Source organism: Solea solea, chromosome 7 (genome assembly GCF_958295425.1).
Source record: "Solea solea chromosome 7, fSolSol10.1, whole genome shotgun sequence".
Lineage (NCBI taxonomy): Eukaryota > Metazoa > Chordata > Actinopteri > Pleuronectiformes > Soleidae > Solea > Solea solea.
Window position 1 is genome coordinate 5,646,265 of NC_081140.1, and position 72,089 is coordinate 5,718,353.

The 72,089-nt window shown below is 39.4% G+C and overlaps 2 protein-coding genes across 3 annotated transcripts; one reads left to right on the forward strand and one right to left on the reverse strand.

The window, feature by feature from the left end:
* The first annotated feature begins 1,714 nt into the window (after positions 1 to 1,714).
* On the forward strand, positions 1,715 to 35,510 carry LOC131462882 (uncharacterized). Its single transcript, XM_058634435.1, has 6 exons — positions 1,715 to 1,748; positions 1,860 to 2,069; positions 2,198 to 2,320; positions 3,435 to 3,647; positions 4,735 to 4,877; positions 34,851 to 35,510. The coding sequence occupies exons 1-6, from the start codon at positions 1,715 to 1,717 to the stop codon at positions 34,905 to 34,907; spliced, it is 780 nt and encodes a 259-aa protein (XP_058490418.1). The 3' UTR covers positions 34,908 to 35,510.
* Positions 35,511 to 37,921: 2,411 nt separating this feature from the next.
* Positions 37,922 to 62,695, reverse strand: tbx4 (T-box transcription factor 4). Of its 2 annotated transcripts, none has more exons than XM_058633219.1 (9): positions 62,487 to 62,695; positions 56,383 to 56,528; positions 56,005 to 56,099; positions 48,470 to 48,589; positions 46,592 to 46,739; positions 42,272 to 42,424; positions 42,091 to 42,179; positions 41,697 to 41,932; positions 37,922 to 40,812 (listed from the first exon to the last, which is right to left on the reverse strand). In XM_058633219.1, the coding sequence occupies exons 2-9, from the start codon at positions 56,524 to 56,526 to the stop codon at positions 40,163 to 40,165; spliced, it is 1,635 nt and encodes a 544-aa protein (XP_058489202.1). In that variant the 5' UTR covers positions 56,527 to 56,528; positions 62,487 to 62,695; the 3' UTR covers positions 37,922 to 40,162. The 2 variants fall into 2 exon arrangements, with proteins under 2 accessions (XP_058489202.1, XP_058489201.1); XM_058633218.1 differs by lacking the exon at positions 62,487 to 62,695 and adding an exon at positions 60,287 to 60,508.
* Between the last annotated feature and the right edge of the window lie 9,394 nt (positions 62,696 to 72,089).

A 72,089-nucleotide genomic window follows, 5' to 3' on the forward strand; every position in this document is an offset into this window, starting at 1 on the left:
ATTGACTAATCACTGGTAATAATAACTGATTTCCTTATCGAGTAGCACAGCTTAAGGAAAGAGAAATAGACAACATGAGATCCTCAATATCTGGACAGTTGTACTCATGGCCAGTGGTCCAGCACAGAGAGTCTGTGTAAAAAAATAAATAAAAAGAAGTTTCAAATCAGGCATTTTATAACATTGATAAATATCACATAATTAAATATCAGTTTTGCTCTGGAGTGAAAGCTGAATGTCATGCCATAAACAACATCCAGTCTGTTTTTGATAGAAAGAAAATATAATTTATAATAACTATAGCCTATAACATGGATACATGTTCCAAAAAATATTAAGATACAAATAACTGGCACAAAAACTCAAAGACCATAGACTGGAAAAGAATGTTTATTGTCACATTAAGCCTCACCTCTATTATAGGATATATTAAAGATGTGTTGTCTATTTAATTTACAATTAAAATGTCGTATAATCACATTTTTATTTGCCTAGCCCAGTGACATTCACAGTACATTTGTAATCTTAAATTTTATTTTACTCTACAATTCACTGACATCTTTTTGTTTCCATTTGTGTCGTAAATATGATTATTATTATTATTATTCTTGAGCCTTAAATGCATGTGTAGTACACTGCGTATGTGTAATCAGCAGCTCATGGGCATATTTGATTGTTTGAGTGTGAGGAGCTGAGGTGATTTAATCAAGCCAGTGGTAAATGTAGAATCATCAAACAGGGTAAGTTGAAGGGAGACATAGAAATTAGATTTAACATGATTACACTGATGTGATTTGTCTCATTATGGCCTAAAACTTCACCACTGTGTGATTTGTGTGGACGAACAGAGTAGACAAGTGTTCCTTTAAAGCCTTTCTTTGCTCATCAGCTGCCCTCCCAAGACCCTTATATGTAATCGTGCATGACTACTCGTTAACATCATCAAAACGGAGCGTCGAGAGGCCAGTGAATGTGTGTTAAAAGCACTTAATAGGGAGCCCACGCTTCTGAAAGACCCAGTAATGGCTGTGAATGGCTGCATTTTTCCCATTAGACTAATTCTACCTCCCCCCCCCCCCCCACAACCACAGATCATCAAAGCTACACTGAGAAAACATTGTTACCGGGGAATTAAAAACAGCAGACCAAAACACCAAAAAAATCGCATGGTAAAAATGCAACTGAAAAAGGGCTCCATCAACATAAACTGAAACTGACAGGTTTGTCAAATGTGTTTGTCCATATTTAATTCTGGCTTTGGGAGGGGGCAGCGCTCACAACTCTACAAAGCTTTTAAAAACTATATACTGTACATTTGAATGTGTGCGTTGGTCAGCAGAAGCATAATAACTGTTAAAACTAAATATTGTCCTTGGAAAGGGTTGTACATGCAGTCTTTGATGCTGCGCGATCTTCACAAATCTGTACAGCAGATACACACGTGCCAGGTTTTTTCTTCCAGCCGATAAAATATAACACTTTAAAAAAACAAAGGATACACAAAGTTGCACAAAACACTTATTGTCAATCTCTTCTATTGGATTTTGTGTCTCCACTGCTGTGAACTTTGACATTTTATGTAAAAAGTAATAGATCATTAAAATCTTAACTTTTTTAAAAATTACTTTGAAAATAGAAATGTATATAATTACATCAGTAGGTAAATTTCATCTTTTTAATGATCATTATTATTATTAAAAAAACATTGACAAAAATGGACCCAAATAATCGGCCCAACTGGTTCATTGGTTTACAGCAGTTGCTCTTATCTCTTTTCGTACAGCATCCTTGTGTATTATGGCTCCGGACAACATGCTTGTACTTTATTGCTAAAAATGCAACGTCATTTTAATTGACAGGTGGAGGCTTTGGAGTGGCGAGTGTAGATAGCGTGACCTTACAGCAGACTGAACCCAGGAGCAGCCAGAGGACAGACAAGGTCAGAGCAGATCATGAGTTGACCCTTAATGTGAGGGTCAGATCATCCAGAATCAGAGCCAGAGGAGTAGACCGCAGCAGATCAGACCGAGACCAACAGAATGATTACCAGACGTGTCATGTGACAGAGGGTAAGGATGATGGTCACATACCTTTAACCATTGTGTACACTCCACAGTGACTGCTTCAGGAAAGTCCACTGTGGGTGTAAATGAAAGGATAGCTCTTATAAAAGTGTCCACCACCCATGTTATTCCAGCAGCAGCTCAGTCTGACACTGTGACTCCCAATCAAGGAGAATCATGTGATCTGCAGAACACTGGAGGAGCAGGATGTAGTTTGTCAGTGGAAGGTCCAGGATGTCAGCAAACCAAAGCTCAAGGTAAGTTCTGGACAAAGTCGGCACCACAGTTAAATATGAAATAATATGAAGCACACAAGCTGTTACTTCATGAAAAGTGTTCATCACGTACACTCGATTGCTAATGTTCGTAAGTTGTAGTCATGTCTTTACAATACAATGGAATATTAGCTTTCTTTTTAATGTCATGGTGCTGTAGTTTTAGCTCTGATGTATTCTACTAACTTTGAATAAAACATTAAACGTTAAATGTCTCTGTTTTTCAATCAAGCTATAAAAGTACAGAGGTCTTGCACACAGAAACGCAGGAGATGTAGAAAGACGTCACCAAAAAGAAAGGTACGTGTCACGGCTCAGCAGAGGCACCAACACAGGCTGTGCATGTTTTCACTGAGACACTGAGCGCACCTTTTCAAACCAAAATACGTTACAGGAAATCTAGACAATGTTTTCTTTTTTAATGCTTGTCACAGTTTCGGCTGAGATTAGAAAATGGGGATGATGATGTGGTTGGAATTATTTGCCACAACATGACATTCAAAATGTTTTTGGGTACAGAAGGTACAAATGTAATAAAAAACTCTTTTAGGAGAACAGAGGGAATACGAGAACTCAAAGAAGTTGTGTTTAAAAACAGGTTTTTGTCAGTTGGTTGAGCTGGTCCCACGTAGGGCACAGGGCCCATTGACTAAGCTGGGTTCAATTTGACTTGCTGTGTCTTCCCCGTCTCTCTGCCTCCTGTTTAAGCTTCACTGTCCTATACATTAAAGGCAAAAAAAACACCCAACATTTTGTGAAATATGCCTTTTTTGAAACACTGGCCTGAATCATCTCAGACTGAGGCCCTCATCCTGGTGCTGTTACTGCTGTAGTGTGTATTTCAGGTCATTCTAATTCACCAGACAGTAAAGAAAATAAGCTGAATCAATTCTTTTTTTGCAGAGAGGGAAAGAGCAGAAGCCATGCTCTCGTGGACTCTACTGCTCAATGTGTGAAATGGAACTACTTCCTGCAGCACATGGTAGTCTTTATTTATTTACCAGTTAAAACAATGATATTATGACTCAAATGACTCATAAATGTGCTAGAATTTGGCACAATTTGACATTCATTCTACTATGATTTGATTGTTCAGGCGCACCACGATGGGCTGCATGTGAATTTGAACATCTAGCTTCACTGAGAAAAGTCAGATGTAGTCCCGGAGTAGTGAGCGCCCGCTGCCAGTGTCCACCGCGTTGTCCATCAAAGCCGGAGAGCTCAGGCTCACTCCTGGTCGTCCAAAATCTCACGTCCCTGAAGGCCCTGAGGACTGTTCTTCAACCCTACTGTGACAACAGGATACCTGGTGGGTTGACAGCCATGGTAACCATTCACTCATCCTCATCCTTCTCTGTAGCTTTCTCTTATGGGTCCCAGGGGCAGCTGGACAGGGTCTGGACACAGAGTCTGTTCAGACCTGGTAATAACATCTGTCCTGAAATATTTCATAATCGATTAATCTGTCGATTATTTTCTTGATGAATCGTTTTGGTCCATAAAATATCAGTAAACCTTAAAAAATGTTAATCGGTGTTCGTCAAACCTGGAAATGATGATGTTCTCAAATGTCTTGTTTTGTCCACAAACCGAAATGATTCATTTTAAATGATTTTTTTTTGTTTTCTAGAGCAAAGAACTGAAGAAAATATTCACATTTAAGAACCTTAAACAATCGGAAATCTTGTTTTAATCATGAAAAAATCTTCAGACCGATTAATCGATTATCAAAATAGTTGTCAATTAATTTAGTAATCGATTATTAATCGATTCATCGATGAATCGTTTCAGCTCTAATATGAACAGGGTTAAATAGGACTGTTCACACCTGGTATTACAATAAACACTGAATGCATCCTGTCTGTCACCATTTGTGACTTTATCTCACATTCCACTACACATGAATATAATGACTGTACAGATGTGTCCATTGTTTCAATGAGTGTGTAAATCATAATCACATCCATACGTGGACACTGAGAAGTGTTAAAAAAAGAAAGGAAAAAACCCTGTGAAACTCCAGCAGATCAGAGACACTGTCCACATGTGTCCAAGACGACCTCCGAATGTGGTTTTATGTGATCAGATCTGAAGACACATTCAGAATGCATGTTAATGTCGGTGTGAACAGGACGGACGTTAATCTGACGTATTTTTGTAGTTATTTGTCACCGATACACAGACATAAGTGTGTCATTAATCCTATTTTCTAAACTTGAAACAATAGGCTCAGAAAGCTTAGATGTGAACCAGAATTCTGTCCATTTAAAAGATTGGAGACAGTGATTTTGGTCTTATTTGTAGTCAACATTAAATGAACCTTTTTACTTGAATCACTTTCTGTCATCTTAGTTGCTTTAGTGTGAGTAAAGTTTCATGCCTTCTCATTCATGCAGCATATAACGCCATCTGGAACTCTGAGGACTGCTCTGTTACCACGTTTCTGCAGTGCAGAGGGTGTTTGTCTCAAAGCCCTGCTCTGTCTCCAGCTTTAATGGCAGCACACATCCAGTACCCTCACGACAACGCTAAAGATCAGGTAAGACTCACACGTGTGTGTGTGTGTGTGTATACTGTGTGTGTAAAAATACAAAAAAAATATACAAACAACGTTATTAGTCATGAATGATAAAATGAATGAAGTGGTGAGTATGGAAGTAAATAATTATCTGTACGCTCTTTCTTCAAATAGCAGGAAGTGACATCAAAAAACCTTTATCTTGTGCTTGTGCGTTAACAGTTGAGAGTGAACCCAGTGCACCGACAACATGCTGTTAGCATGTGATTGAAAAGTAACATATTTCCTTTTCCGCTGCTTCCTGTCATGTCTTTCTTTTCTACTCCTTGAAGCACAAATGCACAAATTCATTGTTTATACGTCGATATTCTTCCAAAGCTTTTGGCACCAGCTATGGTTCATCTACGTCTCTAACAGCCAATGGTGCATGATGTCCCTTGAATGAGCAGTGACTCGCAGCATAACATGAAATGTCCTGATGACAAATAACAAGGCATACTGTAAGTGAACATAAGCCCAGAGTATTCTCTATAAACAGTGAGACATGCTGCACATGTTGTCTTCAGACTGAGACGCACTCTTTTTCGCAGTGTTTGAAATGTGACAGATGGAGCGCTGTGACGCAGTTACAGCTGTTATTCACAGAGAATAACATGAAGACGTCGCTTCGGTCAGTTATAGCGACGTCCTGCAGCTTAATAATAATAACAGCAATAACACTGCTGTTTTCTTGCGGGTGTTTTTTTTCGACTTTGCACCATCAACGTGTACAGAGTGGACACCTGCTGTGCAGGAGGCACATTTCAATCAATAACGACTCCCCCTCCATAATCTGACTTACAGTGGTAACGGAGCAGAGACAACACGGTACAAAGAATCACAGCTTCCAGCAGTGACTGAGCTGGTTTTCATGGCATCAGTGATTTGTTAATCCTTAAGCTGCTTTTTTAATGATTTGGTTCCCAGACAGGAGGAGATGCCTCAGTAACTGTTAAATGTTTTTGTCAGTCATTGAAAATCACTTTGACTGAAAACCTAATTATTTTCTTTAAAAAAAGAAGTAAATCTAGTCACTTCAGAGATACAGTATATATCTTCCTCTACCTGAAATTTGATTCATTGAGATCTTCCTTATTATTGTTCTTCAGTTAATTAATCCCGCTTCTCTAAATCCCAAATCAAAAATGCTACAGTTGCAGTAACTGTGTTGTCCTTTTTTTGTCTAGCACAGTTGCTAATGTCACCACTGTTGAGATTATGGCTGTGACCTGCCAGATTAGACAGATTAACCCTGAAGGACCCCCCAATTTAAGGTTAAACTGCAACTTTCCAAACTTTCAGATCTGAGTTGTCTCATCCTGATGCAATCTTAACAAAACACATTGTTTTATATTTATATAATGAGTGAACAATCAAGACGAGGTTTGAGTCTATGAAACGGAAGATACTGATGTTATGTGAGCTGAGCTAATCGCTGTTGTTTGCTGGATTGTTTTTGTCTCGGTTTAATTAAGCCTGTCCTTTAATCCTTTATTGATCCTACATTTTAGTGCCTTTGCTGTGACTGAAAAATGTGGATAATCACAAACCCCAATTCTAGTTTAAGTTGAGGGAATAATTCATACTACAGCTTTTTCTACAAAACATAATTGCATAGATGCAATGACATATACCTCACAGTCGTAATTATATTTATCAGTAATAAGTAATGTCATTTTTGACCACAGTGACATTTGTGATGTTTCTCAAATCTGAGTTTTCAGAAAAAAAGGGGGTTATAAATAAATAAATAAATAAATAAAAAATGCAAATAAATTTCTCATATCATTTTATATCATTATTTCATCTCAGTCATACAGTTATATCAAAAGAAATCAAATGTTCATCCATACCTTATACATTTGCGATGATTACCAAATCACAGTCTTCAATGGAGAGAATAAATAAACATAAGTCACATCAGAATCCCTGTAAACATCATCGTCACCTGTCACAATACTAAACATTTCTGCCAATTTTTACGTATATTATAGCTATATGTTTTTCCCTTGCCAATAAATGTTCAAAATAGACAAATGTGGCTGTGAACTGAGAACCAATGTTTATTAAAAAGAAAAGAAAAGAAGCTAAAACCTCCATCAAACACACAGTTCTGATAAAAGCCTCAACATTTTTGTCGTCTGGATGACATGTTGAAGTAATCTTCATATTTCTGCCCCCAGTGCTTTGCTTGAGTAAACACTCTGATCCACACAGTGTTTCTTGGACGCCTGCGTGTGGCGTTTCAAGTTCCTGCTGTTGAGCTGTGAATCTGACGTCCACCATATTGCATGTAAAGCTTTGGAGTCTGTCTGGGTGCCGCGTCCAGACACCCAAACACCAGTCTGCATGCAGCACGGTTTATAGACTCCAGCACTGTTGGCGTGGGGCGGGACACACTCACAACAACTTTACTGGCATCACTGACCACTGTCATTTTGGCCTGTTGATTTCAATTTGTCATCACGTCTTCATGCTCCCCCTCCCCGATCATGTTCTGAGTGTGTCTGTGTCCCGCCAACGCCTGCCTTCATATCTTTATATGTGACCTGTTGTATAATTACTGCTCAGTAGTGACTGTTAACAGATAACAGGAGGGACGTGTGTGTGTGTGTGTGTGTGTTTCACATGTGCTTTGTTCTGGCATTGATGAGCCTGGAAGCTTGCCAGTGCTGATGTGTGACCTTTAATGAAATCTTCATGCCTCAGTGGATATCAAAGGCAATTACTTTCATTTCACTGATTTATTTGTAGCTCATAATGGATTCTCTTCAGGCGATGCAAATTAGTCTTTTTTTTTAAGAGATGTTAAACAACTTTCGTTGGTTATTGCTTAAACGTTGCATAAATCTGATTAAACATTAATATTGGGGCAATGATATGGAGAATTTACTCAATCAGCATCCGGCATATTTACAGTGTTGAGGCCAGAATGCTTTATAGGACAGTCAAATAGTTACCGTAGTTACTTCATGCCAATGTTCCAGTGGTAATTTATCAGTATAAAATATTAGTTAGTTTTTCTTTTTTGAAACTTAAGAAATCTTTTAAATGCCATTTTTCAGCATTTTTCTTATTAAAAATATTGGTGTGTGATATGTAACAGTCTTTTAAAAAGAAACAAATTGGAAATGCATTAGAAACGTGAAAAATTAAAGTTATACATTTAAATAAAAATATACACAGTTTGCATATAAAAATACACTCCATACTAAAATAGTGGCAATAATTCTCAGGCATGTTTGGCATGTTCAACAGTTAAAGGGGGATTTCTAATTTGTTTCTACAAAATATTGTGAAAAAGCAATTTCATGCAATTGATAAATGTGTGAGAATATGGAAATAGCATTAGAAAAAACAGGTTAATACAAATATGAACACTATCTGCAGTGGGTTTGAATTTACCGTCTCCATTCATGTGTCCCTTTAATCGATATCCATAAACTGCTTTATTTCAGTGAATCGCTAATGGAATTGATTTCTTTAAGCGTATGCAGCCTAATAAGGATTGCTTGACCGGATCATGATCGTCAGTCGAGGGTCTTTAACAATCTGTCTGCTGGAGCAGCTGTTAGAACTTGGCTTCAGTCAGAGGTTTGGAGCTTTTTGGATAATAAACCCAGATTTATTTCTTAGGGTCAGTGGAATTAGACACCTAATCTTCCTATGGGGTTTTGTAAGTTGACTAATCTTGATATAGACGACCATTGTTTGGGCTCATCTTTGTGTGCTTACACTGTAATCTGGTTAATACTATAAGTGTGATTGTGGCAACCATTTGTCAGCTAATAGCCCGGTGCCTTTTTAGTGGTGCATATTGTAGTAGGGTTCCAGCAGGAGAGCATTAAAGACGAGCAATTAGCCATTTGTGCACCTTACCCAATTTATGGTGGAACGCTGGCAGAGATAAGAAACTTCGATCCATTAAACTACTTAACCTCTTTATGTGGTGTCATGTACATGTAGTATCAGCAGCAGCAGCAGCTGTTGTCCAGTTGTACTTGTTCTTTTTCACGTGCTCATAGCTTAAAGTTTATTTTCTGTATGATAAATATTGGTCATTGCTTGAGTTAGATTTGCTCGTACAAAGTACAAAGGAGAAGGTAATAATTATTGATTTGTGAGTAGATCTGTCATTATCCTTATTTCAATCAATATAGTTGAACTAGTTTTAATGGGGATGTAATCGGAGGCTTCACTCTGCCGCCTAAACCAATCGATAGCATTGATTGATCTGCTCTAAATTGAGGTAAGAGTCACATTTTGCTAAGAACAATGATATAATTTATCACTTTCATTCGACTTGTGGACATTTTAGCCACTTTAGCAGCAGCATGGCTCTATTGATTGCTTTGGTCTGCACCGAAATATCTCACTATATGATATTTGGTGCAGATTTCCATGTTGTTTTTTTCCCCCTCCCTCCTGTGAGAAATCCAAACATAATGAAAAGACACAGTTCCATGTTCACTAGTGTTTTGTCCAGTGCCATGTTGTTGTTTTTTTTAATTTTTATTTATTTTACCTTTATTTAACCAAATCATTAAGAAAAATGTCTTATTTACAATGGGGATGGACAATGTCTGTCACTTGCCACAATTGATTTAAATTAGCAGCTTCTGTGCAGGTTTACATTTATACATTAATTATGCACTGTCCCTTATAAATAAACATTAAATTAATAGGAAAGTGGGCTAATTATGTCACAGATTTATATACAAACCAGCGGATTTGCCCTCAAAGGCCATACAAGAGAATACTGGTTCAAGGCACTGGATCTAATGCCAAGTAAAACTATAGTTTATCATTGTTTTCACATAATCCTAGATTCAGGTCTAATAATGGCAACAGTGTCAGTCTTTCACAATTACAAATAACCACCAGTCAGAATAACTGACCCGTGCTAGTCATTTTTTGAAGGTTTTACCTAACACATGCCCAGTGCTGGGAATTTAGCTCATATTTAATGGCCCTTCTGCAACCATTCTCACACTAAATACACCGCTAAAATGATTTCAAGATTATTTGTAGGAAATCTTTAGGCTCAGATGTTGGTTTGCTTTGAAGACGTACAGTACATAGTATACTATGTCAAGCAGACAGTTGTTAATGTGTCCTCTAAACCTGAAATCATATATTTTAAATGGTCGTTCCATTAAACCTTGTTTCACTGCCTACCTGCTCTTAGTCACCGTATGGTTTATTGAGCTGCACAGTCTGCACGGCCTTGAATGATGGTGTCTCATAAATCTGTCCCGACAAACATTTGCTTCTCATTTGGGAACAGCACTTTGCTTTAAGACAAGGTATAAAGAGATAGCCTCTTTATACTGTAGCACAGTATGATGCAACAAAAAAAGAAAGAAAGCTGCATGTAATGCTGAAATATTAGCACACAAAAGCTCTGCAGTGCAGGTTCAGATCACTAAAAACATTTCACAGGCATCTTCCACTTGCCATTAGATGCTGAATTACCAGGTGCCTGAGGGTCTAGCTTGGCTGTGAAGATTATACGAGAATTCTTTGCTCACTCGAGCTTTTAGACTTAAATTTAGTCTTTGTTAAAAAAAAAAAAAAAACCCATACCACATGAAAACAAAGAAGACAGTTGCACTGATGTTGGGGTGAACCAGTGAGACATTATCCAAATGGAAGTCCCGGTGAAGAAACACAACACTGCGTTAAAAGGCTTACAAATGCCAAAACACTGCACATACACACTGTAATACTCAGACAAGACTCAAACAGCCCCGTAAAGTTTACACAGCAGCATATTTGTAATCTTTTGTCATTACAATTGCAACATAATCCATGCCTATGAATAGCAAAACTGACGGTTTTGGGCACCGGTAGGAAGTCTGTGTAAGTACAGAATTAAGAGCGGCTCATGTTCAGTCACTGCTCAACTGAAATATGTGTAAATGTATGAATGTTGACACTTCTCCACTGCATTCTGAGTTACATTTCAAATACATAATGTTATTTTTTGACACCTCACTTCATAGTGATGCAGTTCTAGAGCGAGACGTCTCCCTCACAGCAGACCACAGTTCAAAACCAGTTCAAGACCAAACGTCAGAATACGTGTTGCGCCATTATGAAGACATTGTGATGTGTTCAGACACGTCTACCAAACACTGTTTGCTTTTTTGTCACCAGAGTTGGGAAGAACCATGAACTTTTGCTCACCTTTAGCAGATGCTTTCTATGCCTTAACCTGACCACTGTCAAAAAATGGTCACCATCACCATCAGTGACCCCGAAACACAACGACATTGATATACAGATGTGTAAGCATGTAAATACTGTAATTAATGTGATTTTGGTGAAAAAAATATTCTTTACAGAATTGTTAATAAGAATACAGTTTAGTTGTGTGTGTGTGTGACTGTATATCAGGAGACAAGGTCAAGAGGTTGGTAGTCGTTACATGATCTAACAAGTTTGAGTATCTACTGATGTGGATATCAGTCTGATGCAGTCATAGTCTAGACCTTTAAAACTATGGAGGCTGTTAAACAAGACATTTGTGCCATTTCAAGCTATTTCAAAGACATAATTCTCCAACTGTGTAGCAAATATTCTTAATAAACAGCATATGCCATAAACAGTATAGGGTTTTTTAGAATGTATGGGATTTTACTTTTTAATCTGTCCGATATCCGAGTCCCAATCTATTCTAAAACTGGTATCAAGCAATATTTGGGGAAGACCACAACAGCGAACAACAGTTGCTGAGACTGAAAGGGTTGCAAAATCACCTTAAATGCTCTTCTGTGTCTACAAAGTTGCGTTAGACTTAAATTGAATAAAAGATTTGAGTATGGTTGTGATTCCAGGGTGGATTTTTTTTTTTTTTTTGCTGTCTGTTACTGCTCATGCTGGGCAGATGTGGGGAAACTCCCTCAGATATGCTTAAGCACTCCTACATTTGAGAATCCCTCTGCAAATATTTCAGCAGATCATGTAACTACTCACTCATCCCGTGCTAAATTCTCTGAAATGATGGATTGCCTTTTCTTTTGACAGAGTGCAGGTGAAAGGTGACATATTAAGAGCTGTCAGAGAGCTACTTGCCAGAAGGCTGGGTAAAAGTTGGGGACTTACACATATTCAAGGTAGCGTGTTGAAAAGTGGGAGGAGTGACGGCGCTGTGCTGTTGGTGGTCCCATCAGAGTAAATATTGCACGTGTTGGGGCCCTGAGGGCCACAGCCTCAACACACTCAGTGAAACATCCCTGTAAAATTCATCTTGGGTGTCCATGCAAATGAACGTGGGACGGGACACAGCGTTTGCCCTATGTGTGTGTTATTGTTGTTCTTTTATTACAACATATTTTGCCCTTCCATTCTAGCATTCTCACACCTATTCTGACCACACACAATCATATGAATAATTCAGGAAAATCCCGACACTGAGTATTAACGGGAAAACTTCTTTGTTCTGGCCTCTTAGTAGAATCTGTAAGTGATGACAGACAAGACTATTTAACAACATGAGCTCTTAAAATCAAACAGGACACTCTCAGTGTTTTAATTCTGTGGCAACAGAGTGGGGAGCTTGTCCTGACTCATCACACTTTCAAAGCCTGCTGGCACACCTCGCCGTGGGAATGACACTTCTCAACCCATCTCTGTTTGAACAGGTTAAATCCACTTTCTCTGTGCTCCACGTCAGGCTTTCAGCGGCAGCAGCTTCTCTGATTTACAGTGGAGCGCGGGCTCAATGCGAAAGCAAATGGTTGAGAACGTGTTGAATACAAGTGTGCACACAAACACACCTACTGCCTACGTTTGAAGTTTGAACTAATCCTATTTGGGTGGCCATTTTTGCACAGAGTGCATCATTACTTTTTATGGTGAGACAATGTAGACAACAAAGAGTGAACCAATACCTAAAGAATATGTGACATACAGTATATATCACAGCATATATATGTATATATATATATATATATATATATATATATATATATATATATATATATATATATATGTGTATACAGTGTATATATATACACCCTGGACAACACAACTGTACTCCACCAATCCTCCAATCTTTTGTTCCATTTTAATCTCTTTCTTCCTTTCTTTTGTTCCAAGTGCAATTAATGCACTTAATCAATCAGCTTTTTTTAAACAAACACTTCTTGTAGCTTAATTTTGTCAGGTTGCTTGCAATATTCTGTGTCCTGTCTTGTGTCCTTATGTCTTGTGTCCTGTCTTGTGTCTTTTAACCACTGCTGCAAACCTAATTTTCCCCCGGAGGGACAATAAAGGTCGGAACTTAACTGAACTCTCTCTCTCTCTATAAAAAGAGTATCACATGTACAGTAAAAATGACAATAATATAAAACAGTATAAACACCAAATATTTAAGACCTATTTCTCATCTACCTAATACTATAAAAGTGCACACACACACACTCTCATACACTTCATAACAGTTGAACCTTATTGAGAATGCGTATTAAAAGTGGGTCAAATCAGTTCTTTTTAACCCAAAGAACTGATGCACACTGGACATTTTAGACCATTTTCTGTAAACACTAGAGTTGGTTATGAGTGAAAATCCCAGCAGTTTCAGAAATACTCGGACCATTGAGTAATCAACAACCATGTCATGTTCAAAGTGACTTAACTCACTGTTTCTTTCCCATTCTGATGCTCTGTTTGAAGTTCATCAGGTCGTTGCTGTCATGTGATTAGCTGTTAACGACCAGTTGTGCAGGTGCATCCACATTCTATACAGAAACAAATGTTTCATATTGGCAAACTGTTTCATTTGTGTCATCAATAATTAATAGAGTTCACAAGTGTTTGACCAGGAAGAAGACACAGTTTAAGACCAGTAAGAAACCAAACATCTGTTGACAGTAGACGCATAAATAAGTTATGTCATTTTGGTTCCAAGTCAATGTGCTTCAAACCTGTCTGACTGTTCATGTCATTATTTATTTTAACACTGTAAACAATTTGTGATAAAATGGAACTGTCTCTTCACTGGGAGGAGATTCATTTTCATGTCATGTATGATTTAGTTCTTCCTGCTGGACAAAAGTCTTGTAAACTTCAGACAAAATATTATACTGACATTAGCCATGCTCATCATGATATCAGAACCCATCATCAGTGGCACATCCCACATGCTGATGCTGCTCTTTTTGTAACATAAGGCTGATAAGACACAGAGCTGAGCACGCAGGTGTCCTCCACAGACTGTCCCACTTCCAGCAGTCCAATAGGAATTCAGTCACGCATCAGTGTTCACCACTTGCTCCAGACACCCCCTGTTCGTGTCAGAAAACAAAAGCCGCGGGCGTCCCTGCAGCACACAGTCGCTGGGGCAGCAAAGGCAACACCTCTAAAGCAAACAGACTTGCCTGCTCTTTGTAACGGCAGCATAATGCTCAGCTTTTGTCCCCTCCACTCCTCCACCCTGGTGCTCCGGCTTCAGAACAGGTGCCGCTCAAAGTTGCCTTTCTAATTCATTGTTTCTTCAGTTCCAAAGCCCATCTCTCTTTATATTTACCCTCTGACTTTGTAGGTGACTTTCTCTAAATGTACTCAACAAACCCTATAGCCTTTCATTTAGCCATGAAAGGCTGCACGGCATAGTAACTAGGCATTTGTGTGTGTGTGTGTGTGTACTTTTATTAAAAGGACACAGGTTTTCCTGTGAGAAATGACAAGGTTCTATTTCTGATATGAGTGAGAGCAGAACTATATTAGATTTTTTGATGTGTGGTTGTATGAGGTACTTACACATTATCAACATTGACATTGCAGATAAAAAAACACCATTTCTGAGCACACTCAGACCCAGACACTACTGATAACATGGCAGGGACAGAGGGAATTATAGATTTTAGCCACTTACAAAAAGGCTAATCTAATAAAAGCTACCCCTGCTTAAATCTGTAACATCTTAAGCATATGTTTACCACTTTATCTCACTGTCAGACAGTTGTTTCTGCTTGGAAACCAAAGTTATTAAAGCTCTCGCTCTCCTACACCAGAAACCGTAAAAGAAAATCAATCAGTATTTTTAGCTCAGAGATATATGGGAGATGCTGGTCCACTGCTGCCTTATTTGGAAAGTTTGTGTCACTAAATCCAAACAAAGGATTTTAAATTTGAACTTTTGTGTAGTGTGATGTAAAATTGCGGATTTTCTCTATGGACTTTGGTATCGGGAGAGAGCGGTTTACAAACCTCTGGCCAGAAAAAAAGTGGCGTACATGTTCTTAAAATGTCACAGCAGTTGTTGATGTGTTGATGTGTCAATAGCTCAACACAACCACTTCGAACTATCCCTTAAATTCCTCACTTTAGAAATAGTTTTGACATATTGAGTTTTCGTCTGAATATAAACATATAAATTAAAGTTGTAACTGTCATGTGACAGCACAGTAACGTTACGGTCTTGGGTTCAATCCCGGTTTAGCTGGGCCCCTTCTTGTGGAATTTGCACATTTTCCCCGTGTACTCACGTGTACACACAGTCCAAATACATGCAATCCTAGAGGTGTATCATGAAAACTGGGTATTTTACAACATGCAAACAGCAGTGAAACCCATTGTGTTTTATTTAATGCAGTGCTTAATTTCCTGTCAACATGGCCTCTAAGCTTGTTTTCTGTCACTGATGCCTGTTAGAATAACTTTTATATTGTTCTCAAAATGACTATGAATAATCCATTGCCTTTATTTAGGTGATGTTAAATCATCAGCTTCATGACACGTAGTGTAGTGGCACCATCTTTCACTTTAGGATATTCATGAAGAAATTAAAAAAATACACAACTGAGCAATGGGTTATCAATGATTGCAGGCAGCAGTATTTATTAGGGCTAAAATTACGTCGCTCCTTGAATGCATCTCGTAGCCGTTAAAACTCTGTTTTTGCCAAATCTCTACTAATCCTTCAATACAGTGTGGTCACCTATTTATTTTGCCATAAAACAGGCTTTTCTAAGAGGGGAACTGCAGTTTTCTATTGCTTTGTAATGTTGTTTTATTGTGTGACTGATGTTTAAAATAAACCAGCAGCTCCCATGTTCTGCGCGTGTGATTGGATATGACACCCCATAGACTCTGAATGAGTTGCCATGGCATCAGTATGTCAACACACAGTTATATAATTCATATAGTGATATGGCCTTTATTTTTACACAAATTCACACAAAACATTATACTGGTATTATCATGATCAATATATCGCACAGCGCTTCACGTCACCTTTTAGTTCACAGATACAAAGTCCAACGACATTAACGTTTTAAGGTCTTAAGTGAAAGTGATACAGCTGAGGTCAAAGTGGAGACTTTTCTAAAGAAACACAGTTCAAAGAAATTCAACCCGAGCTCAGATGTAATTAGTGTTTTGTAGAACTACTTCTTCTTTTCCTTAATCTTCTGATGCTTATGCTCATCTATCCTCATCCATATGTGCTTGAAGTAACATGGGGGTGTTATCCCTTTAACCCATCACTTAACCCTCACTGCTCCCCGTGACCAGTCTGGGGTCATATGGTATAACCTGCATTAGATCTGTGTCACCATTCTCAGGAATGGAGACATGTTGTAGAATTCCACTTCTGACATGTCTGAATAATGTATGGTTGGACACATAATATGCAACCTTTTTCTGAGGCAGTCATTCATGTATTGTGTTTATGTTTGGTATCATTACTAAATACTCTACATACAATTCATACTTTGTAAGAGAAATATGAGCAGGAGCATTGGTTTCCATCAGGGTAACAATTTAATAATGATAATTACCACAGTTCCATAGAAATATAGTAAAGGTATTCATGCATTGCAAAAACCCACATTGAGATTTAACATATTATTTAAATGTTTTTTCTCTCCATAAAGTTCAAATTAACTGGTTACTTTAACTTTTTTTCTTGAGCGCAAAGTTCAATTTTTGATATTTATCTTAATGAGTTGATTGTTTTTTCCTAATAGCCTTTTTTGGCCACAAGCCCTAGTTTCTATTGTCCAGAAAAATATGATTATGACAGCAACGTGATATATCATGCTTTTCATGAGCAGGCTCTGTCAATAATATCTTACTTGAATTATTTTGTTGTTCTAAATGTTTGGGTGGGTAGGGCACGAGTCTACAGCCAACACCAAACCTGACAGGTTGAAACAGCGTTTGAAAATCTGTGTAGTCTTGGTTGGTTTTTGGGCACATTCCATGCAGATCTGAATTGATATAGCTGATTTAGCAAGGAATGAATCAAGTAAAAGCCTTGATCACTGCACATCTGATATGTGGCCAGGCAACATGAGTCATATCCAGTGTAGTAATGTAATGTAGTACTAATACTTTGTTACTGTTCTAAAGTACAACATCCAAGTATGTGTACTTTATTTATATTTCTAGCAACTTTTAGCACATTTCCTAAATACAGTAAATTGTGAACTTTTACTCCAATACATTTCCCCAAACTAACTTTGTTACGATCAAAAGGAGAGTTGGTAAATGGTCTGTATTTATTAGAAAGCTTTTTTAGTCTTGATGACCACTCAAAGTTGCTTTACACTACAGTTCTGCCACACCCATATTCATGCCCCGCACACACTGCTGGTACAGCCGTCAGGAGCAATGTGGGGTTAAGTGTCTTGCCCAAGGACACATAGACTAGCAGAGCTAGGAATTGAACCCACAACCCTCCAGTTGAAAGACAACTCACTCAACCACTGAGCTACCGTCACTCAGTTATAACTTCTAAATTGTTTTAATACTTTTACTTTTACTCTGATATCACAATATCACTCTTGATACTTAACTACAGTAATTGTCATATACTATAAGACCTTTACTCAAGTAATATTGTAAAAGGTGACTTCAGCTTCTACCAAAATCGTTTTCTACTACTCATGTATCTCTTTATACAAGACTGGAGTTTTGTTTACACACATGCAGGTGTAGACGTCACAGACCTGCACCGCAGTAACATGGCAAAATAGAACAAAAATGGAGGTTTCTCAAATATGACGCTTTCTGTTGTTTGTCACGCATGCAAAAATCTTTTTTTCAGTTGCCGTTGCGTTCAGATACAAGAAACAAGTCAACATAGATCACATTTGTTTTATTGATTTTATTGTCGAGAGAAACTCCCTTTTAACAGTAAGAGATTTGCTGTGTATGTAACTCTCTCACATGGGATCTGTTATTAGGAGAAACCTACACTGCACCAGGTTCACTGTTACAGTCTATGCATAATATAGGAGATTTGATCAATATTAACTTCATATGTATATAATATTTCAATACTGAAGTCTTCATACTGCCAGTATCTGTCCCAAAGTGAACTTGAAGAATTTAATACCAAAAAGTCATTAACATTGTTTTTATGTGAGTCTGTTGTTTGCTCAAATGGTGTAAAAGTGGGAGGCAGAACGTGGAGATAAAAGGCAGCGAAGAAAACGTGTCGGTAACTGCGAACTATAATCCCCGTGTACCAGCAAAGCCATACATCAGTCAGTCATGTAGGTGGTAGAGGTGCAGCAGCAAATAACTTACTCGAGCTAAAGCCACAGGCTCATGAGAGTGCAAACATGATTATTGACAGAAACACAAAAGGAGGTTTAAGCTATAGTCTCATCTCAGCTGTGTGAAATTTCAGTCAAACACAGCCATGTGTAAAGAGGGTGGGCAGGTGACGAGGACCCACCCCCACAACCAATTTGTATGCAATTTCCTTTATTCTCTCCTCTCCTGGTTTTCAGTCATGACCCAGTTCTTTTTTTTTTGGGGGGGGTGGGGGGGGGGGACAAAGCCCCTCGCACCCCTGTTGTGCTTTTAACAGCTACGTCTCAAATTAATCGAGCCGTCTGTATTCCTGTGTGCGTGCATCATTGTATACTGATCATGGGACAACCTAATAATCCCTTTTTTGTGACACGAAGGTGTTGCAGACATGCTGTCTTTGCCTTTGCCCACCTCCCGCTTGAGTCGTTAAGCCTTGTTACCCATGACACGCTGCCCTGCCCAGATTCTAGTCGTCCTGTCTGTCTTACTCTCTGTGGACAGATAGGGGCACTGTTTCCTTACTCATGTGATGAAGAGGATGAGAAGTGTTTGAGCAGCCGAACAGTCTCAGCGATGGCTGTTGTCAGGCTGCTCCCCTGGTATCTGCTGTGTCACTCACAATAGAGAGACATCTGTTTCTGAAGCTAATTGTGCTTGTTTGCTATCCCAGCAAAGCTCTCTAAAGTGACCAGAGTCAACACGGCGTCCCCATCGTTCACTTTGTTTTTTCACTTTTGTTTAGCCAATCCCTTGACACAGGTTTACTGTGTCTAGAATTAAGTTATGAAAGAATGTTAAAGACATGGTCAAGAGTCACTGAATGAATACGCCAGCCGTTGTGGAGTGAGTACAACATGAGTAACCCAAGGGAAGAAGCATGAACCATTTGAGTCAGCAGCAAAAAGTCTGTTCACAGCTCTGTCTGCAGCTGACTTATTGAGGAGTGGTGCCCGGCTCGAGTCTGGGCTTGTTCTAAAACCATTTACTATTATGGCATTGCTTGAGTCCAGCACATAAACATTTGGAGATAGATTATAGCCAGAACCAGTGTGTTTTGCTCCCGGTGCCACCGGGTTAACATGTGAGCAGAGGTGACATCACCATCGCTCCTCTTGAAGTCTCACAAGTTGTGATTGCTTGGCTTTGATTTTCAGTATCTGGCCCCAGTGCCTGTTTGCTTAGCTGGCAGAAGGCATCAGTTATGCCCTACAGTCACGCACTTTGAAAATATATATATATATATATGAGATTTATTTGATTTGATTGGACTCAGATTATGTCTACAATTAACTTTTGCTACAAACTGTTTTGCTTTGGCACTGGTAAAATGTTTAAACAGAAAACTCCGACCATATTCCCTTCCTGTGTCTTCTGCTTTGTTTTATTTAGCAACATGATTCTCAAACTATGGTTCCTCAGCTGCCTATGGTGGTACTTGGAGGAAAAATCCACTGTTCTGCTGTATATACCAGGGTGTGTGAGTGTGAAATGAAACAAACAACAAAAAAACAATAAGACATTGAATAATAATAATTAGAGTCACCTTATCGCTCGCTCCATCTTAATCTAATTTCACTATACCAGTGTCTGACGTATATGTGAGGAAGAGGATGATGATGAGAGAGCACATTATCTTATTGGGAGTAAATCTGCGTCCTTTGAAAAGTCTGTATCTGACACTTGCAGGTCAAGGTTCAATTCGTTGTGCGTTCAGAAAATACCCTTCTGCATACTTTGGTTGTAACAAGTATTTGTTTGAGTAACTGTTGCCTTTCTATCATTCTGAACCATTTCTGCACAGTGAACTGCTGCTCGCTGGATATTGTGTATTTTCCAGACGGTTCTCTGCAAACTTGTTTTATACGCGACACAAACTAGTGTCTTTTCACTGCACGGAATCCTTACATTTACATTTAACTATATAAATAGAGGAATAAGCTACATAGAAGTGGTCTTGGAAAGAACTCCACTAGATAGGAACACTTATAGAGGGTGAGAGTGCCAAGGTGGATCCAAATGCAGAAGGAGATAGTGCAGGGGAGGGGGTAGGGGTTAGGGTAAGTGCTAGGACGGATGATGCTCTTGGAAAAGCTGGGTTTTCAAGAGCTTCTTGAAGATAGACGGGGACGCCCCTGTTCTGGTAGCGCTTGGTAGGTCATTCCACCAGCGTGGAACGACCCATGAAAAGAGTCTGGATTGTCTTGTGCGGGGTGTTGGCACCACCAGACGACAATCCTTTGATGAACGGAGTAGTTGAGGGGTAACATAAGCCTTTAGGAGAGCATGTAAGTCAGTGTGGGGGCAGACCCATGAAGCTCTTTGTAGGCTAGAATCAGTGCGGGCAGCTAAAGGTAGCCAGTGGAGCTCAATGAACAGAGGGGTGAATTAGAATCAGTCTTTTTAACTGATCTACGGTTCGGCATCGATCAGTTTGATTCTTGTGTCGGACGTTGCGCTCATGACTCTTCCAGTGACGACACTCTCTGACCAAACAGTGGCCGGCAGTCTGTCGATGTCACATTTTAGTATCGGCTCAGCTCGCTTGGAACCTCGCCAGAGCAGGTACTAAAAAAAGCACCAGGTGACAGGTACGATCTCTAATGGAAAAGCAAAAAAAACAGGTAGAGTCGAGTCGAGCTGAACCGAGCAGTGCTGGAACTGTATGGTAGAAAAGCGACAATGGAATAGTTTCTCCAACATACTCAGAAGGGAAGGTGCAACCTCACCAATAAATGTTGCAGCGTCTTACACACTGTAGCTTTAAAGCGTGTCATTGCATCACAGGGCAGTTTTCCCTCAGCTCATCAGTACATCCTGCTGACTGACACTGTTGTTGTCCTGTGATGAAAGGCCACAGATATAATGCTCTGTAAGACGACCTCCGTATTCTTGTAACAACAAGTTGGTTTTGGACCGTGCTTGAGGTGTGTTGTAACTTTGTGAAAAAGACGCAGGTGTGAAAATAAAAGTAGGGTTTAAGCTGCGGTTTTGACATTTTTCATGGTGTCACTTTTTGTGTGTTTGACCTCATGTAACACCATAAATAACCCTGAGAAGAATGTACAGTTTACAGAAGAGTTCACACCATTAGACCAGTGTGAGGGTGTCAGCGCTGACATGTACAAACAAGAATAAACATTTATGCATTTTCATTGATTTTTTAATGATTCATTGACCGTCACTTCCTAACAATACATCCCCTCACAACTAAACTCATTCTTAATTACAGTCAAACAAAGGAAACCGAATTTCTATCTACTGACCTACAAATAAACTAAGTAGTACTTTTGAGGATCCTGGTTATTAATGTAATAAGATTTAGGCAATTGAAGCATCTGCTCATGGGGAAAACTGTGTTTTTTTCCTCATAGTGATGCAACATATTTTCCATAAAAAATACACTGGAAAGTACTTATAACAAAATACATTTTCTAATATTTGGTCTCAAACTTACCAGAGCAAAGTGAAAATGTATCTTTTACAAATTTTAATAGAGAGTGCAGTTTAGCTTCTGTTAGAACGTCGTGTTTGAAGTGACAAAACAAAGCCATGGGATTTAAATTGAGCTTGATTCTTCTTTTCTTTTCTCTGACCATTTCCTGTGTCAGTCTGGGGAACTAGTATAGCAGGAATAACAGGATTTGTTATCGCCTGACATTCACACCTCGAGAGTATCTCTTCAAATTTGTTGGATCGCTGTTAACAGAACCCTTCATTAGGTGCTGAGTCGTGGATTTCAGGTGAAAAATGATTGATTAGTTTTTATTTTGGACCGTGTTTTGGGTTGGACGTCTATATTGTTCTTTTGTATATTAATCAAAAATGTCTCTATTCATGTTTTACTTTCCTACTGAAAAAACATTCAGTTTTGATGGATGTAAAGCTCAGGAGTGACATCTGAGTGAAATCTTTTTCAGGTAATGTCACTAAGGGTGTCAACCTTTAATGTATACAAAGCAAACACAGGGATTTGGCAAAATAAACCGTCGCGTCATCTAAAAAACACATCCCTGCTCACAGTCACCTCATGAGCACACACTCTGACACGGCAACGAGACGAACACACGCAGACGCTCCGGGAACTGGCTGCAGAGAAAACAAGGGAGTGGAGCTTCTAGCTCACAGCAGAGAGAGAGAGCGAGAGAGTGGGTGCCACAGAGCACTCTACCTCTCACCTTTCCAATTGTGATTGAGCACACATGTTTGCTTGTCTGTCTGTGTGTGTATGTTTGCACATAGGTATGAATAAAAGTGCAGTGTTTGCTCTCTTAGTCTGCTTGACAGCTGTCTCTTAGCTTAAGTCCCATCCAGTCTAGCAGCGCTGCCTCTTAATGGAAAAGCAAGCTTTGAAAGGAAAGCCAAGACGGTCATTAATTTGAAGTCAGCCATTTGTACACGGTGACTTTGACAAACGGCCTGGTCATGGATCACTGTCCTAATAATTTTACTCCACACAATCAATACTCACTTCACATAGAGGATGTTCATAAATACTTAAACAGGAGGCACTAATTTGTCTGCGTGATTACAGCGGAGTCTCAGTCATCATGTCTCTTAAATACACTGCTGATGTCATTTCTGTATTCCCTCGTCTAATTGTCAGTGGTGTTGTCTACATTTGTGTTAAAGTTCAACAGCAGACGTGTGCCTTCACTCTGCATTCTCTTGAATGGCCATTGGGTTAAAACTCCACTGGTTTGTATGGAAGTCTATTAGAAAATGAGCCGACTCATTAAACATTTTTCTGAGGAGTTTATTAATTTAGTCTTCTCTTCAGCACAATATCCATTTAGACCAGTGACAAACCAGTGTGACCCAGTGTGTGAAGTGTTTTGTAGTAGTAATTCTAACTATTTTACTGCCATGTCTGTAACACCTACAACTTCAGTCAATAAATGTTGAATAAAAGCTCTTCCAGTAAAAAAAAAAGGGAAAAAAAAGCACGGTACACAATACTAAACTTTAGGGCTGCAACAATTTCATCAATTACTAAATTAATCGTTGAATTAATTGAGTGTTTTTTTTCCAGTTATGTAAACACATTTTCAAAATGTGAATATTTTCATCTTTTTTTGCTCCATACAACAAAACGGAATAATTATAGCGTGTGGACAAAACAAGACATTTGAGAACATCATCATTTCCGGGTCTAGTAAACACCGATCGCCATTTTTCAATATTTTCTGACGTTTTACAGACCAAACAAGTATTTGATTAATCGAGAAAATAATCAACGCATTAATCGATTATGAAATTAATCGGTAGTTGCAGCTCTACTAAACCCGAGGCTTCACAATCAATTTTGTCAGGATTGAAAGAGATTTTTTATTATGGTCACAGTTGCATGTTTTAACAAATGTGTGTAGTCATGGTATTAAAATGAAGTGTTGTTGTGCTGTGGGAAACAAACTGTTGACCACTCCTTTCACCTCAGCTTCCGTCATCCTGCATGCTATAAAATAACAGCTCTGGACTCTCTCCTTTCTCCTGATACAATTCTAAAGGCCTGTAGGGGGCACTGTAGCTTGTGTAGCTTGTAGTTTCCAGACACCAGCTGAAAGAAGAGAAGCTGTCTCTTCAAAATAATTGAAACATTTTAGATAATGGAATAAACAAGCTTATTCCAGAGCTGAAATCCTATTCTTTAGCTTTAGCTTTATTTTGACTGTAAAGTTTAGGTACATGTCATGATGGACACCAACAATATATAAAAACATACTGTACTCCTCAAACAACAGGGTACTTAGGAGTACTTGTGGGATATTCATGTCTGGAATGAATTGTTTAACATGCGGTCCATTTTTTTTTTCAAGTGACATATAACTAAAATTAAAATGTTTATAGAGGGATTAAGAGCTGTGAAGTCAGTCAGACCAAACAGGATGTTGTTAGAGTTGTTGTGACAACCAGACAAGTGGAGTTTAACCTGAGTATTCCTCACAGATGTACGTAATTGAAAGTGCATGTTCCTTGCAAGGTTACACTAAGTTGTGTTTTCATTTTTAAAAGGGTACACACAATATAGATGTGTCTTTAAGTTATTTAACAGTTATAAAACACAATTACTGAAGTACTGAACATTATTTTAGACAACATTTTGCCTTAATTATACTATACTATACTATACTATACATGTATATATATGTATATATGGATACCTATCACAAACTTGAGTATCTACCGATATTGATATTAGTCCGATACAGTCATTTTAGACCATTTATCAACTATGTAAATGTGTAACTGTGTAACAAATATTGTTCTCCCAGCTTTTGCTGATTTTTATTTACATTTTTTATAGTCTCTGCATAGGAGTTTTGGATTGTATCCGATTTGACATTTTTATCTGATCCAGGGATTTTGACCCGTGTCGGACCGATACCGACTGATACCGACACTGCAGAAACTGTTCTGTATAGAATACTGGATTTGCATGTACTGGACTTTCTCCTTGATCTTTGTATGAAATAGAAAGCATCGTTGTGCAGAAAGTTAAACCAGGGCTTCATACAGGGCTGGAGACTTGAGATCCCCATAATCCCAGAGGATATTAAACACATCATAATAATTCCAGTAAATTGCTGTGAATTGAATTGCCACAACTGATACTTGAATCCGTCATAATCGCCTCACATGTGGAAAGAAAATCAACAGGTTGATGACACAGGTCTGACCCCATTCAGACCTGGTACTAACATCTGTTAAGTACTGGTCTGAATGCTCCCAGTGCGTCCTGCATTCATCCTCAAATCTGATCACCAAAACCACGTATAGAGGTGGTTTGAGGACATGTGTCCACATTCCAGAGCATGCTTAAATGCAGTCTGTCCTCAGGATGCCTTAGAGACCTCCTCCTCAGCTCAGGTCATCTGACTCGCTGCAGTTTCTCAGTATTCTTACACTAATCAGTGCCCACACATTCATTTATTTAAGGCCGCTGCCACACACAATATTAATGAATTAATAAATACGTATTTCATGTTATAGTAGTGACAGTTTGTCTCTCTCTCTCTCTGTCACACAGGCAAACAAACACGACGCAGACGCATCAGCACAGTCAGACGTGTTAAAAGCATCATTTGTATTTTTTGCAAACAGACATGACGTCAATGTGTGTCTGAATAAAGGGTGAAGATGCCAGATCTGATCACATCCAGGAAGAATTTTCACACCGGGTGTGAACACTGATACATGGTGTTATCCACATGCAGTCGCATTATTGAGGACAGATGGTAATACCAGGTCTGAACAGCTCCCCCAGAATTACTGACCACTGTGTTAAACCACCCAACAGGATACAGTGTAGAGATTTAGCTCCATCCTAACATCTGTCAACAATAATAAGATAATAATGTAGTCTTTTTACACAGTGAGTAATATTTTTAGTGTAGGAGTGGATGTGAGTATTTCTTCCTCCACCAGTGGTTATCTTCATCACTATCTCCCAGCACAGGCAGACATTTGTCTGTGAGGAGGATGCACAGACTGGACTACACCTCAGGGAACCTGCAGTCAGAGTGGTGCAGAGCTGCAGACATACTGTCTTGTGTTAACTTCCTGACTGTGTAATTATATCAGGATGTTGTTTATGCGATCACAGATGTTGCTAGTCATTGCTTGGGCTGTATGTGTCTCTGTGAGATGAGTGCCAGCGATAGCAAACCATGGCCCTGTGCTTGTGCTCTTTAAGCAATTAGTGATTTCCTCACGCGACACACCCTTTCATCCAACTGCTTGTTTTGAATGACTGAGATTAAAAAAAAAAAAAAAAAACGCAGCTCAAATCTCATGCATCTCTGCTTCTGTTATGCAGGAAGTAGTTGTGAAGGTGTTTTCAGGATGAGCCTGGCATGGCTCTGCCCACCCTTCCTGTCCCTGGTGATGAAAATCACTCAGCTTGTTAAGCCTTCAATGCCTCATGACAGAGGCCGAGGGCTTCATGACAAGATACTAAACAAACACTTTGTGGTGATAAAGGACAGATTGCTGGTCCATACAAGTGCGTCTACTAAAGACCGTTCCACTAGAGACACACTCGAACTTCTAACCCTGCATTCTTTGTTCCTACTGTCTGTAGCTATCATTGACACACAATTTATCCTGTACATCTGCAGTGTGGAACTGTTAACATGAAGATTCTCACCGTTGTGGTTTAGCAAGAGTAGTGGACGTTTGTTGACGACTTTTATCACAATTAAGGGACATGTTTTTGCATTTCCAAGCTGTGTCTTGACCAAAGTGTCAGGAAATCGCCTCCATGTGAGTCTCATTTTGCCTATGCAACCTTTTCTGCTACCTTTTCTTCCCTTACAACTTCCCTAAAACCCATAGAAAAGTGACTATCGCCAAAGCTTTTAGTACAAAGGTCTCAAACACGCGGCCCAGGGGCCACATGCGGCTCTCCAATTGATTTTATGCGGCCCAACACTTCATATCAAGTTATAAAGAGTGGATGTTTCTGAATTAATTTTGCATTATTAATACATTTATATTGTCAATGATATCTAACGCCATATCAAAGCTAATACTTTTATTTTGAAATTCTATGAAATATCGTCAATATCATGAAGGAATATCCAGATATAATTTATAATCTGGCTTTTTCACTTGATCACTTGACCGACCCCCTCCTGACCAGACTCGATGTGTGAGACCCCTGTTTTAGATGGAAGTCTCATCTCAGGATGGCTGACTGTACTGTGAAGCGCACACTTGCTGCGATTGGTGTGATTAAAGAAAGAAGTTAACAAATTGGGCCACAACCTAAATCCCCCAAATGGAATAATCTAGTTACACACCTTATCTGACATCACTTTGAGTTTATTTGTGCATCTCCACGTCATCATCCTGTAACAGAGATTAAGTGTGAGCGAAGCAAATAGCCAGATAATTAAATGTGTTGTATTCGGCCAACACTGAAGTTTACTCCCTCCTACGTGACAAAAACAAGCCTGATATGTGTTAGCATGTGTCCTGTGAATGTTTCCTGCCAAAAGCTGCTGTCAGAATCCTTCCTGTAGCTGTTTTGGAACACATTATGCAGTTTTCAATCCAATGTAATGGGATCACCCTTTAAATACCCTTTCAAACAGCTACTTTAACAGGATGTGTGACCCATTCTTCAGCCATCTCCCTGATCAACCTGGCTGTGCCGCGTTAAGTAGAGACCTGATTTGATGGCCAGGCTTTGGCAGATCGTCACAGCCTAAGCCCAGAGAGGATGAGCCACAAATCACCTGCTAAGACTCTTTGGAGTCAGAGCTGAGGACCTAAATCCTTAAGTTTACCTTTTCTTACCTGTGCTTAGTCCTCTTACGGTACGCTCAGTTTGCAGGACACGGGCCAGCCGGCAGGGTTACGCCCTGGAAAAGTAATCCAACACCTGCTGTAAGGACACCAGGTGTCCAGATTAACTTGTGTTGTATCACAAGGACCGGGTCTGGTTTTTTACACCTCAGCTACTTGACCCAAGAGAGGACATGGCCTTGTCAAGCAATTGTTAGTGCATGAATCCTCACATTTTACATGTGTGAACGCGACTTTGTGAGAACCAATCACATGTGGTCACAGCCAGGACGCATCTAAGATACATTTTAATGCCAAAAATTATTATTATTATTTTATTATTAATTATTATAATTATTAGATTATTTAAGAGAATTTAATTTGAACAATGTTGCTGCAAAGTATAGATTAATTTCCTATTTTCACCATAGACTGTATGTAAAAGGGGATTTTGTCCCAGAGTCTACAGATTGAAGCCCATGTGGAAGTGTCTGAATCCTGTATTCTATTACACAGTCAGCAGAGGGCTGTATTTTAAATATTGAATTTTAATATTCAGACACAAAACCAATAAGTTGTAAAACACTTATTGTGCAAATACTAATAAAATGTCACCTGGCAAAATATGACCTACCATAGCTTGAATGCAGCCTGACTGTGTGCTTGTGGCAGAGCTGGGTATTTGTCCAAGTCTCGATTACAGGATGAGATGCAGCTGGTGAGGCTCTGCCCTGACAACAGGACACCTGTCTCCACTCTGCTGTCCACTCAGTCACACTCACACTAACCCACGGGGAGACACGAGAGGATGGAGCGCGTGACAAACTGATGAGATTCGAGGAGACTTGATATTCCACACTCTGTGCCTTATGACAAAATTCACATGGACGTAGACGTGCTATGCTCACACTCTCCAGTCAGTGCCATAAAGAGATTTGAGACACATTTGATGCCAGAAACTATCCATTTTAGTCTGTTTTAATGTTTGGAAAACATTAACCTTTAATGTGCTTTGATGACTTGATCCATTACGCCAGGGTTTCTCAGTCCTGTACCTGGGGACGCACTGCCCCGCATGTTTTAGATGTTCTCTTGCTCCAGCACACCTGATTCCAATAAATGCGTTGTTATCAGGCTTCTGCCAAGCTTGCTGACGAGCTGACCATTTGAATCAGGTGTGTTGGAGCAGGGAAACATCTAAAACATGGCTGGGCAGTGGGTCCCCAGGACCAGGACTGAGAAACCGTGGATTAGACTAATCAAAGCAAGGTTTTGGGGATTAGAAACCTTTAAAAGAACTTCCAACTGACTAAATCGAACTATGGAGTGGTTACTAACAACAGGTTCTTATGAATAGAAAATAAGTGTAAGTGATGATGAATCAGGCATCACCACAATTAAACCACAATAAACCACAATTAAATTGTTTCTTTTAATCCACCTGAGGTGAGCTAACTGTAATCTGACTGAACAATATCACTACTTTCTGCATTTCATGTGAAATGGGAGGTCACATAATGTTATTTTATCAACTTAGTCTGGGAAACACTGCAAATAATAAATAGGATTCAATGCTGGAAATATCTGTCGCTCCATGACCCATGTGACTCCTGCATTCTTTGATTCCAGCAGCACTTTATGAGAGTGTTATATGTCTGCCTGTATGTGCAGTAGCAGTTACTGATGGCAAATATGTGGTTGTCAAGTGAGGTCAAATTATTGAGTAGAACACATTTAAAAACCCAGAAGTAATGATCTTAGGACTTTAAAATCTTGTTGTTTTTTGCTTAAACACTGACATGCTGTTTGGTCATGTGATGCCGGAGGAGCAAGGAAGTGCAGACACTGCTCTGATAAGTGAACGCCACTGTGAAGATGGTGAAAAGGTCCAGCTTCATGGTTCTGTGAAACCGTGAAGGTTAGGAAGAGTCGATGAAATGCAAGGTTGTATGGCTTTTACATCGAGCGTGCAAAATGATGAACTTAGCTGTCTCTTGCCTCTCACCCAGCCTTTCTTTAGATACTTAATCACCTTCAGTAGGATTGTTCCTCCTTCTGAGAAGCTGCCCGTCAGCAGCATGTGATCCCCGATAAACCGCACTAAATACTTGATCCGGACCAGGCCGACAGCTAAAGACGCAGCTTTAAGGAGCCGGCTCTGAGCATTGTGGTTACAGATTTAGTGGAGGACAAACATCTCAGAGGGAGAGAGATGTTTGTCAGTCCCACCTTTACTTGGTCTGGATGGACTGTTGCCAGAGTGGCTGCAAAGGTGTTCGTTCTGGCAAAGCAGCCAGAGCTGGCAGTTTTATTCTCTCAAAGTGCAGCGATAAGAGTGTGAAAATAACTACTGCACAGTGACACAACAGCCTACTTGTAGTATATGGGTGAAATAAAAGCACTTATAAACACTTATAATTTTTTTTTTGCAAAGAAAGAATTCATGGTAGAAGTATAAACAGTAGTCGCCACATAAATGAACTCAGCCCAAAGGAGTTAATGTAAAGCATTATTGAGTGATTTGGGTTTTTCTCTGGCTAGACAACAGTTTGGCCGAGATATGTGAGTCCAGTTTTCTTTTTGACAAAACTTATCAATAAAAATGACATATGACACACAAAAAACACTTTCTAATCTGTATTTTGAGTCTGCACTGCAGTACACTAGTATATTTCAAACCAAATAATGTATAAACTAAATAGTAAATACGTGATACAAATAATTGCAAAATTATCAATGCATTTTTGGATGAATAAATAAAGTTGTAGTGCATTTATCAACTTTCTACGAATATAAAAACATGTAAAGTTACATGAATAAGTCACATTCTTCCCAATTAGTCAACTGACTAATTCAATCTACCTACACATAAAAAGAACAATTGCTTTTGAAAACATTCATAAAGTTCTGTCTTTTAATATCACAACACTAACAAAACTGAATTCTCCTTTTTTTTTGGTTGACCCCTTTACCCGTTAGTCATCAGTGGGGAATGATTTTTAAATGTCTGCCATCACATGACTACATTTAGCACTTGTTATTTACTTATTTCAACACAGCAATTAGAACATACAATATACATTTTTCATGCCCTGAATAACTAGATACGGCGTTATTCATGGGTAATGAGACATTAGTGACAAACCTAGTCAAGTGCAGATACTTGACTCTGATATTTGAGAGGCCTGTTTGATATAACACATTTCATCCAGTAGAGGGTAGAGGTGCTCCAACAGGACACTCTCCCACCTCCAAGCCTCATTGTCTCATTGCAAACCACTAACCTGCAATCCCACGTCTCCACAGCCTGTTTGTACAGTGTGTGTGTGTGTGTACTGATGTCATACTTCCTCCCCAAACGCACAGCAGGAAATCACTGTCACACTTCTCCATTTTTTTTTCTCTTCTGTCCATCAGTTGGAAGTGAAAAACAACTTAAGGAACCCTCTCCCTCTGTAATTGTGGGTAAACATAAACACACGATCCTGAAATGCAGGGACCTTTCAGGACTTGTGTAAGTCTGGGGAAGTTTCCTTTCCTTTGACTCTGTTAACCACGGGCACGATCGCTCAATAGAGCCACTAAGCCGAGATGAATCTTGTCGGAGTGGAGGTGAAAGGGGGCAGTTTGTGGCTTTGTCTAAAAAGCCAGACATCAAATAGGCTCCAGCCAGAAGTGAAAGAGGGCTGAACGGGTAAAGGAAATAATTAGGGAACCAAAGGGTGCGTCTCCTAACTGGCTTTTAGATGATGGCAAGGCAGGCGTTTGCTCATGACTAATGATCTGCCTTAATCATTAGTGAAGGCTTTTGGTTTTTGTTTTTAAAGTTAGCTATTATTAGCATGTAGCATTTGGGCTGCTTCACTTTGTAACAGAGAATGTTAGCAAAGAGCAGAAGGAAGCAGGGTCTGTCCACTAACACACAAAAACTGCTCTGGAAAAAACATTATCATTAAAGTTAAGTGTTTTATGCACTTCACACTTGACTTTTAAAGTCCACTTTACAATCTACATGAGTTTTACTTTTCTTATTTACTTATTACGTGTCATACATGATGAAATTAGTCTTTTATCTGGTTAAATAAAGGAGAAATAAAAAAAAAAAATAATTGTCGTCATTTGACATTTACTCTTACCTCTCTTTAAACTGTGTATTACCAAATGATAAATAACAAAATCTAGCATGTATGGTTCTTTGGGTACAACAAACACAAAGAAAAACCCATACAAAAGCTTTCAAAGTAAATATTTAGTTGTACATTTTGAACATTTATGTCACTGGTAACAACAGTAATTAGTTACACATAATGCTTAACTTATTTACAGACCTGTTAAAACTGTGTGACATTCTGTTGGGTCAGTAGTTACAAACCTTTCAAATGTCGAGATTCCAGTAAATCATATTTAATAGTTTAATGACAGTATTCAAATATCAGACAGATACAGACATGTAAGAATGTAAGGCCACTGGGGGAAAACAAGGGGCTGTTTACGACTGATGATATGTTAAATACTAAGTTGAATAGTTTTTAAGTGATAAATGTGACTGCCTTGGTCCACTTGTGTCTTAGACACAGTAGATGCACCTTAAACCTGCTGCAGCAACATGGAACATTACCCAGATCACATCAAACTGAATGTTATCTGTTCCCAACTCAGATTTTGCTTATTAGGAACCAGATGATTTGTGGATCCTCTGGTGCAGGTTATCAAGTATATCCAGCTGCTGCTGCTGCTGCTGCTGCTGTGGACAAATGTGGGGGGAAGTGGAACTTCTAAATATGGTAATGGATAGGAAAAGGATCAGGTGTGGTTTGGACTCTGCTTCGCTGCTATCAGATGTGACTTTCTTTCCCACTGGATGATGATACTGTCAGTCTTTATTTAACTCGTATAGGCGAGTGATTGTTGCAGGATTTAGGATATCACATGACCGCGCTGTCAGTGATTTCCTCAGTGCGTGGCTGAGGAAATCCATGCACTGAAACACGTCAGTTAAACTGCTGTACATTTATTTATTAGCGTTGAACAATATCCACAAGTGTGATTATTGTTTTTCTGCCTTGTGAATGCAGTTTTTGTTGTTTACCTAAACAAACTATATGAACACAGCCCTGCTGTCGTACATAAGTGGACATTATTTCATCCAAATTGTGGCTTAACCCTAACCCTGACACTTATACACTTATACCAATACATACTGTATCAGTCAGCGATAACTAATTGCCCACCGTGAAATCATCCATTGGTTTGTGACCTCTCGTATTTATATCCTGTAGTATTTTGTCCGGCGCCATTGGAAGAGTGGGGTGGACCTGAATGAGAGCCCGTCCACTGCATGTCCACCTAAACCTGCAACTATTTAACTATAATTGGCTGTCAATCACAAGGTGTCCATGCCTCTGTACGTCCATTGCTTTGTTGTCTTTTTGACTCTAAATGGGACCAAAAATGAGCCGTTCATGAAGATGCAGTTTTCAGTTACCTCCACATTCGCTTCACTTTCTGGACCCAAGACTACGTCCATTTTTATATACAGTCTCTTTCCTCAATTCTCCCAGCTTTTTGTTTTTTTATGAATGTAAAATCTACAGTATGGTGCCTGTAATTGTATGAATGGGCCACATATGTGTGCTTATGTGTTATAGTGCAGGGTTTCTCAGTCCTGGTCCTGGAGATCCACTGCTCTGCATGTTTTAGATGTTTCCCTGCTCCAACACACCTGATTCAAATACATGGGTCGTAATGAGGCTTCTGCAGAGCTTGCTGATGAGCTGACTATTTGAATCAGGTGTGTTGGAGCAGGGAAACATCTAAAACATGCAGGGCAGTGGGTCCACAGGACCAGGACTGAGAAACCCTGTTGTAGTGTACCTGTATCCTTTTGAGTTTGATAGAAATTTGGGTTTGATATGTTGTGTTATTATGTCCCACATCAAAGATTATTTGAAGTCCAAAGACAACACTCACTTTCGTGCTGTGTCTTTGCTGTTGTGACATCAGTACTGAGGAATCTGTCTGATATCAAATGCTCTTTTTAAGTGTTAAAGGTCTGTTTTTCTTGCCTTAATGTCTAATACAGGACCGCATTGTAATGATTATTTTACAGATGCTTTTATCCAAAGCCACTTTGAAATGTAGGGATTCTGTTTAATAATATGATTTTAGCTTTGGTTTATTCTGCTGCCAACAGCTGTATGTTTGATCAAGGGACACAAACACGTTTTATTGTCCCCCCTAATAGAGAAGCGTGCCCTTCTGGCCCAGTCCTCCAGCATCCCACTCTTCTGTCCACTGTTGGTAATCCATCTGAGAGTATTGTGTTCGGGCCTCCTGTAAACAGTGAATCATTTTCATGAAGGAATAAAAGTAAGGAGACTTAAAACATCTCAACATGTTCAGTTTCAGTACCTCAACAATGTCACCCTGTGCCTGTGGCACCTGAAGTAAAGCTAAATGAGAAACCGCCCGACTTCCCTTGTCCTTTTCATGCCAGATCTTTCTGCATGTGGATCAAATCAGAATTATCCACTAATTGACTATTTACAGGGCTCCAGAAAAGCCCTAATGGACTTGATATTAAATCCCCCTCAGATATTTAAAGTGTCTTTTTGGAGCGACTTGCTGAAAAAAGCGAGTCATTTCTTTTTTACAAGATGGCCAAGTTAAGCCCCTCAGTGTGTCGAAATGGGCCAGCCAAACCCAAGCGGCTGTTACAAGGGATTATGGGACGACAGTAAGGAAGGGCAGTGCGATGCAGGGGAGAGAGGAATGGCCAGATCTCCCCTCAATGACTTCCAGATGGACTGCAAGCACTAGGTTCTCTCACTGGATGTACGTACTCAGCTTGGTTAACTTGTGTTCCATAACAGGCTTAAACCTAGCTTCTCTGTAATGAGAGTGACTGGAGTTTTATGTGGAAAGTTGGAAAACATAAATTTCAACGTGTCTCCACTGTCTTTTAAAGCCCTGTTCGTGATTTGACCGACAAAAACTAGTGAGTGAGATTGTTGGTGTAAACTTGTACCTAAAACAAAGCCATATTTGCCTCATTTGATCTGTATTAATACCCATAATAATGATATATAAGTTTCAAACACTGTTTTGTGTTTTGAACAGATATGGCTGGTCCCAAGTGCAGTCCACTACTGCTCTCTCATCCACATTAAAGGCTGAAGCTTGAACAGAATCAGAGGATCAGCAGCAGCTTGGGGCGTCACAGAGTGGTAGGTAAATCAGGTAATAGCTCAGGGCCACAAAAACCACCCTGCAACAACAACCCTTCATTTTTATGATCAGTTAGGCACAGAAGGTTGTAAAAACACCCCGGTTAGAAACTCTAGTGGCCCTTTCCATGCATTCCACATTCCGTGTCAGCAGAGAGTTGCATGTGCCCACGGTTCCGTGCACACTAAATGTCGGTCTAGTGTTCCACACATGTGCAGTTGATCCCACATTCCATTCCACACCAATATACTGTCTTCCTGGAGCATGTGAAGCCGACACGTACAGTCCACGGGGTTACAAATGTTTGGGCTGCGTCCGGATGTCCGCATAGCGTCCGCGTGTACCGCCATGGTCATGGGTGGATAAAGAAACCTATAACATTATATACACCTTCGCTGACCTCTGCAGACTTGCTGACCCAGAAACCCTGTGTTACTTTAAGGAAACAAGGCTTATGTATTAGACCTTCAGGCCCCAAAATCTGCAAACAGTCCCGGAGTTTTATTTCTGCCTGTGTATTAATCCAGTTATTGTTATTTCCATGATATAAACTACAGTGTGTGCAAAACGGTATTCTCTGTGTTATAGCGTCAGAAGTTATTCATGATGAAATTCAGTTTGTTCACATAATATGTTTGTGATGTTATCACACATTTCAGGCATTGTTTAAACACTCATATTTATCATTTAAACCTTAAAACCTTTATTAATATTTTACTAAGCCCCCAGTCGTTTCTGTTGCTTAAACCTACCCACATGTTAGACTCAGGATGCAAAACCTGGTCTCCAGTATTAAATTCCTGCACCATCCGCCCTGACCATCTCCCCATGACTTATGTGTGGTTCAAGAATGTATCGGACTGTGCAGGATAATCCAGACAGTCTTTCTTGTATATGGACTTAATTTTTATGGTTTCCATATGTGACCTCTCGCATGTTATATCACATTTGCTGCAAATGACATTATAGGATGTACCTTTTTCTTTCATTCCAGGAAGCAACTGGCTTAAATGTTTTTTTTCTTCCCATTAATGGATTATCTTGAAATGTAAGAATTGACGTGGGAAAGAAACTGATGCAGACTTGATGTTTACTGTGATGGATCACAAAAATTAAACACGCTTCAAGTTTCAAGAGTCTGACAATTGATTTTTATGCCATATTGAAATGAATGGAAGCCATTTGTCAGCAAACAGGACGACTCACATGTGCGATCTGCAGTAGCAGAAATGTGCTTCAATAGGAACCAGGTTAGAGAGTAACTTAACTAAGACTAACTACAACTACTTTTGAACAGCTAATACATATCACCATGATCATAATTAATTTCACAATAGCTGTTTGGTGATTTGTCGATTTGAGTGGTCGCTCTGTGGGAAGAGCCTCCCTTGAAATGCATCAACAGCTGAGAGAAAGATAGAGAAAGAGGTGCTGACATGAACCAGGACCTGACCATCAGCATAACTCATGATCTAATAATTCTCTGTGTGTGAGACAGAGCAGTGCGCTGTATGCTGAGGTGCTCGTCCTGCCATCTCTACATTCCAGCCAACAAATTGGCCTCACCTTGATTTTTAATTGCAGAGCCTTTCGTCATAATATGACAGTTTCTCCAGTGGATCATTTATTGTAAAGTGTTGGTTTTTGATTCAGCTGGACAGTCCGATGTTTAGCAGCCGTACAGTGAAAGCATTGCAGCTCTATACTGTAGTAGTGGGGCGACTGCGGCTGAAAAACAGCTTCTTTGAAGCCTTGTTTAGTTTGAGTGCAAACTACGTCACCGTAGATCTTTAAAAGCTTTTTAGCATTTATTTTACAAGTTTATTTAGGAGGGAGGTTTGCATTTAAATGCTCAGCGTTGGCAGCTTACAGTTTCCAAAACCACAGGCAAACATATACTCTACTTTAAAGGGTGTATGTTTTTTTTTTTAACCCCAGTTAAGATGAAACTGAGCTCACATCTGTATTAGTTAAAGTTAAGACTCCGGAGCCTCCTTTGCCCTGACGAGGATTTCATCACACGGAAGTCATCGCAGAGTTGAATAAATGATGGAAAGATACTCTTACTACATTTGTAGATTTTTGATATTAATATTAAATGTCCAGTTATGTACGTGGCTCATTTCAACTGGAAACAATTTGATTCTAACGTTTATTAAATGGCGGAATCTGTGATGAATCTGTGTTTGTACTTGTACTATCAATGCAGAGTCATATTATTTACACTTTAAATAATAATCACACATATTTAGTGACAATAAAATGCTGAAAAGACGTCACCACAGTAATAGTACGTTACCAGATTTATCTACAGCCACAGTAAAGTTAGGTAACTCAAACCCTTAAAGCAAGGTTAAAGAAAGGTCATACGTAATTATAAAGGTTGGAGAGAACAGCACGTACTCGTCAGTGAATGGATGTGACGAGTTCCCTCCAAGCTACAATAAAGGCATATTACCCTCTGCACTGACACTGAACATTAATACTGATTGCATCCAATATGAATGTATGTCCAGTGATGTTTTATATTTTAAACAGTTCACATGCGACGTGACAAAATGAACTCAGTTTTTAATTTGAAAATGCAATAACACGGTAGCAAAAATGATCATTTCTTACAGTAGTTTAGAACCATTGTGCTGTTCTCGAATGAAAAACAGCAAAAAAAATAATAGAGCTATGAAAATGTTTATTTATCAGATGTGCAAAAACGTCAGTATAATAATGAAAAATGTTATATGGATTTTAACAAAATGAAAAAGGTAACAATACATAAAAATACGAGGGATTACCCAATTATTACCCTCTTATACTACTACAAAACTCTATCAGCTTTCCTGTCGAGGCTGTTTTGTGTTTGCAGTCAGAGAATTTTTTCCAAGTATAGTCATTCGAGAGTGGGATTTGTATGCAGCTCTTTTTTCTTTTCTTTTTTTACGCTACTAACTATGGCTGAGCAACAGTTGTTTTAAGCTCCCATCTGGTTCTGCCTCTGAGTCCACTGCTGTTCTCTTTAGAATATTGTTTGGAGCCAAGCTTTGACAACCTACCACATGCACAACTAGCATAGATCTACAGAGTAAGTGTGTACAGAGCTGTTCACAGGCAGCAGTGTCTAAAAATGCTTGAAACATGCTGATGCACTTCTGAGAGGACTGGAGTTGCTGCAGCGTTACTGAATTAATGAATGCATTAAAAACTAGAAAAAAACAAATTTGGGATTACCAGCGATGCTTTGATAAGAGAAAGATACGAAAAAGAGAAAGACTTTAACTTGATTCCGTGTGCATCCTCTTCATCACCACCTGATTCGGGAGTGTCTTCTGGATGACGGAGGCTCAAAGATTATTTCAGCGTGAACTAAAACCAGTTTGACCTACTTCTTTGGACCGAGGATCAAAAGATGCTGCATTCCAAAAGAGTGAAATATTTTCAACTCGGTGTGCCGCAGATGTGCACAGAAAAACAAACGCATCACACGGGATGTGTGTGGCGAACCTGGTTCATTACTTAATGCTCTCAGAAGATGCTGCATGTGAACAGACCAGTACACTGACACCTCATCCTGGCTGCTTTTATTGAGCTCCTTTTAAACTCACTCCTCTTTACTTGAAACATCGTTATATAATTATAAACGTTTAATTTTGGCACATGAGTAGAATCAGGATTGTTAATGTTATAAATGTTGTACATTGGCTCTTAGGGACTGAATTTTTGTTATTGTCACATAATCTAGTGAAATGGACAGAGACCAACAATCAGATGACACTTCAGGTCAATCATCTCCACTGCTGCCCAGACTTTCAGGTCACGTCCTCATCATAAACACAACCACTGTAATTTCATGCAACTCATTTCACATAAACTGTATCATCCATTCATCCGTAGCACTTGTTTTCTGAGGGTTCGGTGAGCTGAAGCTGTGGTGCTAGAAATACTCTACTTGGGCTATACTTATAAATTATGATGGATTGAACCCACCTGGAATAACTATATGGAAGTAAAAATACTATACTACATTGTTGATATTTGCCATTTACGCATCAATCCTGTCACTCCACACACTGCAGCACTAAGCGTTGCGTAATAGTGAGAAGGAAGTAAAAATAATAATAATAATAATAATGATAATCTACACCCAGCGGGAATATAGACTCAGAGTCTGGCCTATAAGAAGTTAAGGCTTTTGAAATGCTAGTGTGGTGTAGTGTGGCAGCAAGCAGGCAGCTTAAGTGTGGTCAGTGCTCTGACAACTTAAGTAGGCTGCCATGATCAAAAGGGTGTGTGTGATATATGTTGTTCCTCAGGTTGAACTAGAGCTTAAAAAAATATACCTATTTATTTGAGTAAAATGTCCTGTAAACTACAATTCCTGGCTCTGTGGGGATTTTTCTAAAATTGAACTAGTGTTTGTGAATGTGAATGACATTTTCAGCCTCTGGTCATGAAGGCAAAAGCCACAAATACAGAAGGAAAGTGAGAAAGTGTTGAGAGAGGGCCGGTGTTTTCGTTTCTGTTGACAACACGAAACATAAAGCACTCAGAGAGCACACACCTCCGCCATCGCCACTCACTTCCCCACAGTTTCAGTACACGTGAGCCATGTCCAGATTTCCACTGGGTCTACATCTCCAGAAGATTTCATCAAAATCAGTTCTTTACTTTTGAAGTTATTTTACTCACAATCAGACACAAACGCAGCTCAGATTTAACCTCCATGGCAGAGGTAATAACGTCAGCCTCATCCTTAGAACTCATTTTATTTCAGTAGAGCTCTACATGAAGCCATTAACCTTCACTGCTCTGTTGTCCTTGGAAGACTAACCTGTAAATCAAAACATATAAAAGCCCTGTATAAAAAAGAATAGCTAATTTCCCCCATATCTGTTTTTATGTTTGTTTTGAAAACAATAATAAGTTGTTAACAAGATTAATGCTCCCTTTGTCATAATTGAAGGACTGATCATACCTATGCTTTGCATCTCAGTATGAAGAAACAACTTTACTGTATGTGACACATAATGCTACATATCTATAAGTGGATGTCAGCCACTGCCTTGCACATATTACTGCAGTTGCTTGAGAGTTCATTCATAGCTGTGGCCACCATTGCTTATTGGCATCGACAGGCTGCAGTGGAGCAGAAACCTTGAATCATTTCAGACTTGTACGTTGGACAAAAATGGTTTTTCTAGTGGTCCATGTTAGCTCTCAGTCCAGTGAGTCCCTGCACTGCTCAGCCCCACTTGGTACTGGTAGGACGGATCCCGGATGGATATGGTACCTTGAGTAGGATAGGCTGAGAAATCTCTGTGAGGTCGGAGAGGTGAGCCTGGCTTCTTGTGGTACAGAGACGGATGGCCTGATCTCTCTCTGGAACCCGGAACAGCTGGAGAACAAGAAGAAGAGGAGGAGGATGGAGGGATGATGGGCAGCTGCACTGACGAGGAGTTGTAGACCCCCAAGTCAGCCTGCGGCCTCGACACCATGGACGAGGTGTGGTGTGGCACCATCGGTGTGACTGCGGCAGCGTTGGTGAAGTGAGCCGTGAAGGGCTGGTACGGAACGCCCTCCACGCTGTAGCGAGGGTAGGGCTGCATCGTAGCCCACATGTTGCAATTTACTGAAGGGGAGTTGGCCAAGTCGTCAGAGTCTACTGCACCAGATCCAGACTCTGCGTCCATACTGCCGTACATACAAGCCTCTCGAGAGGCGATCGCCTCTGCGCAGTATGGACGGGACAGCAGGGACGACTCGTAAGAAGGTGTTGGACGAAAATAATGCTCCTCTGAACCCACAGATGACGAGTCCAGATACGGCCGCTTACAGCCAAGCTCCAGGTGTCGGGCATTATCTGCAAATTATAAAATTAATTTCATTGGTTTTAAATAGAACAATTAATGGAAATTGCTCAATTGACTCATGGCTAAGCCCTCTCCTTACACACTGCACATTATGTTAGCTTTAAAACGGCAAGATTCTGGATTCAAATGAAAAGATCTGGTTACAAAAAAATCAAAGGTTAACGTCACTGAAGTCGGTGTTTTTGCTTTGACTGCCGGTTCAGTGAGTTCAGGGAGTTCTTTCATATAATGTATAGGTAAAGTCGTTAGCATGAAGCTTAAGTGGTTTTTGATGAATTGCTTGGTGTTACTGTAGAGCTATGTTGAGAGAAAATGTTGTCAAAGAGTGTTTAGCTGAGCTTCTCGCCATCCTAACAAGTTACAGCTTGTACATATTGATAAACATGTATTTGCAGTTTCTCTCTATATACCTAAACATGCTAAACATATATTACTATATATATAATATAATGTATAACACCAGATGATGCTCAAACCTCAGATCTTCCCCCTGGAAGCTTTGTTCCTTTACTTTTCTGTTCTTTTCTCTTTCCTCCTCCCATTTATTGGTTTTTGTATATTATATATATATAAGTAAATAACATGCAGTTGTGACCCGTTGGAATCAGAACTGTAGTTATAAAGGTTAAAAAAATAAATAAAGTTAAATCTAAATGACTTGCATTTACCCCACTGCACATTGGTTTACTATTTTTCTACATGCAACTTCATATATCACCAGAAACCAATGATGCTTGGATGGTTTCTATGGATGTCTTAGCTCAGATCGTACTGTGAAGGTGATACTTACTGTGATTGGTACAGCTGTTTTAAAGGGCGGGGCTTAGCTATAGCTCAATTCTGTATGATTACTGAACAGAGACAAAGGAGATACCTCTGTGTTTGAAGCAGTGGTACAGAAGGCCGGGATCTCTGCTCTGAGTGAAGTGGTTTGCGATGGAATCCTGGGCGTCTGCATTTGACATGGGAACCCCGGCATCGTACTGATACGAGGACAGGACTTGAGGATGTCCCGTCAGAACTCCCGCTCCGAGTTTCCCTGCAAGGTGACTGTGTGAGGAGATGAGCCTCTGACGAACCATGTTCTTTGAAATCACCGGAAACTCTTTCCTTCAGAGCGACAGAAACACGACAGAGTCAGATGTCAACAATTCGTCTCAACACAGTCTTTCAAGGAGACAAGGTGGATTCTTATATTGAGACACGTGATAACCTATTTGTACACAGTATTTCAAGTTTACAAAAGACTCCGTTTCATGTACGCATACCCTTGTAGTCTTGAAACGCGCAGATCTCCCTCTTCACTACCACGGAATCCCTTGGCAAATGGATTGTTTTCTATTTTCAGCTGTGTTATCTATGAACATTAAATTAAATGATTGAAGTACTTGTTGAATTTAAAAACAACTTTTATATTTAGATTGATCAGTGCATTAGTAGACGCCATACCTTGTGGTTTTGATAAGAGGTTACAGAGATGAAGGCTGTCTCATGAAAGACATGAGTACAGTAGGCAGTGTTCTTGGATCCAAAGGCGTTGTTCTCGTCGGCTTTGACTATGTGTAGTCTGGGCTGGTACTTGTGCATCGAGTTCAGGATGATCTATGGAAGACACATTTCATTTTAAAGTTGTTGTATAGCAACACTCACACAACAGCGACGGGGGTGTGGTACACAACAGTTGTCAGGGTACAACAGACATATTAATTATAGTTCCTGACAGTTCCTGATTACCTACTTTCTGGCTTGAAGAGAGACCCTTATAGATGTACCAGAACTAATCAATAAAACAATTACACAATAAAATCCAGAAAACATTAAAAATATTTAAAATTCATAATAAATATAAGGTAAAAAAAAATAAAAAAAATGCACAGTGTCCACGCAGTGATCATCATTTATAAAACAAAGACAAATGACATGTGCTGTACTGGTCAATAAACTTGACCAGTTTATTTGTCTATTTATTTATTCACTATCTGCACCTTATCGTTTATATATATATATTTAAAAATAAACCGGACCTCTGGTCACCTTTTTTATTCACTCTTGTCAAATGTATGTTAAGTTATGTTGATGTCTACGTTTCATGTACAGCGTGTGTTTGAAAAACCGGAGTCGAATTCCTTGTATGTGTTACATACTTGGCCAATAAAGCTGATTGATTCTGATTCTGATTCTGTATAACAAGTGGAAAGGGGACTTGGAGGGTTGCAGGATTGAGTGCCCACAGGGTCAAGGGCTGGGTTATGCCTGCACAAATTATCCAATCTCCATTGCTTATTGCTCATTGTTAATTGCACACTTTAAATTCACCCCAGTCGTGATGACTACATCCTGTATGCTCCTAGAGCCCAGGAAGGGCATCCAGCATCAAAATCTCTGCAAAAAAAAAGTGTTTGGATCTGTGGTGACCCCGAGACAGGGAGAAGCCGAAAGCAAAGAAAAAAACTGGCTGAAGTAATTTAATAAATTAAATCTATTATTTGAATATGAACATTTGTCACTTAATTGATAATAAATCTGGTATTGCCTTCGTTGTCGTTTCATCCTCACTTACTGTAGCAATGCCTATTTAATTCATATTTTACATTTCCAGAGCAGACCATCAAACCTGATACTAAAACCATGAATAACTTTATTTTTGTGTGTTTTGTGTAAAGGGGGTAACACTTTGGTTAATATGCTTATACAACTTCCCCTCCACTAACATCTTAAAAATGCACTGTTGTTCATATCAGCACGCTGGTTCTCTGCATGTCTCATCTCCATCACACCTGATGGGGACTCTGAGTGTTTGTGCATCAGTGTAGCAGGCAGCATGTGTTTGGGTTGTTTGGGTGGCTGCAGGTCGACTCACCACCACCGCTCACCACAGCCTAGTGCTGTGCCCAGTGGAGCGTTAGCAACAATAGTGGGGTCATCACTAGTCCAGCTCTGTCAGGGCTGATGAATGTCAAGCTCTGCACCTCGGCTCCCCTCCTCTCTCAGACACTCTCATGAGGAGCCCGCTCCTCCTTCAGGAGGCTCTCGACGAGAGGCAAAGGTTGAGGAGGGCACAGCGAGCAATAAGCTCGGGTTGAGCGCTGAACGGCGGCGCGCTCACATGCTTCTGTTGCTGAGGCAGGCTGGAGACAGCGATCAACTATTGGTCGGTTCACCAGAGTCTCTCTGTTGACCTTTGTCTGCTCTGCTGTCTGAGACTGGAGACTCTTGGATCACTGTTTGAAGGCAGCCATCATGGAAGCCTTCCTTAAAGAAAATGCTCTTTTATCTCCCTTGATATAAAATAAAATTTACTTGAGAGGACAATAAGAATTATTTATTAGCACTGACTGTGCTAATAACAACACAAGCCTGATCGCCAGACAATAACGTCAACATTGGATCGTTCCCAGATCACGTCCAGCGCCAGTATTTGAAGCCGCTTTTTTCTCTGCTTCATGGTTTATTTTAGGGAATAATTGCTGTTACTGAAAATAAGATACTGCTGCAGGATGAAGAACTAAACTTGTGATCACAGGAGATAAAATGTAATGTATAAATGTACAGCTAAAAGTCTGAACTGCAGGTGACTACCAGCTGTTTGCTCGCTGTAAACAGCATTTAGTTTTACTGCTGATGCTGGCAGCGTTCACTGTCAAGACAGGATGGTGGTTTATGTGGGTTTGGCACAATATTGAGAAGAAACAATCATTACTACTAGATAAATTCATCAGGTAGAAGTCGACTGATTCATCAGTTCACACAATTTAAAGGTACAGTGATAATATTTATTATTGGTAAAGCTGCATGTTTGCAGCTGAATGTCCCTCACCTCGCCTTTCCCTTCTCTACTAAGTATGTTGGAGAACCTTTGTAGCATCAGCACTCTGAGGGGGTTTAGTTTGTTCATTGTGAATTATTGTAAAAAAAAAAACATGTAAATATCAAAGACTCATTCTGGGGTTAGGGAAAAACACTGACTTATACAATCAGTTTTGTTTAATCTTCAATTTCTGACAATTAACTATTTCACCTACATTTTACACACTGGGCATTTAATTATCTGCATTGGTCAATTAAGTCACTCTCTTCCAAATATGTGATGACCTGTTTCATGTTTTTTTGTTTTTTTTAATCCAAAATATATAAATGCAGTTCAGTGCAGACAAACAAATGTAAAGATAGGCCGTATGTTTTGTTCAATAAATCCATCCATCCATTATCTACCGCTTTATCTTCCACTGGAGGGTCGTGGTGCCAATTTCAGCTGACACCCTGGACAGTTCTTGTTCAATAAATGTTTATAATAATAATTATAACAATAAGAATAATACATTTTATTTGTTAGACTTTCTTATTTAAGTTAATTAAGTGCCATATTTTTTTTATTTAACTATATTTTAGATGGAGAAATTAAAACAAAACATTTGTTCATCCAAATTTCATCCAAATGTATCCTATTTCTTAAATCTTTTCATCCAAAACAAAACAAAAAAAACATTTTGGTTGCCTGCTAAATTAAAAACTACCCTGGAAAAGTACGTAGACCACAGAACATTTGTTCTACATTACACTCAGTGAACTCTGTAGACCACAGATTCACATCATCTCCTGATGACACAGAATTCTATTTTAAAAGTGAATAATAACAACTCGTCAGTATGAGCTCAAAAGAAGGAGCAGAAACGAGTCTGTAATGAGCATAAGTAGTAGTGAATGGAGGTTTCCTTCAGTCTCCTGTGAGAGCCTCTGACCTTCCACACACCTCCTGGTCTGGGCGTCATCTGGGCTCCGCTCGGCCTCTATAGTTGCTGTGTCCTCATTACTCGCCCTTATCACTGACCAGGCACTCAACTCAACCTGACAGCCGGCCCCGCCACTGATCTGAGAGGTTATGAACCTAATGAGCGCGCCCATTGATGGGATGGCTTCAGACAAGTTATCCCTGAGTCTCCGTGGGGAGCGCTGCCACAGTCACACTCTTCACCTCCCTCTGCCTCTGCTGTCTGTCCCTCCATCCTCTACTGTGCACTCCATGTCTTTCTTCCATTCTTCTTTAAGTAATCTCACCAAAAAAAAAATCGCTTTGTGATTATTTATGTCTCAAATAAGCTGTTTATTTTACAAATACTTGAAATATTTTTGATGACAGTTTAAATCATTTTTTGAGATTGTAAAGCTAGAATCCAGCAGTTTGATTGGTTGTTAATTAAATAGTAATGGTCTGTCTTTATTTTGAGCTTTTCTAGTCTTGATGACCACAATTTAAAGCTGCTTTACATTCTTGTTTTGCCATTCACCCATTCATACGGCACATTTTCTATCACACTGCCAGGCAGAAGCAACATGGGGGTTAAGGGTCATGCAAGGACACGTTGCCATGTAGACTAGCTGAGCTGGGAATCGAACCCACAACCTTCCAGTCAGAAGATAACTCACTCTCCCACTGATCCACCCTCTTCCAGGCAAGATATAATACCCGTATCACTATTTCCTTTCATCAAATATCAATTGTTGAGCTTCACTTTCATAAGTGACAGATGACACGTGTCAGCTGATTTAATGCATGTATAATCTGACTCTTTCCTTTTTGCAAGGTTATTATTGAATTATAGATCAATAACACAAAAAAACCTGCGTACTGTACCTTTAATTCAGCCATTCAGTGATACCACCATGAAACAACTGTTGCTAGGCTCTGAACTTTTACCGAGCTGGTGAGTCGAATGCAAACCTACTGTAATGGACGAGAATGATGGGATCGCGTAGAGATCAGATACTCACATGTCCAAAAGGGTCCAGGTGGTTGTTTGTAAGCTTGAGTTTCTGAAATGACACCAGCTGCCTCATCCAGTGAGCTCCTGTGGCAGGCGAGTCTGGGTGAACGTAGAGTCTCCCCGGCATCGCTGGTTCTGCCTTTCCAGCCACCATCCTGAAAACACACAAGAGATTCATTAAATTAAAGATGGAAGAACAAAATAACATGTGTATTTTTCTTCAAAATTCACAATAATGACTATCCTGTTGATTTCAAGGGAGAGCCCATAAAGTAAAAGTATAAAAACACTTTATTAATACATGATCTTTAATGTGAAACCAATCATTTGTATATGTAAGGGCTTTAAGGAGTCAGTGGTTCCTCATGTCAGTCCTCATGACACTGCTCTCAGCCCTCACTGTAATTGGGAACTGCAGCCTCTGCTAAAACATCATGACTAATAAGTGTTGCTGAACAAAACTCGTTTGCTCTTTTACAATTAAGGTCAAATGTGTTCTGGTTTCTTTGGGAAACTTGATTCCTCTGATGATTTTCTCCTGTTTTTATACTGGCATGTGTTTGATATCTTAATATGTTGATGCTCCAGTTCATGATTTGTTTACTTAGCCTCTTTTCTGTTGAACGTGATCCGTCATGTGACTTGGACTGTCTGCACACTCGTCATGTCACTGCCATTCGGATCACATGACCACTAGCTATTAAACAGTCCAAACACGTTTAAGCCTGAACGGCTCAAACGTGTTTTTACTGTTGATGTAATTCGATAACCATGAACTATCACAGCTGTTGTGGTGTGTCAGGTGTCTGTTTGTTTACAGACCTATTCAGAAAGAAAAATCAGTGATTTTACATCATGGCCCACATTCACTGCTGTCTCCACCAATAAGTCACTCTGGTCTTTTAAAATATTGTATTCAAGTGACAAATGTATCAGCTAAAGCAGCAATAGACCAGTAAATCATGTGTTGTTGCCAGCAAGAAACTCTGATTTTCTCTATGGACTCCCTTCAATTTCCTGTCAGAATATAAAATAATGGGATTAAGTAGGAAAAGAATCCTCGCAGAGAGTTGTGCAAATGTTCAGAGCACACTCCTTTCTTTTCTTTTTTATATAATCTATTTTTCAAGAATGTCCTGGCCAAAAGAAGCAAAAGCACATGTTTGCATGAATACAAAACAAGCAATTAAAACATGGAACAAGGATGATGCCAGGGAAACACTAGTATTAGGGCCAAACTAGAAAGAAAATGATATTTAAAATTTCGAGAACAAAGTCTCACAATATTATGAAAATAAAGTCGTAATATTTAAAAAGTCGTAATAGTATGAGACAAAGTTGTTATGTTATCAATAAACCAACGGAAGCAACGCGGAGCAATTACATTTTAAAATGCAATTAAATAATAATATTGTGACTTTTTTCTTGAAAATTTTTATATTTTTTTCTTTGTAGTCTGGCAAGTATTAAAACAATTTTAGCATTACGTTGTTAAACTTTTAAAATAATAAAACATTAAAATATTAAAAGAATAAAACAACACTCTTGCACAGCTACATGTTACAGGTGCAAAACTCAACAATTTCCCTCTGAAACCAGACGAGGGAATCAAACGGACCTGCAAGACCATGGACCGAAGTTTTCCTGACTCAGTCCTCACTGTCAGCACCTTCAATCTGAGCCAGCTGCTGTGTGGTATGTTTCATGTGTGAAATGTTGGTCTGACATTTGACACATGACAACGTTTACTTGCTGACTATAACTGGTAAAGAAAAGTAAGGCTGTTTTATTCAACAACCTTTATAGAGTCTTGATCTAAACCTGATTGATTTTTAGGAGTATTTCAGTGGCAGTGAGGAAGCCCTCGGCCACTTTACAAACTTACCATTTATTGTCACAGAACTTGTAGCGGTGGTCGTCAGCAGGGACGATGTCACTGAGTAGGATGTACTTGGTTTTGGGGTTCATCCCACTCACTTTAACCTTGTAGCTTGGAAACATCCTCCTGTTAAAAGGATTAAAGTTGTTAGAAATGCTTGCATTTGTTGTAGGAACTGATCCGAGTTATACAAACGGATAGTCTGGCCTTAATCAGTGAGCTTTACATTTATTAGACTTATATACAGTCTGGTACAAAAAAGTCCTCGCTCCCGAACAGAAGCCATGCTTGATGTAAATGTGATTTTTTACATCATGGGTGAGCAAGGTTGTTGTTATGTTTTTTTTTCAGGGGCCACAGTGACATAGATGAAGCAGGTGAAGGGCCACAAATGAAAGGTTTCAGAGAAATAGTAATCATTGAAAAGATCTTTTAATGCAACATGCATAGCATTTACGTTTAAAATGTAAAAAAAAAGATGGAATTAAGTGTAATCTGTTACAAACACAACAATGAACCATATGAAAACCATTCGAAACAAACCACCCACAACTCTGATAAGAACAGAAAGGAATAATCCAAAATCTCCACTGGGCAGCCATGTATGCAGCAACTTCAAACATAACATACAATTCCTTTCCTGTGACTTTTCAAAATAAAGGTCTGGCTGCTGTGTTTCACTTGTGAAGGTGAGTATTGTCTCACATGTCTCACTATATCAGACTTAAACACGATCTTGTTGAAAAACACAACATTCTGAGGCAACTTTTCTGTTTTGAGGTGCTCATCTTAGCTCCGCCTCCGTCATCACAACTGCTAAAATCATGTCTGTCAGTCGAGCTGTCAACTTGAGCTAACCCATGCCGCTGTCACGGGCTGGATGAAGACCTGTTTGCAGGCTGGATCTGGTCTATAGGGGCCACATGTTGCCCATGTGTGTTCTACATGATGGACATGAGGTCAGTTTCATTTGTGCTGTGTTACCTTTTAATTTGCGAACAGGTCTAACGTTTTCTACACAGATCATGGTATTAATCCACACAGCTGTGTGTGAGTGTGTGTATCATGTAGCATCGTTACCGTCGGTGTTGGTGAAGATCAGATTATCTTGCAGATGATGGGACTGGGAGACGAGCAGAGTCTGACGCTGTCCTTTAACTGCACATTGATTTAATGACAATGACTTGTTGTGTTGCATGTTCCACAGTTGGACTCCAACCAAAGCTCTTGTTCTTGGTGTCCCTAATGTCACAACCTTCACGTCTGTCCTGGGACAAGACTAAAATCCTCTTATACTTATGAGGCCGAGACGCCAAAAATATAATATTTGAATCTTTTAAAAGCACAGAGTATGCTAATACAGCAGTAAAGGCAATAAAAACACACAGAGGAGCTACTTTTCCTGACTTCAGCTGGGAAACCAAAAACAGTTTCATCCCATCTGCACTAAAGCAAATTTCACAAAGGCCTCTGTGCCTCCTATTAAAGCCCTAAGTGGTTTTTAATGGCGGCTGAGACTGGACAACAGTTTAGACGTCGGGCTTTGCTCAAGTGGCTCTTGCAGTTTATGTGTGCGTTTGTTAAATCACTGGTGCAGACACTTGATTCAGAGGGAGCCATGGCATCAAAACACCTACAGCCATACTCGCTGTTTTGTGTCAGCGCCAGTCTTCAAAAAGGCTCACGGTGCTAACACCATCCGATCATGTTACAGTAAATACTCTCTCACATAAGAGAGGTAGAGAGGTGGAGAGAGAGGCTAGGGATTGAGGGCAGGTAATTTAAATCTCTCGCTCAGGCTTCAAATCCAATCATTAGGAGAGATCAGTCCCGGTATCATGCTCACTGAAAGATGGGTTAATCCTCGAGGAACATTTGAAACAGACCTCTGCTCATCTCTGGCTCCTCTCACGCCGTACACACACAGAGCAGATGGAAGCCTGTGTCAACACATGTGGCCTTCTGAGTTGTATAAAGTGACTGTAACTGGCCAGTGAAATGTGTCCCGCCGCACAGAGCAAGCTGAAGCGCTGGAATCTCAGACACGTATGGATGTTGATGAGTCACAACGTGCCTCAGTTCTGTAGATAATATACAAACTTAGCTCGGTCCAATAATAACAAATGTTCTGAGGATCTCAGTGTGCTTCAAACACAGTTTGGCAAACGGCCGTGACAAATGCAGCGTTTAGAGACACTCGACAAAGAAGCCCACTCATGCAGAGAGAAGTGATACACTCCACAACGACGGCTGCTACAGAACTGGACCATATAAGATTGCATTGCACTTTGCAATAAGTTGTTCATGGTGAATTTAAAATAAATTATATTTAATACAGTCCTAGTGATTTATTAAGAGTCTGCACCGTTTTAGTTATTCCAGGACCTCATGAATATTTGGTTCTGACAAATGAATATAATATGTTTTAGAGACACTTGGTGGAAAATATGTACTTATTTTAATTAAATGTCCCAAACATCAGCTCGGAATAATTTCCAAAAAAGGCTGAATCTTAAAGAGCTGGTCTCACAGAATTGTTTTATTTTAGCTTTGAATAACTACATGTTTTAAAGGAATTCTGGCTGAGTGCTGGACATGTTATGTTGTATATTTTGATATTTTATCCTTTAGTATTTCATCTTTCTTTTAGATAAATCATTTATGAATAAATCATGTTTTAATATGATGATCTTCTTTACTGTTATTTGTTGTTATGTCTGTCTGAAACCCTGTTAAACATGCCGGTGCCTGTCCTGGGCAGGAACTTCTTGTAAGAGATACTTTTAATCTCAGTGAGGCTTAAATAAAGATTATAACACACACACACACGTATTTACATGTGTGTATGTACGTTAACCCATTATACTTTAGGTATATGTATGCACACATATACACTCTGTCACTGAGTGAGTTTTAGAGAAGTAATGGAAGATGGTGAGTGTACGTATGATATCTGTGTGTGTGTGTGTGTGTGTGTACCTGGTATTCCTTATGTTGTGGGGACCTAACACATTATGGGGACTTGTCTTCTTTATGGGGACCAAAATCAAGTCCCCATAATGTAAATTACTACATTTTAAGGTAAGGTAAGACATTTTTTAAAAATTAGGCTGAGGTCAAGGTTAGGTTAAGATTAAGGTCAGGGTCAGGTTTAGGGCACTAGTAATTATGGTTAAGGTTAAAGTAAGTCTACAGGAAATTAATGTGGATCAATGCAATGTCTCCTGAAGTCATGGAAACCAGTGTGTGTGTGCGTGTGTGTGACCTTGTAAGGACCAGTAGTCCTCATGGAGACTAAAACCTGCTCCTAATGAGCCAGATTACCATTTCTGAGGAACTGGTTAAGTTCGGGCCTAAGATTTGAATTGTGGTTAAGTTAAGGTTATAGTTAGGTATCGTGAAGGTTAGAAGTCAGTGCAGTGTCCTAACAGGAATAGCTGCACAGACCTGTGTGTGTGTGTGTGTGTGTGTGTGTGCCAGCTGTTTCTCTTAACATTCCCACATGTTCTGTCCCTTCAGTGATCCATTTGCTCTCTGGGAATCTCCAGTACCACAGTGAGATCAAACAGAGCGCTGGGGGATGATGAAGCGCTACAACCTAGCAGAGTCAGCCTATTGTGGGCGCCAAGTATCTCTTATCAAGCGGCCGCCGCTCTCTTGACGGGCTGTGTACAATGAGGCAGAGTGAGGGAAGAGCTTCACTGGGTGCTTAGATAAAGGGAGGATTACGCCTGGACAATGACACTCACAATAACAAGTCTTCTGGGCTCAGCTAGGTGCTGCATGGGAGTGGACTGAGCCGGTTTCTGCTCAGAGTGTTGGGAAAATATGAGACGCTGTGGTTGACAGCGTGGTTGTTCTCTGTCTACATCACCTCTGACACCACATCTGCTCTGCTGACCCTCCTCACATGTCACAGCAGTTTTCTCTTTCATCATGTCTGCTCTTCTAATCCATATTCATGTATTTGTTGTATTCAATGTGTTCATGCAATTAATACTTCCGTGGCAGCTGACCACAGACTTTATATAAAAGTGGATGTAGTCTTTCAGTCATGTGAACCAAATGATACCAGCTGTCAATCACACTGGTCTCCACTCACTTTGTCCTCGATTTTCCTCTGTATGGGAACAATAATTTAAAAAAGTCAACATCATGTTCTGAAAATATTTACTGATATTATGAATCAAGTCAAATGTGGATTAATTTCCCCATAGACTTCCTTCCAGTTTCTTTTTGCAACCAGTAATATTCGCTCCCCTGGTGGCTATTCATACCACACCATTCAAAAAGAAGAAGAAACCATGGTGTACATCCACAGCGATGTGGCTAAAGACTGATGGAGTTATAGGCAGAAGTGTATTATGTTGTCTAAAGGACCCAGTGTCTGACAAGAGGGGAATTTGTTGTGTGTAAATGACGCTGATGAAGCTGTTTTTGGTTCAGAATGGTAAAGTCCTGGCTCAGACTTATGTTTCAACCGAGGACTTGACGTTTTTCTGATGCCCAATCAGCTAACTGTTGTGGGTGGAGTCAGTCTAGCTCCACCCTGACCTTACATTACTATTTTACTCAAAAATGGAACAGAAGGGGCCAGTTATTTTGGAACTATTCCTAATGGAAATGCAAAAAAAAAGTACTGTACCAAACCATACCATTCCACTCCATGGAAACATGACTTTACACTGATGATGACGATGCTCAAACAGCTTAACTACTGTGAGGAAACACAATTACTGGAGTTCCACTACAGTCACACTAATTGTGAGTACAAACGAAGAGTGACAGCGGTCCAGTGGGTAAGACTTAGTGACATCTAATGGTGAGACTGCAAAGTGCAACAAACGGAGGATCCCTCTACTCACCCCTCAGGCAACTGCGGTGGCCTTCTTATACCAGAAATGGTGTAAACACTTTCACTATTCTCTCTCTCTGCCATTCCTTCATTTGTCTTCTTTTACTGTTATGTATTAGGTGTACAGTATGTGGGCAAAGTCATTCTTTTCTGTTTGCGTAGCATGTTTCCACTTCAAAATGTTCAACATGGCTCCAATCACGAAATATTCCAACTTCTCTGAAAACACCACAGAACCACTGTGTGCAGCTCTAACTGACAGCCACTTTATCATGTCATGTTTACAAATGACTCACATAACACTTAACATTTTGACATGGCTCCCTCTCACAGTCTTTCCCCCGCTCTTTTAACTCAGCCACCTGCACATCCACTCTGCCTCTGAGGAGTCTGGCCGCTTCATTTTTTGTACACTTTCCCACTGACACTCGACTTTTCTCAGTAAAATGTTCAAATTTCACCCAAGGGTCAAATTGCCAGGTGTGAAACCACATCCCCATTTTACTCTAAACACATTTTCTTGATTCTTCAGCTTCTTAAATGTGAATCTTTTCTGGTTTCTTTGCTCCATATAACAAAGAAATCATTAAAAATGAATCATTTTGGTTTGTGGACATTTGAGAACATCATCATTTCCAGGTTTGGCAAACACTGATCAACATTTTCCTGACATTCTCTGGACCAAACGAGATAATAATCGAGAGATTAATCGATTATGAAAATAATCGTTAGTTGCAGCCTGAGTATATACTTTAACAATACACAATCAGATGTATGTGCAACTGTCTGAATAAGTGTACTTTACTCATTTTCACCATTAGGTGTGTAGTCCTTTTGCATAATAACAAGGTGAGCAACTCCACACGCACTATTCATAACATCCATAAATAATCCAGTCTGGATGGATTTCACGTACAGTTTGTTTTGAAGCCGGCTTTGGTGACGTCCACCGCTGCAGAGCGACTGTAGGTGAAAGCACACAGGACACAGGTTCCCAGCACAGCTGCACAGCTACACCACTGCCTTCAAAGGGCTTTAAGGATTGAGAGCCCACTTTATCAGCTGGACAAGGGAAAGCCCATCTCTCACAGTTATGCAGCATAAAAGAAAAAAAATGTGGTGACCTTCGAAATGTTCTGACTAGAAAAAAAAAAAAAGAATCCCATGAGGAAAGAGAGGCGGAGGTCGATTTGCGAGTGTACTCATTCTCTGGTTAATGTCTGAAGGCCTCACTATCTAATCCTCAGGTCGCATTAAATCCCAGCAGCCAGGCAGTCATTTGTGTTTTCAATTATGTAGTCACTCCTGCAGGAACGCTGCGTCTCCTCCTGAGAGACAAACTTACAACTGCGATATGTTACTATTATACAGATGATGCTTCTTGTCCATAATTAAAACCATTACTTAAATTCCTTGACTAGAGTAAGTGGTTACTTTTGGAAATTTCTTAACTGCACAGCTATAAATCCACTGTCAATCACAAAAGAAATGGAATATATGTGTAGATAGAACATTCTATGAGGTCCAGGTGCATAACAAGGCCTTTTTACTTCAAATATTCTAAGTAAAAATGATGTATGTTCTCTGTGTACTTTTCAAACAAACAAATAAAAGTACACGTGTTTGGAGTTCAACTTTAAACCTTCTGTGGTTGATTTGAAGACACTTGTAAATTTCTAAAGTTAACAGCTAATGTGGTTTAACATGACAGGTCACGTCGCTCTGTGGGGAAACCAAACAACAACAAGATTTCAGACATTCTGTTCAAAACTGTGAACTCATTCTCGTGTGTGTGTGTGTGTGTGTGTGTGTGTACTGAGGAGCTGGAGGTGTGTAGCTCCTCACATAACAGCTTACTGTGGCTGCTCGTGTGTGTGTGTGTGTGTGTGTGTGTGTGTGTGTGTGTGTGCTGAGGAGCTGGAGGTGTGTAGCTCCTCACATAACAGCTCACTGTGGCTGCTCCCGACTGCTCCGTTACTCCCTGACATATTTCAAACTGTCCGCCAAAATGGCCGCTGTCTCATTTTTGGAGTTGGTATTCCTGATGAACGATTGCAGTATATGTGCGAGGTCACTGACAAACATCACATTTTCTCCGACTTCTTCATCATAAAAGTCAGCTCGCGCTGCACCGGCTTCACGCTCATACAGTGGAGCTGCTGCAGATGGAGCCTCACTGAGCTGCTTTTATCAGTCAGTTCTAAAATAACCATTTATTTAAATACTAATCTTTAGGATTAGCACCTGAAGTAGATGCTGTGAATTCTTCTTCCACCACTGATTATGAAGCAAAGTTACAACAATGGAATTAAGAGGTCAGACATGGCGTTACTTTAATGCACTTATTTTATGTTATTTGATTATGATTACTGTAAAAAGTATTGTTTCGATGACAAATATGTGAAAGCAACCTTTAAATTTAAATAAAGAATAAGGGGACAAATGTGTATACATTATATGTATATACCTATATATATATATATATATATATATATACATATAGGTATATATATATATACATATATATGTATATACATATATATACATATATATGTATATACATATATATACATATATGTATATATATATATGTATATATATATATAGCTACTGTATATGAGTTGAGTGGAGATTGTAACACACGCGGTACAAATGAATAACGTGTGTTTTGTGCTGCTGTACCAACCTGCCTGCTTTAGTAATGATCATCTCTGTGCCGGCCTCGTGGAACTTCTTCCACAGCTCCCTCTCGTGAAGGACGACCTTGATGCTCTCGATCTTCTGCGAGAGAAACGGCAGAGAGCGGGAATCAGTTTTGCAACAAAAACAAAAACTGTGTCAAGAGAGAGTTTCCTGTCAAAGATGCACACATTACATAGAGCAGCTTTAAAAAAAAGTTCCTTTGATGTTGAGCAAAATCAGTGACTTTTACAGTTCTGTCTGAACCTCACTCACAAACATGTACAAAAAGGCCATTGGTCTGCAGGGTGCACATAAGAAGCATCTGTCTCTCCCTCTCTCTCTGTGTGTGTGTGTGTTTTGGACATCAACTCTCCATATTTACCTGCTCAGGCTCATTGGAGCTGGGAATGGCGGAGGCTGAGGACGGGCCCAGTGGTGGCCGGTCTGGGAGTTGATCCGTCTCCACGCTGGTCTGAACCCGGCTCATACATTCATCCGTCACAGCTGAAGCCTTCTCTTGCAGCATCTCTGCAGGATTAGACACATACTCAGCTGTCAGAGGCATCAGCGAGCTGCTCTGACAGCACAGAGAAATGTCCGCCGTACATCACAGATGTCATGTGACACTTCTCAGACAGAACACAGTAGACTCTCCGATATACGCCGTGGATCCAATACGAGCACGAGAACTGTGGAAATGCACTGGTCAACCTGCTGCCATCACAGTCGACTCAAACACTCATACACAGCCGTGTGCTGACATCACTAATGTTGCCTTGAGACATGATTAATATTTGCATACAGTACCTGCACTAATGACTATAATACTGATTTGCTGCACAATTATGATGTTTTCCTTTCTGTGACAAATGTATTTATACTTAAACACAGTCCTAACCCTAACCCTAAAATCTTTATTAATATTTCATACACCATAGGCCGAAGCAGTATGGCTTAAAAGTTTATTATGGTAAAATAACTTTTGAAATTGTTTCCAATTGGTTTTTGCTTTAAAGATATTTAAAAATAAATAAACGGTCAAAACTAAACCTTTCACACATCTGAGGTAAAAGGTTTAAAGCATGTGTTAAATCTCAGAGTGTGTTTGAGCAGTGTATAAATATTATACTGTTTTTATTAATGTAATAATAGAATTATCAATCCACCTTCACACATTATGTCAGCAGGGCTACACACACACACACACACACACAGGTTTGCCCCTAACCAAACCACAATTCAAATTTTACCACTAAACCAAACCAGTTCCTCAGAAATGAGGTTCTACCGCATTAGGACCAGGTTTAGGTCTCCTGACAAGGTCAGCGTTTATGCCAGATACACACACACACACACACACACACACACACCTTAATTGTGTTAATTGTAGGGATGGAAGGACAATTATATAGAATTAAATGTTAGATATTTTAATTATATTCAATGGCCTGTTGAAAATAGACAACAGTGTCACTTTTTTTAAATCTCACATTTCCATGAAAAAAAGCAGAATTATCACATGTGCAGGAGTAATAATGTGTTCATACAATGATCAATGTTTGTGTTCATGCGTTCACATGCATTTATCCTTCATGCTGTCTACAAATGCAGTCATTATTTCATTTCCTGCGTTTGAAACTGGTCATTTATTTGATCGGACGATGGAGAGAACTTGCTTAAACTTGAGCCCCGTGGTGTGTGCTGACAGTTAACTGTGCACACAGACGTCTTCAGTTATCACCAGAGAAAATATTGTGATTTTAAAGTAACACCATTATCATCAATGATAAAATACAGTCAGCTACAGACTTTTCATAGGAGGCAGATTTCTTTGCTCTCTCATCGTCCTCCTCTTCCTCACATATACTTCACACGCTGGTGTAGTGACATTAGATTAAGATGGAGCGAGAGATAAGCTGACTCTTGTTATTATTATTTGAGTCATTATTATTTTGTTTGTTATATTTTCTACGACTCCATATAAAGTAGAACAGTATTTCTAAGTTTTTTTTCTCTGATTTTTCCAGACGTACCACAGTTTGAGAACCTTGGACTTTAGTATTATGTATGAATGTGTTTGTCATATTTGTATATGAACGTTCAAATAAATACAAACAAGTATGGAACTATAATAACAGTTCAAAGTGCAAATGTTTGTAGCCCTTACATTATTGTTGTTATTATTATTATTATTGTTGTTGTTTTTTAATTATTATTAATATTATTATTAATAACAATAATAATAATAATAATAATAATAATGATAATAACAATAATAACAATTGTGTCTTATCCACAAGTCATAAGCATGGACACACCATGAAGCAACATCTCACTGATAAATGCATTATTTTCCATTAATTATAGATAAAGATTTAAAACGGTCTTTACGCTGATGAAATGTTGTCACGTCATGTTTCACTTTATCAAAGTGTTAAAGTGAAACCCTGATCTGAAGAAGAAATATTAAACATGCATTAAACACTATTATTATTATCATTTTTAAAAAAAAAGGAGAATGGAGCAAAGGTGAAGAGAAAAATCAGGTGAAAGTAATGTAGTGCAAGACACACAGTGGAGGATTCACAGTATTTATCCTTGTCATCATGTTGACGGTTATACGTCCCCCTGTCTCTCACACCTATTCAAACACTGCACACTGTCTTTCACACTGTGTCTCATCCTCCTCCTGCTGCTGCTGCTGCACACACACACACACACACACACACTGACAGATTAACACAATTATTTCAGCTTGATTTTGATTAAAAACTACTGTTTAAAACTTGAAACCTATATATTTGACTCTCTGATGATGCTGTTGCAGCTTCAGACTCACTTTAAGTTTGTGTCCCTCCCTTAAGGTCTTTTTAATAAATCTTAACGACCAATCTTAATCTCAGTCCAAAGAAACAAGGTAGAAAATGATTCAGTGTGTGTGTGAGTGAAACCTGTTGCTTTCTCTTCCCTGAAACAGTGAAACTGTGAAATGAGAGCATGGCGTTCATTCCTCGCGGTTTTGGACGCACACCAAGGATGTGCATGGGCCTATAAACACAACAGAGTGGCCACTCTCTCGGCCATGAAAGAACAGAGGCGGCGTCCAGTGTAAACTGATGGAGACAACTTTGAAAGCTAATAAAGATAAGGACAGACGGAGTCTCTCTTTTCTTTTCTGGTTTTAACAGTGTGAACCCAGATCTTTCACTCGTCCTGTCTCTGAGTCACCGCCGTGTTTCTGTTCCTGTCACTGTGGAGTTTCATAGTGAAAGGACACACACTCCTACATGTGAGATATTGATACCTATGAACGTGTATAATGTATAAAAACAAACACAATCCTAATTGTTTCTACTGTTTGTGCAGTAAGAAATCATTTAAATAAAACAAGCTGAAGGCCTGAACAGTAACACTCATGTTCATTAAGAAATAATGAATCATTAAGAAAAACCAAACATGTAGTGTTTAAAGTGTAAGTGTTGAAGTGTAATTATTGAAATGAGATGTGAGGTTTGACACTGAGGCAGCTGTAGGTCACAAACTTTCAATCTGCCGCCATTTTGTGTCTGCAGCTGAGCTGCACGGAGGCCTGAGTTTGACAGCATTTCATTCCTCCTCAGTGCAGCTCCACTGAGCCTGACTGCAATACACAACTCACTTATTGTAAAATTGTGAACATGAAATACAATATGAAAAATCTGAGGCCTCACATGTAATCCAAAAGAATTAAATTATTCAATGTATTTTAAAGATAATTAAAATAATGTAGCAGGGAAGTGAAGTGGGGAAAGGAAAGTTCTTCATGCTTTAGAAAAAATGATGGCGAACATTAAAAAAACAACAAAATATATGTTAAAAACAACACATGTACTGTATTTGTCAGTATATATATTTTTAAATAATCACACCATTACTTCATGTTTAAATTTGCAAAACACACCCATTTGTTTCCTACAATATCCACCTGCTTTAAAATGATAAATATTATTATTTCGTAATAATAATAACAGTATATTGTAAGTAATGTTGCCTTATTGCTGTAAATGTTTTCCTATTGTAAAATAATGTAATAAATCTAGTTTGCAAGTGTAAATTAAATAAATGAGAAATATTTGTTATTTAATTAAGGGAAAAGGTATTAGTCAGTAAAAATAAGAACAGCTGTGACTGACTGTCTCATCACTGTCACATCATCAGCAGCACGAGCTCATTACTCTCTCACACACTTGGACACACAGCGCTGTTTACAAACAAACACACAATCAGCACCTCTCTCTCTACTGTACCTCAAACACTCAGTCATCTGCTTAAATCCATCCCTCCGTGTTCAGCCCGCAGTGAGCAGAGCAGCAGCGGGGCGCTTCACCTCCAGCGCCCGCTCCTTCCTTCCTTCATCCAGCGGCCTCTGCTCTGGAGGCTGGAGCTGTAGCGGCTGCTATGTCGACTCTGTCCGCAGGGAAGAGCCTGTATGTCGGTATGTGTGTGTCAGTGAGCTGTGCCTCAGTGCCGCTCAGCTGCTGCGCTCTGCGCCTGTGCGCTGCTCACTGCGCTCTGACTCAGTGGGGTGCACACACACACACACACACGCACACACACACACCTCACATATCTTAACCAGTTAGTGTCTAACCTTAACCACAGTTCACCTTTTACTCTGAACCTTAACCAGAGGCTCAGAAATAAGGTTGTGCGTCATAAGATCAGACTGTGGTCTCCATGACAACTGGTCCATGGTCCAAGTTGATGCCAGAAGAGGTCTTAACCCCCCCCCCCCCACTCTCTCTCTCTCTCTCTCTCTCGGACGGTGTTTAAATAAAAGTGTAGGTCAACAGTCTGACCTGTAGATTCATTCTCATAAATGATGGAGAAGCAGAGATTTAACAGACGCACATTCACCTCATCGTTGCTCCTATGACCATCAATAAAACAAACACAACCAAAAACAAATATACATCGCTGACAGAATAATACTCATCTTCCTCAGAGAACGAGTTTTTTCTCCTCGGCAACTTTGACCTTAACCTCATTATTATTATTCAAGTTCTGACAGAAAACGATCTTAAAACCATCCTAATAGAACATTCACTATATGACTCTAAATCAGTTATACATGTACAAAAAGCATTAGATTAAATTAAAACAAAGTTATTGGAAACTTGAAACATCACAAAGATAATCATCAGCTGCAGCAGTTTACAGTGTACAGGCCTCATGTTTTGCCACAGTGTACTTTTTTGTTCATTAGAATTTGTTACAATATGAAAACTTAAAATAGACAAATCTAAATAAATGAATAAATAAATGATCACAACGCGACTACAATGATAGGCCTGAATAAAACAACTTTATAAAAGCGGTTCTTTTACTCAGTGCAGGCCCATCTGAACACGTGACGACCAGGATGTAAAAACCTACATATTTGTAAGGGAACTCTTATTATTTATATATATATGTAATAAAACTATGTAATATCATTTATAAAATAATAATTATTCAATAATGTATTATATAAAATGATATAATAAAATAAAAACGAGACTTTGAGGAGAATAAAATAAGGAGATTGTGTGTGAGGACATTTTGCCTGGTCCTCACGTTCTGTCACCTCTTAAAGGGTCTTTTTGACGGTTAAGGGTAAGGTTAAGGGGTTAAGTGATGCATTGCGTCTGTGAGTGTCCGCACTACGACTGCATAGCAAACGTGTGTGTGTGTGTGGGGGTGAGGGCGCAGGTGATATATGCGCCTGCGCTTTTGTCGCAAACGGCGCGCGTTTGTAAATCACGATGCCATCGAGACTTCAGTGTCTGCTGGTGACAGGAGCTGCCACTGTTTGTCACGTGTGTGCGCGCGTGTGTGTGTGTGTGCTGCTGAAAAGTGAAAATTGAGCTGTTTTATTCTTCATCCTTAATAAACACACACACACACACACACACACACACTGTATTCTCCTCAAAGTCAATAAATGTCCTCTCCTTTTTATTATATTACATTAGTAAAAATATCTTTCCTGTTACTCAACAACTGAGCCTGAGGACACGAGAGCAGCTGTCACTCCACAGTCACTCTGTAGAATCCTCCAACTATGACTTTATCTCTATCTCTATATCTGAAACTAGGACCATTAAGGCAAAACACAAAAATACCACAGGTTAAACACATGAACACTGCAGTTTCAGTAACTGGGATCATTTATCTGTGACCTGTCATTATGCAGCTTATAATAACATTATCAAAATATTGCAGTATATCATTGCAAATTAAAAGTGTAGCAAAGTGAGTGTAATTTACAGCGGATAAAGCTGCTGAGACGTGACACTAACCAAACAAAGATTTGTTCCAGAAAGAAACTTGTATTTCACACTCAGAGCAAACTTTACTTTTTCACTTTGACAGAATCTGCTTGACAATCTCCTTCACAGACAAATGAAGGCTTTTAAACAAGAATAAATAATGTTTTTAAAAAGTCATTGCTGGATCGGTTCTTACCTCCTGTTTGTCCCTCAGCGTTGTCCTGACCTCTGCTCTCCTCCTGTCTCCTCTCCACTGAGGGAAAGTCCCAGCTCACAGTGCACAGCCCATGCGACACCTCTGTTACTCTGCTGCGATCAAAAAGTTGGATGCTTTATTTATTTATTTATTTTGTTTTATAGCAGCAGAATTGAGCAGGAGGTTCTGGAAGGGAATTGAACCTCCACACACTCCCATCATCACACGGTCAGAGCGGGAGGAGGTTTGAGCTGCAGACAGCCTCACACTGCATGGAAATGTACCAGGAGATGACGTCCACTCAGTGATTGTGAGGCGAGAAATGCAGAGCAGCATTCTTGTGCCTTCAAAATATCACATTTTCTGTCCAAACTATGCTTTCGTACACGCTTGTTGGTGCAAATCTTCATTTAGGTTTATATAGATTAAAACATTTTGCTTGTGGTCCACATTTTTATAGAAATCTGATACCAAAGAGTCCACAACACCCTGTCCACATTTAGTTATTTTGAGTTTTTACATAAAAAATTATTATATCTTACTTATCTTCCTAAATATATTTAAAAAAGTATCCAAGTGTTTGCAATTAAAAAGTGAAAAATATGTTGTCTCCTCATCAAACGCAGTTGTTTTTGTTTAATAACCATTTTATTTACTACATCAGTGATCAGTTTAATATTCTTCCCTCTTTCATGTCTTGCTTGCTTGTCTTACTTTTATTCCCGTGTCTCACAGAGGACAGAGGAGTTGCAGTTAGACTATTTTATTCTATTCTATTCAAACTTAATGGGTGGTTTTCACTATGCAACTATGAAATGTTAAATGTGTCCTCACACTATATTTAAATCCTCATAGAGATTCATTTTACTGCTCATAAATTTTAAGCCAATGAAGTGATTTTTTTTGTTGCTAAAGATGTTTTTCCTTCCATTTTTTGTGTATCTCTTTGGTCATGGCTGGTGCTTTAGGCTTCATGTCACAGACACCTCTGCAACTGTCAAGCTGAGCAAGTGTCTCATCTTCAAAGTGCCGTGGTGGCTGAACTGCTTTGATTTCACTGATTTGAAACATAGCTGCTGTTGGTGTCATGGGTGAAGGAGTGAGGGGTGGGGTGGGGTAGGGGGAGTCACTTTCACCTTTCACAGTGGTGGGAGTCGGACTCTAAACACTCTTAAAACATTGTATTGGGTCATTGAAAGGAGGTCGGGATTATGGCGTCTGGCTGATACACGGCACCACGTTTCTCTCGCCGTGTGGTTCTGCGCCTCCTCGTTTTGTCAAAATGGCGGAGGCTCCATTCTTATTAGCAGGATACAATGTCAACCCCTCCCCCTCTCTTATTCTCCACATGACCCCATGTCTTATCGCTGATTGGTCACTTTCACTCCTCTGGGCCAATGTTGAGTCCCGAGTGGCCTCAGTACGTCACGCGTGAGGTGGAGATCTGCGCCTGTGCTCCCCTCCTCAGGCCTCCGCTGTATCACTGTTCATGGCTGACCTCCAGTAAAACTCCACCATGACTGGGTTGTCCTGAGCTCTTATTCAGTATAAAGATGAAATATCTGATTCATCATCTTATAAACCTAAAACTATACTCATTGATGTTTTTGCACTGGATCAAATGTGACAACTCAGCGTCTTTTAACTCAGTGTTTGTCAATCATGTTTTAGATGTTTCAAATGAATGGTTATCAGGCTTTTAGCAGAGCTTGTTGATGAGCTGACCCTTGTACTGAGAGTAACCCCATTGAGTAATCCCATTGATTTTCTCCATAATTTTTGAGATATAACAATATTATATATGCTTTTGTCCGTATAATATAAACTCTATCATTCACAGTGTTTCAAGGGCCAGAGATAAATGTGTTATTTGATCATCAGACAGTGCATCTGAGATACATGTCCATGCAGGAAGAATAAAATTGGTAAAAAGTCGACATCAAAGTCACTTGAAAAGAAAATGACTAAAAGATCTGAAAAAAATCAAATAAATAAAAAAAACTGGTCAAATTTAATCTGACTCTGTAATAGAATTTGAATTAAACAAGCAGCATCATACTGATTTTGGGTTTATTCTTCATTTGACCAAGTGGTAAAAACAAAATGGGTGAAAGCGCCTTTAAGTAGAAATACTCCCTTCCCTAAAAAAAACATGGGCATTGTAACAACGTCTCTGATTAGTGGCGTTAACTGTCAGCTCATGTTGGCCACACAGGAGCCATGATCTCCCACAGTTCATTTCATGGTTTACCTTTCTTACAATTTACAATATGTTTCGCACTGAATCAAATATTTTATAGTTGTGATTCATCCTGTTTCTGGACGACCTGGTTTCAAATGTCAAATGGATTTTTGTAAAAAATATCAATGGAGGAAAATGTCACTGTTGCTCTCTATTCCAGGGGTCTCCAACACAGTCCCTTTCCAAGGAGCTCGCCAAAGCTTTCAATGTTCAAACATAAACCTGCTTCCATTTTTATCCAATCAAACTCAGTTGTTTCCTGTCCCCTTCTTACTCAAATAACTGCTCATAAGAGGCTAAAAAAAATGTGAGTTGTGGACACCAGCATTTTGTAAATGTCCAAAACCATCTCATTCACCTTGTTTGGGTTGAAATAAGCTATGAGAATAAATGTTAAAGAAGTAGCGCTCAGAAGGAGAAAGGTTGGAGAGCCCTGCTCTACTACATTTTACAGCCTCTTCCAGCTCTCATCATCAGAGCAGTGTTCAGCATCAGCAGCAGTTTTCAGCCAGAAAGCTCGAACAGGACATCGCTAACTTGTCCAGAACCAAACACCAGCCAGCGGAAGTGAATCATGTTATAGGTCCAGGCCAAGGAGAAAACCTGGATGTAACATGAAGAAAGAGAGACTCCCAACTCTTTCCCAACTCTCATGAAACCACCATCAACCACAATGATGCAATTTTAAAGGTTTACAAAGACAAGATGAGATGAGTCAGCGGTCTGCGTGAGAGTCATTCAAGCAGAGTCCAACAGAGCTGGATCCCTCCGTGCAGGACCGATCAGCTCCCAGCCTCCAACCAAACACTTGTACATACTGTAACCATGTACACCTGCAGCCTGTCAGGCACTGTCTCACACACACACAGACAGACAGACAGGGGGACATCAATCATGCATTATATCACCCACCAGATTTAATCTAAAATATTAACTTTATCAACTAATCTGCAGGACAACCACACACAAGTGAGAGTCATATTTCTGTTGGATACATACTGTGTATAACCTCTATAACCTTAACTGTAGCCTGCAGCCATTAAGCCTCACAATAACTGTAAGCTCTGAGTATAAAATCATCGTGGGATGTTATTTCAGTTGTCCTTTACTTTTCCAAGGGTGACACAGCAAAACACAAGCATATGAACAACCTCATTCTTACCCTGTCGTGAGAGGACCTCATTCTTGTTCAACTGCATCACAGCCACATCAACCGATGGAGTTTGTTCAGTTGTCATGGATACAGATCTGCTGACTTATATGTGACCTCAGTGAATATGAGGATTTCATCTACATCTGCGTTTAGAACAAACATCCAGAGAAATGTACTTTGAGGTAAAAGTCCCTTTGTCACATTTATTCCTGGACCCCAAACTCCACAGTCCTGAGTGTTTTAAAAGCTGGATCAAATGTATGACTTTAACTTTCTGACACATGGAATCATTAGAAGGTTCAATTCCAGAAACGTCTCAATCCAAAGGGTGATTCACTTCAATGGAAATAACCTCAATGTCGAGGAAACAATTCTGCCTTTAAAGAGGTGGTTGTTATTTTTTTATTTGTCTCAACCCCAAACTTCATGTTTTTTTTTTTGAATATGTCACACAATATGTCTTCATTATGAGGCTGGAATAAGCTCTGCAGGGACATTGGTTTGAGACTTTAATCTACTGTGGTTAATTAATGGAAGGCCAGTGGTTTGAGTTTCCAAAAAGCACTTTTGGTTTAGTCACAAACAGTGGTTTGACACATTTGGAAGTTGGCTTGGTTTCCTCCCTCAGTTTAAACATCTATGTCACAGATATTTGAAAATATTCACAGAGTGCGCGTCAACTATTTTCATGTTTCACTGACACAAAAATACATTCTGTCTTTAGTTAGATAGATTACTCTATATGTCCCAAATATAACACACTTAGGTCTATTCAAAGGAATAATTTAAGCCATTTATCCTTATCCCCAGCTCTGTTTTCATTCATAACTTTAATGAGTGTGCACATCCACCTCAGAGCAGATAAACTAAAGCTCAGAGCAAACAATGAGGTCAAGAGTCAACAAGCACCCGTACATGAGGCAGAGCAAGCTCACGGTCAGACGGACAAACACAGGTTACTCGAGTATTCTGCTAAGGACACAGAACTCAGGCTGTAGATAACAAACAGTTTCTAAACAGTGGAGTCACTTCTGAGATAACAGCAGCAAAAAGATCACAGCTATACTGTATGTGAATCCCTCAAATCATCAATGTTGACGATGGCTATACTGTACTGCTCTTATCGTCCATGTGAGTGTTGCATCTTGTGAATGTGTCACCAACTTTATTTATAAAGCACTTTCAAAACAGTTGAAACAAAGTGCTGTACATCAGAGATGAATACAACAAATACAATATAGAAACACAAGACCTAATAGACCTGAAAACAAACAATAAAACAATAAAATACTGTAGAAAGAAACAACACAGATAAACAAGTCGTACAATAAAACCAATGTCTCATACTAGGTCCAAAGCCATAGAGAAGAATGGGTTTTAAGTACGTTTTAAAAAATACTTGACAAAGAAGGGATTTGGAATGAAGGAATAAGGAGGTGGAATGAGGGAAATAGAGGAAATGGATACAGGACAAGCAATGCAGCTTGTTTTTAAGTGACCGCATCCTTGATCCAGATGAATGAATGTTGTGAAACAACAATGGTGACGAGTGAGAGCAAGGATTTCTTTCTAACTGGACCAACGACAAAGTGGAACAGGGTGGAACTGTTACTGACAGTTGGCAACACGTTCATGTCAGGACACACTGGCTGCATTCACATTACACTAAACAAGACTATTAAGTTTATTTTACCTGTCTATGGTTGTTTCTCAGTTTGAAAGTACTAATAAATGTTCAAGATTCAAGACGTTTACTGTCCTATACACAGTAAAAACACAGGGTCAACGGTGCAATGCAACATTAGCCACAGCAAATATTAAGTTCATACTTCTGCAGCTAACTCCTCCCCAAATGACTGATTTTGAAAAATGCCAAATAAGTGGGCTGAGTCCTGAGCAGTGAGGAGGCGTGGCCTGGTAGTGAATTCTGACAGTTGCAACAGTCTAACAAGGTGCTGCTCACAGAGAGAAAGAGGACAGAGCAACAGCTCCTGTGTTAAAAAAAAGGGGGAGGAGTCTGAGACAAAGAGCCTTGTGCTGATCAGACAAGAGAATTAGAAAGAGCATACCGGACATGTTCCCCCACAGTGACCCTCACCAGAATAAGCAGTGGAAGAAACTCATGGGTCGTATGGTCACATGTCTTACCTAGTGTTTTCTTTTACATTTTACATTTCTGTGATTTACATGTTTCTATTTGTGACACCGACTGCATGTCTGAAGTTTTTCCTCACTCGATGTGAGGGTCTAAGGCCGGGCTCTCAAACTCAAATGACCTGGGGGCCACTGAGCATCTAGTCTGACAAGTAGTGCCAGTGCAAGTGCAAAAAAGCTCAAGAAAAAGCAACTGTTCAGTAGAGGCAATATGAGCTTAAAATGATATCACGATATTCCGTCATGGTGTCGCAATAATGATATTTGTGACGGTATTTCAAAATAAAAGACTCTCAATTGTGGAATGATATACATTTCACAATGAAAATATATTTATGATGCAAAATAGATCAGTAAATTAAAAAAACATGGTGGGCCACATGAAATCGATTGGAGGGCCACATGTGGCCCACGGACAGACCTCTGGTCTAAGGACAGACAGTGTTTGTGATGTTTGAATAAAATAAATAAAAATAAAATTCATATAGCCCATTGACTGGGGGCCACACGGTTGGTGCAGCACTCTTATCTTTGCAGCAAGAAGTTGGAACAAGGGCCTCTCTGCATGGAGTTTGCATGTTCTCCTTGTGGTGTGTGGGGTTTTTTCCTACAGTCCAAAATAAACTGGACACTCTCAATTGACCGTAGGTGTGAATGTGAGAGTGGACGATTGTTTGTCTCTATATGTGTCCCTGTGAAGGACTGGCGACCTGTCCAGGGTGTACCACACCTATCACCCTATGTCAGCTGAGATTTGCATCAGCGCCCCCGTAACCCTCATATGGAGGATAAAGTGGTAGAAGATGGATGATTCAAGAATGGAACGTTTTAAGTTATGCTATTTCCTTTTTTTGTTTGTTTCTTTTTTTCTTTGTACAGTGCCAGCATCTGGTTTAGTAATTTTCTTTATTTAATTATCTTTGTTTGTTTGTGCTGTCTGATCTTTTGGATTCATCATGTTTTTTTTTTTTTAAGGGCGAGGATGACAATGATGAGAGGTGTGAACAAAAGGAAGAAAAGGGAAAGAAAGAAACTGAAAAACTGTATTGTTGTTTTCTACCGTCCTTGTGTCATATATGTGACTGTGATGGAAAATGACCTAAAAAAAACCTGCAGTCTATATGTTGTACATATAAAATAAAAGCAGTGTTGTCTTGTAGTGAGTTTATATTTTGCTGTGGCTGCATATGAGAGGTCACGCTGCGACTAGTTTTCAACATTCATCACCTTTTTAAACTCATACATCATTGTATCTGCGGTGTGATGTATATCTCACAATATGTGCACAATATGTAATGAGAACGCTACTATTACAGTGTTACAGTTTATCACACCATGACACTGATCAGTGTTTGCAACACTCTGCACTTTTAAAGGCTCAATCTGCCATTTTTTAGATTTGTAGATAATTTAGTTCAGTCTAAAGAAAAAGGAAGGAAAATGTCTGAAATGAAATGAAATGTCTATATATGTATATCTATATATATATATATATATATATATATATATGTATATATATATATATGAAAACATATATATATGTATTATATATGTATATATATAATTACCAAAATCAAATAAAGTCAAACTTAAGTGTAGTCTTTGTTGAAAACATAAAACCTGTGTAAGAGCAGACTATCAGAGTTACAGAGCTTCAAACCGGCTCCCGTTTATCTGGCCTTGTTCTTTCTGCTGCACCTCATAATCTCTGCCGTCTCACTCGCTCCCTAAAGAGCTTGTATTTGAACAGTGTCATGCCCTTTGTTTTTCAGAGGTAAGTCCCTGGACTCTTTGAAGTGGGCGCCATGTTTGCACTGTGACCATTTAATGTGGAGCGCAGCTTGATGACATTAGTGTCAGGGTCGATTGCTGATCTCAGCTGGACTTCAGAAGCCGCTCAGCTTGTGGCTCATAGGCGTCATGTGCCACCAGGTTCAAGATCTGGTCAAACCCATAGTCTTACTTACACACATTCACAGCCCAGCTCCTCCAGTTTCTCTGATCCCTGAACATGTGACAGGGGCAGACATGGGACCTGCTCATTCTGCCGACTTCAGGAACATGAGTCCAGAACAGTGGAAGTTGTTGCTCGGACCTCCCATGATGAAACCTCAAATGTTCCCTGTCGTTTTTCTCCTCAAATCAAACCTTAGATGTTCTTCTATGTCTCAGGTTTGGCTCAGTGAAGAAATAACTTTGCCATGTGCACAGACTGTGGAAATCAAGCATTTTGGTCTTTTAGTGTGTGCATGTGTGTGTACTTGGATTTATTGTGAGCTCCACAAAATGTACAAATCTATCTTTGTGTAGACATTTTGATCATGATGGGGGCATTTTAAGTCCTTTTTCAGGGTTTAAGGGTTAAGATTAGGCACTTAGTTGTGATGGTTAGTGTAAGGGTAAGGGGCTAGGGCATGGGTCTGCTACCTTTAGTATGAAAAGTGCCTTTTATGTCCCTTCTCCACCAAATAAAATTACTCTGGAGGCGTATTCAACCCATAAAATTAAGATAATAATGTGGATAAAGTATATATAAAGAATGATATTTTGTTGTGTTTATGAAATGTAATTGTTGACATTTCATTGCCATTTATACCCAACCTTTTATAAAGTGGAGAAAAAAAAGACATTGAAATAAAACACAGAGTTATATAGGCCTAGTCCTTCCGTTGTTTGTGGAAACTTTGAAATTCATGAAGCAATATTTGGAAAGCCTGTCTGACATAAGTATATGGATCCAAAGATGGACAGGACACCAAATGTGTACTCCTTCATGTACACATGACTTCATTTAAGTGTTGGGAATGGCTTCACATATTTCAAACACAAGTTAGTCAAGGCTTTTTTAATATTGCATCTGAAACAAAATATTTAAACACTTTTATTTATCGCCTTGATCCCTAAATAAGAGGTGTTTTTCAAAGGTACAGATCTTCACTAAGATATAAAAAGAAGTTTGTTTGTGTCTGTATTTTATGCAGATGTATCAAAGATGGCTTTACTGAAGACCTCAGTTAGTGGAACGCTAAAGGTGAATTGACTGAGACACGTTATGTGTTCACTAATCATTGATCAGCGGTTGTTGTTAAGGATTTTATTAAAAAGTGAAACTCCTGTAATCTTGAATCATTCACCTACACAGGTGTGTTTTCATCACTGTCCAAGTTTAATACATGTATGTTGTTTAATGAGTTTAAATCTATATTTTAGCAATGTAATGATTTGTGTTTTCTGCTTTATCTGCAACTGAAATCAATATTGCAAAGAAAGAAACAAAGACAAAGAAATAAATTAAGGCTAGATTATAACAAATCTAGATAAAGTCTCGAAACATAATAGACTTTTATTGCTCTCATTGTGCAATGACAAAGAATTCAGATGGAACATGAGCTGAGGAAACACCTAGAACACCACTAGAAACTAATTATTGCTTAGAATGCGGATTAGGTTGGCATGCTCGTGGTAACACAGATTACATTTATGAAATGACAGTTCTCAGATGATGTAAGGACAGTCTGGGAAAGAGTTAAAGAGATGTTAAATTCAATAATAAAATCAATAATCAATAAAGTCAATAACACATCAGAAAACTACCTGTTGGAAACTAAAATGGGTGGATATTAGCATTCTTGTTTTTGTAGAGCTGATGATAATGGGACATGCAGAGTGCATTATAGAGACAATGATTTACAAAGCATCACGGTTAATTATGAAAGAATAGATCAACAACAAGACATTGGCTTTGTTGATGAATAGAAGAGATTTAAAAACCCTGCAGGCAGGACAAAGATGGGTGTGTGGTGCAGTGAAGGCCTAATATTTCATTATTTTGCTCGTAACCTCTGGTGCATGTTTTTAAACGTTATCTTCCTAAAACTCCCCCTGTCGTTGGACCTTTGTCACTGTAACAGCGTCAGAGGCAGCGGTGTATTTTAAGTCATAAAATACCAACATGTGTGACGCAGACGAACTTGTCTGAACTCCCTCTCATTCTTTCATTGTTGGAGTTAAGTGGGACTCTGGGATTTTATAGTTTTGGTCCCGTCGTCTCTGC

What these genes read in the sequence shown, in the direction of transcription:
- tbx4 (XM_058633219.1), bottom strand. Translation starts at nt 56,526, where the DNA reads ATGCTGCAAGAGAAGGCTTCAGCTGTGACGGATGAATGTATGAGCCGG. An exon ending in ATCATTACTAAAGCAGGCAG is followed by an intron (nt 48,590 to 56,004) that starts GTTGGTACAGCA and finishes TCCTTTTAACAG; the next exon opens with GAGGATGTTTCCAAGCTACA. An exon ending in ACCTGGACCCTTTTGGACAT is followed by an intron (nt 42,425 to 46,591) that starts GTGAGTATCTGA and finishes TGTCTTCCATAG; the next exon opens with ATCATCCTGAACTCGATGCA.
- LOC131462882 (XM_058634435.1), top strand. Translation starts at nt 1,715, where the DNA reads ATGGACCCAAATAATCGGCCCAACTGGTTCATTG. An exon ending in TCGGCCCAACTGGTTCATTG is followed by an intron (nt 1,749 to 1,859) that starts GTTTACAGCAGT and finishes TTTAATTGACAG; the next exon opens with GTGGAGGCTTTGGAGTGGCG. An exon ending in CTGTGACAACAGGATACCTG is followed by an intron (nt 3,648 to 4,734) that starts GTGGGTTGACAG and finishes TCATTCATGCAG; the next exon opens with CATATAACGCCATCTGGAAC.